Source organism: Sarcophilus harrisii, chromosome 3, assembly GCF_902635505.1.
Source record: "Sarcophilus harrisii chromosome 3, mSarHar1.11, whole genome shotgun sequence".
In the NCBI taxonomy this organism is placed as follows: domain Eukaryota; kingdom Metazoa; phylum Chordata; class Mammalia; order Dasyuromorphia; family Dasyuridae; genus Sarcophilus; species Sarcophilus harrisii.
The window spans coordinates 411,622,263-411,694,351 of record NC_045428.1 but is presented as its reverse complement, the minus strand read 5'-3'; the positions used below and the strand labels follow the sequence as shown (position 1 = coordinate 411,694,351).

The 72,089-nt window shown below is 33.7% G+C and overlaps 1 long non-coding RNA gene across 1 annotated transcript; it reads right to left on the bottom strand.

The window, feature by feature from the left end:
- Positions 1 to 18,716: 18,716 nt before the first annotated feature.
- Positions 18,717 to 32,634, bottom strand: LOC116422461. The gene is made up of 2 exons (XR_004233108.1): positions 31,894 to 32,634; positions 18,717 to 19,806 (listed from the first exon to the last, which is right to left on the bottom strand). It is a non-coding gene; the product is annotated as an uncharacterized LOC116422461 (long non-coding RNA).
- Between the last annotated feature and the right edge of the window lie 39,455 nt (positions 32,635 to 72,089).

The window sequence follows — 72,089 nt, the reverse complement described above, 5'->3', positions numbered from 1 at the left end:
TTCTATTAGACATCAAGAAACAATACTACAAAATGAAAAATGAGCAAAAAAGAAAATATCAAATTTCTCTTTGGAAAAAAAACATCTGGATTAGAACATAGAGGAGAGGTAATTTAAGAATTTTCCGACTGCTTGAAAGCTATGATCAAATAAAAAGCTTAGACATCATATTTCAAGAAATTGCCAAATTGCCTTGACACCCCAGAACCAGAAGGTAAGAGAGAAACTAGAAAAAAAAAACTACTGATTGCTTCCTGAAAGAAAACATCAAATGAAATTCTCAGAAATATTATATAAATTTTTTTTTGGTTCAGGCTTCATTGCACACACATACAAAGAAATAAGTCAAATTTGTAGGATATACAAATCGTTCCTCAATTGACAAATGGCCAAATGTATGAACAGTCAGCTTTCAGACAAAGAAATATAATCTATCTATAGTCATAGATGTTATCAAAAAGCACTAACTCACTATTAATAAAGAAGCATTAATTAAAACAATACTGAGGTACTACCAACACTTATCAAACTGGCTAATATGATAGAAAAGGAGAATGAGAACTGTTGAAAGGCATATGAAAAATTTAGGATACTAATGTTCTGTTGGTGGGATTTCAAATTGTTCCAACCATTCTGGAGAGAAATTTGGAAGTATATTCACAAGGTAATAAAACTATATATACCCTTTGGACCTGACAATCCTGCTAGTAGATCTAAAAAAGATTTTTTTTTTAAAAAGGAAAACTATCTATAGGTACAAAAATATTTATTACATCTCTTTTAGTAGTGACAAAGAATTGGAAATTGAGGAAATGCCCATCAATTGAGGAACAGCTGAACAAATTGTGATGAAATACAATTCTGATATAAGAAATGATGAATAGGTTATTTTCAGAAAAACCTCGAAAGGCTTACATGACCAAATACAAAGGGAAATAAGCAGATCCAGATTTACAGTGTACATAGTAATAGCAATATTATATTATGATCAACTGTTAATGTCAGCTATTTTCAGAAATACAAAAATCCAAGACAATTCCAAGGAACTTAAATGAAAAATGTTATCCACCTCTAGAGAAGTGATGTAATTTGAATGCAGATCAAAGCAGATCAAAAGATACTCTTTTAAACATTTTCCCTTATTTTTTGTTGTTTTCTTTCACATTTTTAAAATGGAAATGTGTGCAGTTTGTGTGAAACCATGTGTAATCGATATAAAATTGCTTTCCCTTTGAAGAAGTATGGAAGGAGAGAAGAGGGAAGAAAATTTGGAACTCAAAATTTTAAACAATAAATGTTAAAAATTTGTTGTTACTTGTAATTGGAAAAAATACCAAAAACATCTGATTCCTGATATTCTCATTCCAATAAAACAGATCTCTCCAAAGTTATCAGTGGCTACTTAGTTGTCAAATCCAATGACCTTTTTTCAATTCTCGTTCTCCATGATCTCTTTGTAGCCATTAATACTGTTAAATCTCCTCCTTGATATTTTCTTTCTTCTTGGTTTCAGAAACCACTACCTCTTTTTTTGTCTTGATTTTTTTCCTTCTACTATCTCACCATTCCTCCTATTATCTTACCTACTATCTTTGTTGAATCCTCCTCCAGATCACATCCTCTAAATGTAGATGTCTTTTAGGGTTTTGTCCTGGGCCATCTTCTCTTTTTCCTCTATACTACTTCACTTGGTGATATCATCTTCCATGGATTTAATTGCCATCCTTATACTGATGATTCTCTTTTTTCATTAAATCTTTTTATTTACAAAACATATGCATAAGCATTTTTTCAACATTGACCCTTGCAAAACCTTCTGTTCCAAGTTATCCCTTCCTTTACCCCCCCCTCCCCTAGACAGCAGGTAGTCCAATACATGTTAAATATGTTGAAATATATATTAAATCCAATATATGTATACATATTTATACAGTTATCTTGCTATACAAGAAAAATCAGAATAAGAAGGAAAAAAACTTGGAAAAAACAAAATGCAAACAAACAATAACAGAAAGAGTTATCTGTTATGTTGTTGTCCACATTCAGCTCCCATGGTCCTCTATCTGGGTGTAGATGGCTTTCTTCATCACTGAACAATTGGAATTGGTTTGAATCATCTCATTGTTGAAAGGAGCCACGTCTATCAGAATTGATCATCGTATAGTCTTGTTGCCCTGTATAATGATCTCCTGGTTCTGCTCATTTCACGTAGCTTCAGTTCATGTAAGCTTCTCCAGGCCTCTCTGAAATCATCCTGTTGGTCATTTCTTACAGAACAATAATGTTCCATAACTTTCATATATCATAATTTATTCAGCCATTCTCCAATTGATAGGCATCCATCCAGTTTCCAGTTTCTTGCCACTATTAAAGGGGCTGCCACAAACATTTTTGCACATGTGGGTCTCTTTCCCTCCTTTAGTATTTCTTTGGGAAATAAGCCCAATAGAAACACTGTTGGCTCAAGGGGTATGCACAATTTGATAACTTTTTGACCATAGTTCCAAATTGCTCTCCAGAATGGTTGGATCCATTCACAGTTCCCCCAACAATGTATTATACACTAATGATTCTCAAATTTACTTTCCCTCTTCAACCTTTCAGCTGGACTCTCCAATCTTCCCTCTCTAAATGTCTTTCAGATATCATGAGTTGAATGTCCAGGAGACATTTTAAACTCAATAATTCCAAAACAGAACTCATTATCTTTTCCCCCACCCAAACCATCTTCACCTCTCAATATATCTATTTGTAGAGGGCAATATTATACTCCCAATCCTACAGGTCTACTACCAAGGAATCAATGTGGATTCTCACACTGTCTCTTTCTCTTACCTTCTATATTCAAGTTGTTGCTAAAGCCTGCTAACTTCTCCTTTGCAATATCATTGGAGTTTGCCTTTATTTTTACTCTAACCTTGTCACCACTTTAGTGCAGACCCTCATCAATTCATACCTGGATTATTATATCAACTAAATAATGGTGAGTCTACTTGACTCAAGTCTGTCTTCATTCCAATCCATACAGCTTTCAGTGACAAATGATATTTTCCTAAAGTACAGGTTTGTCACCTGCTTTTTCTCCATAAACATACTCAATAAATTCCAGTGTTTTTTTTTTACCGTTTCTAGGATCAAATATAAAATGCTCTATTTGGCATTCAAAATTCTTCATATCCTAGTCTCTTTCTACCTTCCAAATCTTCTTACATCTTACTTCCCAATACTCTTCATTGTAGTAACACTAGATTCCTGGCTGTACCACAAATATGGCACTCCATCTCTTGGCTCCAAACATTTTCTTTAATTGTGCCCCATTCCTATAACACTTTTCATTCTCAGCTCCCCTTACTACTTTTCTTGAATTCTTTCAAGTCCAAATTAAAACCCCAATCTGCTTTTTCAATTCCTCTTAATTGTAATGTCTTGTCTCTTTTAATTATTTAGTAGTTATCCTGCAAATAGCTCACCCTATACACATGCATTTTCATCTTGTCTTCATTGGGTTATAAGCTCCTTAAGTGAAGATTGTATTTTGCCTTTTTCTGTATCCAAAACACTTAGTAGAATGTCTGGCATAAAGAAGGCAATTAATAAATCTTTATTTGGTTGATTGAACTTTCACTAGATCTTCATGCAAGACATGCCAGCTAATGGTAAGTATCCCCCAAAGCTCTGTTCTGGACTCTCTTTTCTCTCTGTGAAGGTTAGGGGCCTATAGCAATTAAAAAAAAATAAAACAACAATGAAATTTTCCTCAAAAAAAAAAGAATTTTTTTTTACCATTTTCTTGGGCTTTGGGCCTTAAATCAATGAAATAGAGGCAAGATGTTTATTTTTGTAAAAATCTCTAAAAAAAGATATGTCATTCTTCTGCCTAAAAACCTTCAGTGGCTTCTTGAATATATCTCATAAAGATATATTTGACAAAGGATTAACTCTTTCTACACTTCCAAATATATATATATATATATATATATATATAATATACATGTGTGTGTGAATGTGCGTGTGTGTGTGTGTGTGTGTGTGTGATCTTGGAAATCTCTTCTGCTTCTATGGTTTTGACTTTTACCTCTATTTTCATAATTCTTTGACTCACTTGTCTAGCCCTAACCTCCAGACTTTCATCATCAATTGCCTATTGAATTTTTAAAGTAGAAACCTCTTAGAAATTGTAAACTCAACATGTCCAAAATTTAATTCATTATCTTTGCTCCAAACTCCATCCTTTTCTTACCTTCCCTATTACTGTCAAATGTCCTGTCACCCTTCTAGCACTAAGGCTCCCAGCCTAGGTTCATCATCCTTAACTCATTCTCTTTCACCTACACCCCTCCACACACCATATTCAATCTATTGTTAATGCCTGTCAATTTTACCTTCATAACATCCCTGACATATGGTACCCTCTTTCTTTTAATACTGTCACCACCCTAGTACAGTTCCTTGTCACTTTAGGCCTGAACTGTTGTAATCATCACTTGCTATCCTCTGCCTTTAATTTTCCCCCACTTCTGTGCATCTTCTACTTAGCTGTAAAATAATTTTCCTAAATTACCTGTCTGACCTCTGATACAGTAAAATCCAGTGGTTCCTCATCACCTCCAAGATTAAGTATAAAATATTTTCTTTTGTTCTAGGTTATGCTTCATCATCTACTCCCCACCCTTTCTTACCTTCTTAAACCTGACATTTCCCTGTTCCCTATTTAATCTGAGATTTAGCAACGTATTCAGCACCTACCTTACAGGGTTGTTGTGAGAATCAAATTAAATATCTGCAAAGAGTTTAATACAGTATCTGGAACATAGTAAAGGACTGCTTATTCTCTTTTCCTCTTCCTCAATGTCCTTAATGTACAAGAAACTTTATCAATAAAATTTTGTCATTATCACTACTTAATTCTCAGTCCTGTACTACTCTCCTTTCTCATGCATATTCCCTGGTTTCTCTAGGGTCTTCAAAGGACCACCATATTTTATAAGAATTCTTTTCTCATCTTTTTTAATTCTACTGCCTTTCCTTTATTAATAATCTCCCAATTGAAAGGGACCTGTATGTGCACGAATGTTTGTGGCAGCCCTTTTTGTAGTGGCTAAAAACTGGAAACTGAATGGATGTCCATCAGTTGGAGAATGGCTGAATAAATTGTGGTATATGAATATTATGGAATATTACTGTTCTGTTAGAAATGACCAACAGGATAATTTCAGAAAGGCCTGGAGAGACTTACACGAACTGATGCTAAGTGAAATGAGCAGGAGGAGATCATTATATACTTCAACAACAATACTATATGATGACCAGTTCTGATGGACCAGGCCATCCTCAGCAACGAGATCAACCAAATCATTTCTAATGGAGCAGTAATGAACTGAACCAGCTATGCCCAGAAAAAGAACTCTGGGAGATGACTAAAAACCATTACATTGAATTCCCAATCCCTATATTTATGCACACCTGCATTTTTTATTTCCTTCACAAGCTAATTGTACAATATTTCAGAGTCTGATTCTTTTTGTACAGCAAAATAACGTTTTGGTCATGTATACTTATTGTGTATCTAATTTATATTTTAATATATTTAACATCTACTGGTCATCCTGCCATCTGGGGGAGGGGGTGGGGGGTAGGAGGTGAAAGATTGGAACAAGAGGTTTGGCAATTGTTAATGCTGTAAAGTTACCCATGCATATATCCTGTAAATAAAAGGCTATTAAATTAAAAAAAAATTAAAAAAAGAAAGTAAAAAAAAATTAAAAAAAATAATCTCCCAATTTATTCAACATATATCTCATTTGTACTTAGCTTTTTCATGTTGATTTCCACACTTGACGTGAACTCTTTGAAAGAAGAAACTGTCATTTATTTTTCCTCAGTGCTATTCATAGTACCCAGCATATAGTAGACACATTACTCTATAGTTATAAATAAATAGTTATATACTGACTGATAAGTTATATCAGTATAAACAGTCAAGACCAAAGTGAAATAGTATGAATGCTACTACATTCCCTAGTCAGTTTAAAGCCAATTTTCTTTGTTATTTTGAACTGAAATCAAATCTGAAAGGAGGAGCTCATTTCCTTTATTTTGAATATTGTTGTAGACTAACTCAATTCAATTAAATAAACATGTATTAACACCTATTTAGGCAAGGCACAATGCTGGATATTAGGGATACAAGATAAAAAATGTTATTGATTGCCTTCAAGTACTTTACATCTTTTTTTTTATTTTTTATCATAGCTTTTTATTGACAGAACATATGCATGAATAATTTTTCAACATTGTCCCTTGCACTCATTTCTGTTCCAATTTTTCCCTTCCCTCCCTTCACCCCCTCCCCTAGATGGCAGGTGGTCTCATACATGTTAAACATTTTAAAGTGTATCTTAGATAGAATATATATGTGCAGATCCATATAATACTTTTGTTGTACAAGAAAAATTGAATTCAGAAGGTAATAATAACCTGGAAAGAAAAACAAAAATGCAAGTAGTCCACATTCACTTCCTAGTGTTCTTTCTCTGGGTGTAGCTGATTCTGTCCATCATTGAATAATTTGAACTGAATTGTGTCTTCTCTTTGTCAAAGATATCCACTTCCATCAGAATATATCCTCATATAGTATTGTTGTTGAAGTGTATAGTGATCTCCTGGTTCTGCTCATTTCACTTAACATCAGTTCATGTAAGTCTCTCCAAGCCTCTGCTGGTCATACAGAATAATAATATTCCATAACATTCATATACTACATGGTTGTATATCCCATGAATAATATCCCAACCATTCTCCAATTGATGTGCATCCATTCAATTTCCAATTTTTAGCCACTACAAAAAGGGCTGCCACAAGCATTTTGACACATACAGGTCCCTTCCCTTCTTTAGTATCTTTTTGGGATATAAGCCCAGTAGTAATACTGCTGGATCAAAGGGTATACACAGTTTGATAACTTTTTGAGCATAATTCCAAATTGCTCTCCAGAATGGTTGGATCTGTTCACAACTCCATCAGTGAAGGACTTTAAATTCTAATAGGTGGAATACATCACATTGTTGTTGTTGAGTACTTTTCAGTCTCCTTTAATTCTTTACAAACCCATCCATGATATTCTTGGCAAATATATGAGAATGGTTTACCATTTCCTTCTCCAGCTCATTTCACAGATGAGGAGCTGAGGCAAACAGAGTTAAATGACTTGCTCAGGGTTACATAATTAGTAACTATCTGAGCCCAGATTTGATCTCAGAAAGATGACAAGCCAGGCACTCTATCTATTGTATTTTCTAAATGCCCATTGCTCAAACGCATTGTTGGAAGTCAACAAATAGTCATTTATGTTTGTTTGTTTTCCCAAAAGATTAACATTTCCAAGCCAAGTATTCATAGATTTTGCCTTCAGAATGGCAAAAATTATTAAAACATCAAAGTACGATAGAGCAGAGGAATATTATTGTATTATTTGAGAAGATTCACAAAATGCCATTTAATTTGGGTTGCAAAGTTTCTAAATGACAACAATTAAGTGGTTTATTTCTTTTTGTAGAGGATAATCCCATTTTAACAACAAACAATATAATACCAAGAGCATGTAAGTTTTCAATATGCTTTGATGAATATGCTAAAATATATGCAATATATGGCAAAGAGTATTTAATACAGGAAAGTAATCTGTAAGGAATGCAGAAAAGTTATAATTCATATTTGCTATTATTTCCCAGTTTGACCAACTTCTTTCATCAGTCCATTCCATATTTGTTCTCCCAAATTCAATACCTGTACTAAATTCCTTAATTCTTTGCCTTCAAAATAATTCTCATATCAGTTGTTTAAAAATGGAATCATAGTGATATGCCCAAATATAGATATCTCTATATGATTACTATATCATCTAATTATGTGACCATGGCAAATTCCCTAATTGCCCTGAACCCCATGCCACTCTAAGAGTATCTCTTAGACACATGTAAGTCACAGATATCTCTAAGTTACACTTAAATTTCTAGTCTGTATCAAATAATTTCTATACAAAGAATTCCTAACATCAATAAAATAAAACATTTTGACCAATTACCACTCCACTTATGCCCCACAAGGTTCCTAAATTCCTTTGGCTGCTAATTAATAAATATCCATATTATATAGATGAATGGATATAAAGTCATTTTGAAGAAAAGTTCTTTTTACTACTAAAGCTGTTCTTGTCACATGTTTCAAAAACATGCTGTGACCAGACAATCCAGATGTATTATTCATAAATCAAAAAATAAATCATGAATCTATGTCCATATTCTTCTCTGAAATAAGGAACTGACTAATAATCTACCCAGGTAGAATTACATGAAAATTGTTAACTTCCAGACAATTCTAAATATCTGAGAAACATTTATTTCAATTTTGTTCTTGCTTTTATTACAGATGCTCAACCTCACTTATAATTGTTCATGCAATCCAAAATTCAGGTTTTGCAGTTACCAGATTCCTAAACCATTCAATCATGTGGTCTGCCAGGTCTTTCAGTATGTTATTTATTCCCTGGCAATCGGTTGAACAATTTAGGAGGATCATTAACTCTTTCAAAGTATTACAATGTTTTTAGTGCTTTCATGATCTATATATAGTCTCTCTAGAAAATTAAAGATTTCAATTCAAAAGAATATTTTATTTTCTCGAGCTACCCAATTTGGCATATATAACTTTGAGATATCTTTGTTAATAATCTGGAGAGCACTGACAACAAGTAGGCTATTAGGCAATTCAGAATGATACACATTTATTTGTAACATGCCTACTAAGTGTAAGACTTAGTGTTGGGGCTAAAGGAACAAAATTAAAATAATTCTCAAGGAGGCAGACTAATATTACACTTTGAGCTGGGGATCAGGGAGAGATATAACATGTAAATAAGTAAAAGTTCATTTGGGGAAAGTGTTAAGAACTGAGAGAAAAAGCATGAAAGATTTCATGGAAGCTGAGCCTCAAAGGGATTCTATAATGTTCAAGTTGAATAGCGAGTTCATACAATTCATGGGTGGGCAGCCTGTACAAAAGGTAGTGAGTTTGGGGAATATCCAGTAGTCATTTTGTCTAGAGCTTGTGAAAAGGAAAAATATGGAATGTATGAAAATGACACACACACGTATATAAATATACACACAAATGGCATTTGCTATTCTAATAGTTTACAACAGTAATAACTCTAATGGTTAAATCTATCATAAAGTCTAAATCAAATGAGAATTTCTTGTTGAGAATGTTCTCAAGGACCTCTTCAGAAATGATGTACTCTGTATCAAATGTAGCAATTCTTATTTAAAACCTACTTACAAAAATAAAAAAAAAAAAATTTGAAAGAGATTGGTCTAGGTGACCACAAAGTGGATGAACATATGTTGACCACATTATAGCACTCAATAGGACAGGTTTATCTAATACATTAATCGGTATGCTTAAGGGTCCTTTTGCTGGATATTATACTGAACTTAGAATTATACAGGGAAAGATTCAATTGCATCTCATTTAGCAAATAAAACTTTTGATAATCTCATATTGTCTTCTAGTTTACAAGTCTATTTTTTTGAACACCAATATTCTTCCAATGATAGAATGTAGCTGAAAGTAATAGAACCCCAGGATCTAAGAAGAATTAAAATGCAAAATAATCAAAAGGGCAATGGAACTAGTTGTTGTAGTTGTACTCCTAAAGTACACTTAATGTCATCAATGATACTTTACACATAAGAAGTAGTAGAAAAGACAACATCAAGTATACTTATTTATAAGAAAAAAAGGAGGTAAGCTGTTCAAAGAGTATGGATAAGAGAAAACATAACATCACCTCAAGTAGTATCTTGGTATATCTGAGATTGCAAAAGAATCAAAGGTAGGCCGCTAACAGCTATCATGTTGTCTGGATGATCTGTGGAATGTTGATGAGAACATGAACAAGGATCATGCAGGATAAGAATGCGTGAAGGGATTGGCATATTTGTCAGCACAGGGAGTAATTATGCTAGAATTACGGCTATGTTAGAGAAAAGCAAATATAGACTTCCATGAAAAAGATTTAAATATTCATTGCAATTCTGTATAAACAAAAATTGCTTCATTAAGATTATTCAGTAGATTTCTCAATACTCAACTGAAGTTTAGTATAATAGGTTCTAGTTAAAATCCTGACTGAAAAACTATGAGGCCTTAGGCAAATCACTTAACTTCTCAGGACCAGAGTTTCCTCAATTAAAAAGCAAAGGGGTTTTATAAGATCTTAAGATCATAGATTTCAAGCTGGAAAATATCTTTGAGACCATCAAGTCTGTATGATTTTTCTTCATTTTAATAATATTTTATTTTTCCACAATTACATGTTAAAACAATTTTTAACATTTTGTAAAGTTTTGAGTTCCAAATTCTATCCTTCCCTTTCTGCCAACTTCTTTCCTTGAGATGACAAGCAAACCAATATTTGGTTATACATGTGCAATCATGAAAAACATTTTCATATTAGTCATTTTGTATGAAAAGACTTGAACAACAACAATAGAGTGGAAAAAAATGAACACGTTTCAGTCTGTATTCAGACAATATCACTTTTTTCTCTGGAGTCAAAAAGCATTTTTCATCATGAATCCTTTGGAATTGTCTTGGATCCTTGTATTGCTGAGAATAGCTAAGTCATTTATAGGTCTTCAATATATATTTTTGCTGCTACTGTGTATATCCTTGTCCTTTTTTCTGATCACTTCATTTTGCATCACTTTATGTAACTCTAGGTTTTTCTGAAATCATCCCACTTGTTATTTCTTATAGCACAATAATATTCTATTACAATCATCTATCACAACATGTTCAGCCTTTTATTTTCAATTAATAGGCATTCTCTCAATTCCCAATTCTAAATCACCACAAAAAGAGTTGCTACAAATATTTTTGTGCAAATAGGTCTATCTCCAACTTTATAAGTTTCTTTGCAATATAGACCTATCAGCAGAATTGCTGGGTCAAAGAACATGCACAGCTTTATATATTGCCCTTTGAGCATAATTCCAAATTGTTCTCTGAAAAATGGATGAGTTCACAACTCCACCAACAATGCACAAGCATCTAAGTTTTCCCACATCTTCTCTAACATTTATCATTTTCCTTTTTTGTCACATTAGCAAATCTGATTGGTATGAGGTAGTACTTCACAGTTGTTTTAATTTGCATTTCTCTAATCAATGGTGACAGAAACCATTTTTTATATTACTATAGATAGGTTTGATTTCTTCTAAAAACTATCTGTTCATATCTTTTGACGTCAATTGGGGAATGGTTTGTAATCTTATAACTTTGAATCAATTCCCTATATATTTGATAAATGTGGCCTTTATTAGGCATATTTGTTAGAATCTCCTCCTCCCCCAGTTTTCTGCTTTCTTTCTAATTTTGGTTGCATTGGTTTTGTTTTGCTTTATTCTACAGATAAAGTGATTTTGGCTGAAAGTCAAAGCCTACAGAGGTAGTAATTAGCTGAGACAGAATTAGTTCTTATTATGATTCCTAGCTACCTAAGGAGAAAAAGTATCAGGAAAAAAGAGAAATAGATAGAAAATAGAAAGTGAGAGTGAGAAAGATAAGAAAGGAGAAGAAGAAATAGGAAAGAAGGAGAAAGAGAGGGAGAGAGAAGAAGAAGGAGGGAGAAACACAGAAAGGGGAGAAAAAAATGGGAGGGAAAAGAAGAATAAGAGAGGAAAATAATATTCTATGATGAAATATAAAGAGGTAGTTCTGAAGTTAGTAAGATCTCAATTCAAATAACTCCTCTACCATATACTAGCTGTGTAACACTGAGCAATCTGCTTAATTTCTCTGTGCTCTAGACTACTATAAGACTATAAGGTGCAAAGAAAAAAGGTGCTAAACTGTATTAATGAAATTTCTTGCTCTGGGAATTCCTTATACCAATGAAACCATAAGTCTTTAGTATTTATCCTGTCCAAAAAGAGAGAACTTGTGGTTAACATAACAACCCAGCTGGTTATTTGCAAAGGTTTTAATTAAATTTAATCTTCAACTTTTTTGTTCTCATTATTGGACCTGTATGGTCATGGTTTTCCTCCTTTTCTTTAAGTGAACTTGTACTGAGCTGCATGACCCTGTACAAAAAGTGATCCTATTGTAAACAACTAGTGCAAGTGAAATCTACCATAGAAGCCTTGTAATTTCTGCCTTTCCTATGATGAAGAGCTCAAACTTAATTTTTCATTAATGTAGGAATTTTTTGCATCTAATTTTACAAATAATGTAAGCTTAGGGAGAAGAGAATAAGTGGAACTTGCTCATTGGGCCAGGCTAAAATTCTCTTTGCTCAATTCTTACCCATTTACATAAGCTACACTACATGTAGCAGTAGGACAAATCGAAAATCAGCATGTATGTCAAACAGGAGGATACCTGAGTAGTGTAATTTATACAAGGAAGCCAATTTAAGCACCTCATTTAAATTTCATGGAAATGGCCTTATGTGTCCAGCAGCTGACTATGGAATTTGCCCAACCTCTCATTTTCTCTCTCTGACAGTGTTTAAGGTTAGCCTCTAGCTTTCTTCCTGAAAACAAAACAAAGCAAAATAAATCACATTTAGACTCTGGTAAACTCCTTCAAGTTCATACATTTTCACTTGCAAGCTAATTGTTATTTACTCATTAGCTCAGATCTGCTTTAATCAACTGGATCTCCCTCATAGGCCTTTAGTCAGAGGCTTGGGTGCTACAACTCTGGGTTAGGAATTCACACTTCTTCCTCCTCCTTCTCCTCCCCCTCCCACCCTTGTCTTCCAACCTAACCAGCTTATAAAACAGTCCCAGCACAAAAGCCTTGAATTGAATTTTCTGTCCATGAGAAATGTGTCTGTTTATTTTAGATCTGAATCTGACTCTGAAGGAAAGAAGCCCAGCCAGACCAAACAAGAAAAGAAAACAGGAATAATTTAAGTGGTCCTCAAAGTCTGGAGGTACTTCTAAGTCTTTCCAGTGTCAAAGTACCGCAATTGATTTTATACACGTTTTTAAAAACTACTAGGGAGTCTCTTCCTCTATTTTCCTTAATACTTCCATTTTCATTGGCCAGGAAAATATATTAACTCACTTCCATTATTCATCCTGAGGTAGATAACTCCATGTAGTTGTTTTTATTTTTAAATATCCTTTTATTTATTTACTTATTTTGGAAGGAAGGAGAGAGAGAGAGAGAGAGAGAGAGAGAGAGAGAGAGAGAGAGACAGAGAGAGACAGAGAAAGATAGAGACACAGAGACACACACAGAGAGAGACGGGGGGAGGGGGAGGAAAGGAGAAAGAGAGAGAGAGAGAGAGAATATAAAGATGAAATACATCATTATTAATAATTAACTATTTTAAAGTAGTCTGGGGCTCCAAACAAATATCCTAGTATTTTAGCCCCTCAGGATGGAAATAACTGCCAAGTGGCCTCTGGGTAAAGGGAGTCTTTGGAAAATTCTTCCAATACCCAATCAAAATGCAACTCACAGCAGAATTTGAAAGCCTCAGGCAGGTCATCCTTGGGCTCTAATAAGGTTGACTTTGTATCCTGATGACCATGGTGTTGGGCCTTGTTTATACTAGGACCTAGTTGCATTTTTTTCTATAGCTCATCTTTTAAATGGTTTGGCCACCTTCAACTTTACACCCACTTTCTCCAGGCCGCTGTGTTTGATCATAGATTTATAGATCATTTAACACGACTGACAGCCATTGCACCGACAGCCTTGCTGTCATTAAGCGGCAGCTACTGTCAAGAGTTCAGGAGCAGGCACAGCAGGATGATGAAAAGAAGCAAAACACAGAGGCTACCTCACTGTCACAACAGCGAAAAGGAGCATCTGGTGCACAAGTGGTGGCCCACAGAAAGGGCACTGCCAATAGCGGACATGGTTCGGCTGGGATTTTGCGGTTCAGATATTCTCAGTTATTTAGGAGGTGTTAGAGATGCTGCACTATTCTTCTGATGGGATTTTTTTCTTCATTTAAAAAAGTTAAATTGAGAATGGGTAAAATGAGGCATAAGGAAAGAGAAGGTTGAAGCTGATTTATTTTGCAAATCTAACAAAGTTTCAAGATTAAATGTTCAATCCATGTGATTATTCCAATGGAAATGACCCATTCTGTCATAATTAATATGTTCATATTAATTAATGTGGGATAATAATGTGGGTTCTCATTTCATATTTAAAATAAATATACTTATTTTTAAAATATTATGTTTATTCCATAGAGATTTCATTTTTTTAGGATAACACTTCATTTGCATAGTATATCCCAGTATTTGTGTTTGGATAATTCAAACTCTTGGAATCATATTTCTCTGGCTCAGAGGAATATATGTTTGTGAGCACAATTATTATTTGCTGAATAAACAATACATTTGCCCTCACTTTATTTTATTTTGTAATATTAGAGGTATCTTTGCCCTGTCATTAAGGAAAATGCTACTGAATTTCCCAAGTGAAATGAGGTTGTCATAATGTTCATCAGTTCTTTCTTGGGAAAACTGAGACTTTTACAACTTAACATAAATTAATCTGTCTCCATTGAAAATGGGTTACATTTTAATGTGAATTAATGATCATCAAATCAAAATCTCTTCAGGCAGACCAGGTTAACTTTTCATTATGATTCTTGGCAGATCCACAAGAATAGTCAATGACTCTAGGTAGTTCGAGAAGCACCTTTCTGAAAAGGGGACATGTATAAATGAGCTGTTGAAAATTTTTATAATTTAGAGGAGAACCAAGAAAGAATTGTCATTCTTACATCAATGAGCAAGGGTATCCCTGGGAGCCACTTATTCACTGTCAGGAGACACTAATGCTAAGAAATTTAAGAAGGACATGGCTGATTTATTTTACTAAAGGATACTTTAGGGGTTGGCTAGTGCCAGACTCATATAAAGGGAAACTAATACACTTATAGGTGGCTAGGCTCCAAAATTTGCTTGTTAAGTTAGTCATCTGGAACCTGACAAATTTTTCCCATAGAATTCTCCCAGTACTCAAATGGATCTATGCTATCATAAATTTGAAAGTTCCTTCTAGTGGCGGAGATTATAATCCATTTAAGCCTACCCAATAATAATGTGTCTGTCCACAGTCTCCCAAAAATTCACTGTGGGGAGAAGGAGGAAAAACAATGTACTAAAGAACGTGGTTTTTTTTTTTGGCTTTTCCCTAATATTATAAGGATAAAAGTGGAACATTATACTTTGTACCTATTATCTTTTCCTCTTGCCACTCAATCAGCCCAGCTTCTCTTCCTGTCATACAATTCCTTGATAATATTATTTACATATAGTTTTTCTTTGAAATCATTTGTTACTTATATATTGTAGACTGCTCATACCTACCATGTATGAGGTACCATGTACCCTGTGTGTGAGGGTCATCCTTAATTTTTTGGAAGCAGTGATATTGCATATCTTACTGTCCTATGTCAACACTAACTAGACATACCATGGGGAAGTTTGAGACAGTATAAGAGTTTTGCATTTTCCTAAAATCAATTCAATTTATCTTTCTCCTTTTCAACTCTGAGCTCAGGTCATTGTTCATTTGTCTGCCATATATTTTAGATAAATTTTATAGTACATCTATTTAGCTGCATGTTGAAATCTGGGTAACTGATATTCTTCATCTACTTGCTATTTCCTGTGTGGAAGGGCAGGACAAATTCCTTGGAGTGATTATGGATCTTCTTTAAGAAGCTCTATAATATTTTGGGACTTAAGAAATCAACAAAAATGTCCTCTGCAAATAGGACTCTATCATCTATGGAGAATATTTTCTCAGCCTGGACTCTGTACTGAATATGACTTCCATCACAGTGGCAAATATTTTGCTATTGATATATCTCTCTGTTTTGTGCATCATCAAATGCAGTGTCAAATGCTTACTGAGCAGAGGGTTATATCTGTGGGGTACATCTTCACAGAAATTCTGCTTAAAAGATGAAGAGTTTATAAGAGTTTCATTTTACTAAATTAAAAAAAAATGTAATCAACAGCCAAATGAGATCCTATATTTTGCATAGTTCAATGTATTTTGAAAAAAGAAATATATGTTCTTGTTGTTGAATATACTTGTAAAAATATATCTTGTCTCTTTTAATTCATTCATCTATAATAACTTCAGTTTATATAGATAATCTTTGTAAAAATTTTCAGGAATGCTTTCTATGGAAACAATGATATAAATTATAGTTTCCAAGGCTATCCCATAAATATTCACCTATTGTATAGAAGACAAAGACATTTATCGTTTCAAAAGAAAGGAGAATTAATGCATTCTTTACAATGGGTACAAAATCTAAATAACAGATCTATCAAAAGCTATAATGGACAAACAGAAATTAATGGCTATAAGAGATAAGGAGAAATATTCAAACAAAATTTAAAAGTGGAAAAATAGAATAAAATATAAAGCATTTCATTTGAAAACAAATGACCTATAGAAATATATCACGGCAAGATAATTCAAGAACTATTGGTCAATTTTACCCCTTTTATTCTGATTCTTCTTTCACAATATGACTAACATGGAAATATGTTTAATATGATTGTACAAGTATAAACTATATCAGATTGATTGCCATCTTAAGGAGAAGGAGGGGAGGAAAAGAGTGAGACAAATAGAAATCAAAATAATATAAAAGTAAATGGGCAAAGCTATTTTTAAAAAAGACTCATTGGCCTATTAGGAAGACATGACCAAAAAAGGAGTTTGGATATGATATATTAAGAAATTACATTTTAAAAAACTTGCCCAAACATCAATATTATGTGATGATCAATTCTGATAAATGTGACTCTTTCCAACAATAAGATGATTAATGCCAGTTCCAATGATCTTGTAATGAAGAGAACCATCTACACCCAGAGAGGACTGTGGGAACTGAATGTGGATCATAACAATATTCTCACTCTTTTTGTTGTTGTTCACTTGCATTTTGTTTCCTTATTCATTTACTTTCTATTTTTATCTGATTTTTTCTTGTGCAGCAAGAGAATTTTATAAAATATGTTTATATATATTGGATTAACATATATTTTAACATGTTTAACATACACTGGATTGCTTGCCATCTAGGGAAGGGGGTGAGGGAAGGAGGGGAAAATTGAAACACAAGGCTATGCACATATATGTGCTTTGAAAATAAAAAAAAAACTTTATTAAAAAAAAATTGCCCAGATCTCTAACAATCAGAGGGCAAAGTAAAAGTAAAAATAATCTACCCATAACCTTCTGAAAATCACTCCAACATGAAAATTCACAGCAATTTCATAGCCAAAATACAAAACTTAGGGGGGAAAGAAAAAAATCAGCTGTCAGAAGTAGCTGAAATGTTCAAGAATCAAGGTTATGTTCACTCAAAATTTAACACATATCCATATGGATAACAAAGAGCATAGAACACAATATATTAAAATGCAAATATACATAAAGCTATTTTTCTAGAAACAGAGTATAATTCTATAGCAGGAAAATGGATCTCTAATGAACAAGAAGACTTCTGAATGTTCCTAATAAAAATATCATAGCAGAGTGGAAACAGAATATAATCATAGTAGTTGAGAAAAACCTTAAATGTAAAATATGAGAATGTGGGAGGGACTAAATAAGGATGGAATATTGAAATTTTAATGGGAGGACAGGATACCAATTTTTTCTAAGAATTATAAAGTTGTCAAAGGTAATGTTGAAAGCTATGACAGAGAGCATAAAGAATTATAATGTAAAGGATGTATGCATCAAAGAATAAACCATATAATCACTAATTAATGTCATGAAAAATTACAACAATGATAGAACATTCTAAATTTTTTGAGTGTTGCCAAAGCAGTCTTTAGGGGAAAAATGATATTTTGAAATTTTGAACAACATGTGATCCCTCACAGGGAGGAAAGTAAAAAGAAATGTAGGGGAATATATCACAGAGTTCAGGGTAATAACCAATAAGTTGAATTAACACAGGACAACTGTGTTGCTACCCCACACTGGGCTGTTACAAAATACAAACATTTCCAGCATCCCTACCACTATCATAGTTAACAGCTGATATCTTCTGATTATTTGCCTAGGAATTAAAGACAGGTAGGATAGTCTGTTTCCTACTGTCTAGTGACTGCCATTATGGAAGTGATCCCAGATGTCTCAGAAGAATGAAGGGGGAAGGGATTTCCTATCATATATATATATATATATATATATATATATGACAGGATATTCTTAATTCAATCCTCTGGTCCCTGATAGGAAGATAGAACTTTGTTTATTTAACCAAGAGGTTACATTCCTTTCCTTCCATAAGGACTTTTGCCTTAATGGGCTTTCTGTGTATATAGGCATTTAGTCAACCTTAGAAGCTAAGCTTAAAGAAAATGTAACTGAACTTGAGATCTAGTTTGCCTGGAAGAATTAGAATTTCTTGAAGATTGGCCCTTCCTTGATCTTGCCTCCTCTCTCCTCATGACTGCCACTGAGTAAGAAGAATTGACATGATTGTCAATTCTATATATATGTTTCCTTATTTCCCTATAGACTTCCAAAGAAGTAGGAGCTAGATGAATCTACCTCAATTTTTTTCTTTTCTCTTCATTGTTGAAGGCTTTCAAAGCAGGCAAAGCTTATAGACTGTGACTTGTTTCCTTTTCTTCTTTTTTCTCCCTCTCTCTTTTCCCCCACTACTATAATATACGTGATCCACAAATTGCCAGCTATATTGAGAATAGACAATGCAGTGACACCTTTATTGTAGGAACAATGTTGATATTTCTATTTCTTGGATTGCCTTTATGATTTTTAGTAATTATTGATACATTTTTTTTGTTCTTGAGCAAATGATTTCCTGGGTGGTTTGAATGTTTATTTCTTCATTTTATACCAAATTGACATGTTCATTACTAAGCTAAGAATTTCTCTTTGGTGTATATTCCAATAATACACATTAAATACTTCTAGCTCTCTTTCCAGAGCAAAATATATAGCTATATTTTGCTATAACACTAAGACAAGCCTAAAAGATTCCAGGAACTTTGTGCTCCAGTAAAGTTGAGAGTATATAAGAGTTATTAGGTGATGGAAGATATAGGGCATCTTTCTTCTACCCCAAGTCCTCAAGGTGGGAGTTTGGATAGAGCATTCGGTAAGAGATGGGAGGAGATAGTCCATTCATCAATTTATATAGAGAAACCATTCACAGGTTAGACCTATATAACTTTTGAAAAGCACAAAGTTTGCTTCTTACAAGAATTTGGCCATTATTTTAGTTGCGTTTTCCAAATGAATTGACCTGATTCACTTATTTAACATAGCACTGCATGGTGGCTTTAATTGGGGACTATTTTAAATAAACTGGATGACTTGCTTCAGATCAGTAGGACTTGGCAGAACACAGTAGGAGTCCTGATGACCCATTGGATTTTTCTAACATTGACTGCTTCTTCTCTCACATCCTGTCAGCATATCACACAGTGAGCCCATTTTACATGGTTATACATTGGGAGCATGAGGTGCTCTGTAGCTTATTTACTCACAACAGACACAACAGGAGTTATAATCAAAGGAATGATGAGGATGCACAGTTGTTAAGGGAAATGGAACAGATGGTTAGAACAAATGACTTGATGCTCCTGGGTGACTTCAAATGTTCAGGTATTTGTTGGAGAAAATATGCAGAGCAGCAAATGTCCTCAATAATCTTTTAAATGTCATAGTAGATAATTTTCGTTCAGAAATGGTAGGAAACTAAAAGAAAAAAAAGTGAATCTCTATTAGAAATCATTTGACAATAGAAGAGGGAAAAATGTTTGGTGACATAGTGAGAATTGAGGGACTGTCCATTAATCACAACCAAATATTCTTCATTCTTCATATATAATGTTAATATTAATGCATTAATATTGTAAAGGCATACATATCTTGAGGGAATAGATGTATACTAAGCCATCTAGGTGCTTATCCAGTTTTCCTTCTGATCAATAAGTATGCATTTGAAAAATGACTGGTTGAAGCAGCTGATTAGGCTTGGCATCAGGAAGGCCTAAATTCAGATATGACCTCAGGCAATTACTAACAGTATGGCCCTAAGCAAGTCACTTAACCTGTTTTCCTCAGTTTTCTCAAATACAAAATAGCAATAATAATTGCATCTACCCATGGATTGTAGTGAGGATCAAATGAATTTTTTTTTTTAAACATAGCCCCGTGTCTGAAAAGTAGTAGGTTCTATATAAATACTTATTCCCTTACCTCTCTCCCTTGTATTTCAGTGTTCTATAGGCAATAAAAATAACGAACAACTTGTCCAAGTAGAGATTTAACCTAAGACTGTGGCTCCATCAATATCATGTCCCAATCAAAAGAGCTAAAAAGCCACAGACTGAGATAGAGGGTAATATAATGAATACAGAACAGAAGGCGATATGCATTATAACCATAAAGAGTTAATAAACTTTTGGAAGACAAACTCTGGAACTAAAGGACATAATGACAAACTTGAAGTTTTTCATTAAAAACAAAACTAAAATTGCCAAGGAATTGAACCGCTTAGGGCAAATTGATTATTTTAGGTATTGATTGATTTTTAAATCAGTCATCCTTATTCAGTATTCATCATACTTCAAACTTTAATTAAGCAAATAAACCAAACTCATCGATGTTAGAAGCATCTTGCCCTTGAACTAGACTCAAAAGTAACCACAGATCGATTTGGCCAAGTATTGTACAGGAAAAGTTTCCTAAAAATGTCTTTAAATAGGGAAGATTTGTATATGTATTGTAGGAGAAGAGTTATCATAGATTGAGAGATAGAAAGTTTATCTCATTAAATCCATTCTCTTACTTTTAAAAATAGGCCCAAACAGTTGAGTTTCTTGCCTATGATTATACCAGTAGTAACTGGCCCAAAAGTGATTTAAAAATCAGGCCCTCTTACTCTAAATAAAGAGAAGTGGTTTTTGTTTGTTTGTTTATCCCACTGTACTCTTCACTTCATTGCTTCTTTTCTTAGCAACCAGGATCTGGGTTCAGAAGAAACCTTAGGAAGGAAAAAGATAATGATCCAAATTTACTGATCTGAAAGTAGTCAGTGCTACCAATCTGCAGGATGATCATCAGATGTACCAAAGGAAACTATTGCCAAAAGAAACAGAAAAAAACAATTACAAGAGCAACAAAAAGAATCACAGAGATTTCCATAAATTAATAATAACATATGTTTATAAAGTCCTGCAGAAACTCATTTTCTTGTAGCCAATTTAATCACAATCTTCTTTAAAAAATTACAAATGGAAGTCCTGTTCCATCAACACCAAGTAAAACTATATTACTTTTTAGACAATTGCCTTTTCTTTCCTGGGTTATTAATTCTGAATGGAAATTCCATATTCTGTTTCCACATTTGGAAACTTACTACTTAAGTATGACCCTGGGCAAGTCATTTAATCTTTTTCCCAGTTTCACCAACTGTAAACTGGGGAAGATAAAACGCATAACTCACAGGATTGTTTGTTGGATCAAATAAAAGAATATTTGTGAAGCAATTTCCACAGTTTTGTGTTGGTCAAATGAAGTATTTGTCAAGTACGTAGCATAGAACCTGGTGCAAAAAAAATGCTAAATACATACTTATTTACTTCCTCTTCCTTTTCTGGCATTGTACTAAGTCTTGGAGATACAAAAATAAAAACAAAACAAAACACTTATTGATTTCAAGGATTTCATAGTCTAATGGGGATACCACATGCTAACAACTATGTAAAAACAAGAGATATGGGGTACAAACTTCAGGTAATTATAGAGGGAAAATTCTAAGATTAAGGAGGAAAGGCTTTCTGCAGAAGTTGAAACATCAATTGAAACTTGAAGGAAGTCAAGAGGTAGAACTAAAGAAGGTAATATTTTACAGGACTAAGAAACAGTGAATCAAAATAAAGAGTCTAGTTATAGAGTATATTGTTAAAGGAACAGTTAAAAAGTTATAAGAAGGAATGTAAAATGAATGGAAGAGTATGAAAGGTCCAGGTTTTGAAAGGTTTTGAAAACAAAGTGAGGATTTTATATTTGATTCAAGAAGTAATAAGTAGGGGCGGAGCCAAGATGGCGGAGAAGACACACACGACTTTCTAAGCTCTTCTCTTACCCTCTTTATAAATATTATATCGAGCCTCAAAAATAGTCTTGACTGCTAAAATTCGTAAAGATAAGAAGTAGAACAACTCACCGGCCGAAGAAAATCTGCAGTCTCGCCAAAAAAAGGTTGGTTCCGGGGCCAGGGGGGAGATCAGCGCAGACGGGGAGAGAAATGTGGTTCCGAGTAGAGCCTCAAACTGAAAGTGAAAGCACAGATCTCAGCACAAGCCCGCAGCCCAAACCCGCAGTACAGGGCTTTTCCTTGGGGCAGCTGTGATCCTGCACGGCAGGAGGACGCAGCCCGGGTTAGCCTCCAATCTGCGCAGGGGGGGCTCGGCTTGGGGCCATAGAGCTTTTCCTAGGGCCGATTTGCATCAGACAGAGACTCTGGGCAGAGTTTGCGGTGGTCTGCGGTCTGCTGTCAGCTGCTAACACTCACAGTCCCACAAGAGGCTCCGGCCTGGGGCAATGACACTTTCACTCCTTAGTCTCTAGCCTAGGGCAATCGCTAACCCACACAGCCCAACTGGGCACTTGGATAGCTTGGCCAGTGCTGAATCCCCTTCCTGTTGGGGGAAGGGAAGACTCTCACTCAGAGCACTCCCAAACCTCGGAGCCGGAAATCGGTTTACATCTCTCCCTGCTCTGCAGAGGAAGCTGGTAACCCCCTTGCCTAGGAGACATACCCTAAAGGCTTTAAAACAGGAATAAAAAGATGAAAAGAACCATCGACAGCTTCTATGCAGAAAAAGAGCAGGTCAGCAAACCTGAAGAGACCTCAAACAGCAAAAATGCATCAGACTGTCCTCTTTTACATGATGCTCTCATAGAAGAGACCATTAAAAGTCTCAAAAGAGAGTTAGAAGATAAATGGGGAAAGAAAAGAGAAGCCTTACAAAAGAGCAACAACTTCCTGAAATACTAATTGGAAAAGTTAAAATATTCCCAGGAAGTGCAGGGAAACAAAATTGGTGAATTGGAAAAAATAAAAAAATCTCAGGAAAGTAAGAATTGTGAATTGGAAAAAATAAAGAACTCGCAAGAAAGTAGGATCTGTGAATTGGAAAAAGAAAATAATTCACTAAAAAAAAAAATTAGTGAAATGGAAAAAAATTCCACAGACCAAAACAATACATTCAAAAACTCAATTGGACATATACAGAAAGAAGTAAAAAAAGCTAATGAAGAAAATAATTCTTTAAAAATTAGAACTGAACAAATAGAAACTAATGATTCATTGAGACAGCAAGAATCAGTCAAGCAAAAACAAAAAAATGACAAACTGGAAAAAACCATGAATTATCTACTTGCAAAAACGACAGACTTGGAAAATAGATCTAGGAGAGATAATCTGAGGATTATTGGACTTTCTGAAAACTATGATGAAAAAAAGAGCCTAGATACTATTTTACAAGAAATCATCAAAGAGAACTGCCCAGATGTAATAGAATCAGAAGGTAAAATAGGCATTGAAAGAATTCATCGAACACCTTCTGAAAGAAACCCTAAAATAAAAACCCCAAGGAATATTGTGGCAAAATTTCAGAACTATCAGATTAAGGAAAAAATTTTACAAGCAGCCAAAAAAAAACCATTTAAATACCGAGGTGCCACAATAAGGATCACCCAAGATCTGGCTGCCTCTACATTAAAGGAAAGAAGGGCCTGGAATATGATATTCCGAAAGGCACAAGAACTTGAGATGCAGCCAAGAATAAACTACCCAGCTAAGCTGAGCATTTTCTTCCAGGGAAGAAGATGGACATTTAATGAAACAAATGAATTCCATTTGTTTCTGAAGAAAAAACCAGAACTAAACAAAAAATTTGATCTCCAAGAATAGAACTCAAGAGATGCAGAAAAGGTAAAAATAACTCTTGAGAATTGTATTTCTGTTGTGGATATACAAAAAGAATACATGTATAATTTGATTGTACTGATATAACATAAAAAAGGGAAGTAGATATGGAAAAGGGATGATGGCAGAATAAGGTGGGAAGGAGGGATAAAAAGAGGGAAACCACATCCCACAAAGAGGCTAAGGAAACTTATCATATCTGAGGGAATTTAGAGAGGGGGAGGAACATTGTGTGAATCTTACTCTCATCAGAGTTGGCTCAAAGAAAAAATAATTGACATTTGTTTTAGAGAAAATTCTCTCTCGCCTCATTAAAAACGGGGGAGAGGAAAAGGGAAAAGAAAAAGAGTAATAAGGGAAGGAAGGGGGAAAGACTCAAAGGGGGGGAGGGAGGGATTATAAAGAGGATAAGTATCGTGATACAAGAGGGGTACATAAGTTTAAAAGGGGGAAAGAGGGTTGGGGGAGGCAAGAATAAGTAAAGCACAATCTGGGGTTATTAGGATGGCAGGAAATACAGATTTAGTAATTCTAACCGTAAATGTGAATGGGATGAACTCCCCCATAAAGAGGAGGCAGATAGCAGACTGGATCAAAAGTCAGAACCCTACAATATGTTGTTTACAAGAAACACATTTAAAGCAGGGGGATACATATAGAGTAAAGGTAAAAGGCTGGAGCAAAATCTATTATGCTTCAGGTGAAGTCAGAAAGAGGGTAGCCATCCTTATCTCAGATCAAGCAAAAGTAAAATCTGATCTAATTAAAAGAGATAAGGAAGGAAACACATCCTGCTTATGGTAGCATAAACAACGAAGCAATATCAGTATTAAACATATATGCACCAAGTGGTATGGCATCCAACTTCCTAAAAGAGAAGTTAAGAGAGTTGCAAGAAGAAATAGACAACAAAACTGTAATAGTAGGAGATCTCAACCTTGCACTCTCAGAATTAGACAAATCAAACCACAAAACAAATAAGAAAGAAATTAAAGAAGTAAATAGAATATTAGAAAAATTAGGTATGTTGGATCTTTGGAGAAAATTGAATGGAGATAGAAGGGAATATACTTTCTTCTCAGCAGTTCATGGAACCTATTCAAAAATTGACCATATATTAGGACATAAAGACCTCAAAATTAAATGCAAGAAAGCAGAAATAGTAAATGCTTTCTTTTCAGATCATGATGCAATAAAAACTACATTCAACAAAAAGTTAGGGGGAAATAGACCAAAAAGTAATTGGAAACTAAACAATCTCATCTTAAAGAATGATTGGGTGAAGCAGCAAATTATAGATACAATTAATAATTTCACTCAAGATAATGACAATGATGAGACATCATACCAAAATTTGTGGGATGCAGCCAAAGCGGTAATAAGAGGGAATTTTATATCCTTAGAGGCTTACTTGAATAAAACAGAGAAAGAAAAGATTAATGAATTGGGCTTACAACTAAAAAAACTAAAAAAAGACCAAATTAAAAACCCCCAATCAAATACTAAATTGGAAATTCTAAAATTAAAAGGAAAAATTAAAAATATTGAAAGTAAAAAAACTATTGAACTAATTAATAAAACTAAGAGTTGGTTCTATGAAAAAGCCAATAAAATAGATAAGCCTTTGGTAAATCTGATTAGAAAAAGGAGGAGGAAATGAAATTAGTAGTCTTAAAATGAAAAGGGGAACTTTCCAACAAATGAAGAGGAAATTAGAGAAATAATAAGGAGTTATTTTGCTCAACTTTATGCCAATAAATTTGATAACCTAAGTGAAATGGATGACTACCTCCAAAAATACAGACTTCCCAGACTAACAGAGGAAGAAGTAAATTGATTGAATAGTCCCATTTCAGAAAAAGAAATAGAACAGGCAATTAAACAACTCCTAAGAAAAATCCCCAGGACCAGATGGATTTACATGTGAATTTTACCAAACATTTAAAGAACAATTGGCCCCAATGCTTTATAAATTATTTGATAAAATAGGGAATGAAGGATTCCTACCAAATTCCTTCTATGACACAGACATGGTAATTGATACCTAAAACCAGGTAGGCTGAAAACAGAGAAAGAAAATTATAGACCAATCTCCTAATGAATATTGATGCTAAAATCTTAAATAAGATATTAGCAAAAGACTACAGAAAATCATCTCCAAGATAATACACTATGATCAAGTAGGATGTATACCAGGAATGCAGGGCTGGTTCAATATTAGAAAACTATCAATATAATTGGCCATGTTAATAACCAAATTAATAAAACCATATGATCATCCTCAATAGATGCAGAAAAAGCATTTGATAAAATCCAACATCCATTCTATTAAAAACACTGAATATAGAATAAATGGACTTTTCCTTAAAATAATCAGCAGCATCTATTTAAAACCATCAGTAAGCATCATATGTAATGGAGACAAACTGCAACCATTCCTAATAAGATCTGAGGAAAAAGGTTGCCCACTATCACCGTTACTATTTAATATTGTATTAGAAACGCTAGCTATAGCAATAAAAGCTGAGAAAGAGATTGAAGGAATAAGAATAGGCAATGAGGAAGCCAAATTATCACTCTTGCCGATGACATGATGGTATACTTAGAGAATCCAGAGATTCTCAAAAAGTTATTAGAAATAATCCACAACTTTAGCAAAGTTGTTGTTATAAAATAAACCCACATAAGTCATCAGCATTCTTATATATCACTAATAAAATCCAACAGTCAGAGTTAAAAGAGAAATTCCATTTAAAGTAACTACTGATAATATAAAATATTTAGGAATCTATCTGCCAAGGAAAATCAGAAACTTTAGAGCAAAATTACAGACCACTTTTCACACAAATTAAGTCTGATCTAACCAATTGAAAAATATTAAATGCCTTAGATAGGGCGAGCAAATATAATAAAGATGACAATATTACCTAAACTAATCTATTTATTTAGCGCTATACCAATCAGATTCCCAAAAACTATTTTTGTGACCTAGAAAAATAACAACAAAGTTCATATGGAAAACAAAAGGTCAAGAATTTCAAGGGAATTAATGAAAAAAAAATCAAATGATGGTGGCTTAGCTGTACCAGATCTAAAATTATATTATAGAGCAGCAGTTACCAAAACTATTTGTATGCCTTCTAAGGAATAGATTAGTTGATCAGTGGAATAGATTGGGTCTCAAGGGATAAAACAGTCAACAAATATAGCAACCTAGTCTTTGATAAACCCAAAGATCCCAGCTTTTGGGATAAGAACTTACTGTTTGATAAAAATTGCTGGGAAAATTGAAACTAATATGGCAGAAATTAGGCATTGATCCATACTTAACGCTGACACCAAGATAAGGTCAAAATGGGTTCATGACCTAGGCATAAAGAATGAAATTATTAATAAATTAGAGGAACATAGGATAGTTTACCTCTCAGACCTGTGTAAGGGAAGGTTTATGACCAAAGCAGAACTAGAGATCATTACTGATCACAAAATAGAAAATTTCGATTATACTCAAACTGAAAAGTTTTGTACAAACAAAACTAATGCAGACAAGATTAGAAGGAAGCAATAAACTGGGAAAATATTTTTACAGTCAAAGGTTCTGATAAAGGCCCTATTTCCAAAATATATAGAGAATTAACTCTAATTTATAAAAATCGCTTCATTCTCCAATAGAAAATGGTCAAAGGATATGAACAGACAATCTCAGATGAAGAAATTGAAACTATTTCTAGTCATATGAAAAGATGCTCCAAGTCATTATTAATCAGAGAAATGCAAATTAAGACAACTCTAAGATACTACTCACACACCTGTCAGATTGGCTAAGATGACAGGGAAAAATAATGATGATTGTTGAGGGATTGGGAAAACTGGGACATTGATGCATTGTTGGTGGAGTTGTGAACGAATCCAACCATTTTGGAGAGTAGTTTGAAACTATGCTCAAAAAGTTATCAAACTGTCATACCCTTTGATACAGCAGTGTTACTACTGGGACTATATCCCAAAGACATTATAAAGAAGGAAAGGGACCTGTATGTGCACGAATGTTTGTGGCAGCCCTTTGTAGTGGCTAGAAACTGAAACTGAATGATGTCCATCAGTTGGAGAATGGCTGAATAAATTGTGGTATATGAAAATTGTAATATTACTGTTCTGTAAGAAATGACCACAGGATGATTTCAGAAAGGCCTGGAGAGACTTACACGAACTGATGCTGGAGTGAAATGAGCAGACCAGGAGATCATTATATACTTCAACAACAATACTAGATGATGACCAGTTCTGATGGATCAGGCCATCCTCAGCAACGAGATCAACCAAATCATTCCTAATGGAGCAGTAATGAACTGAACTAGCTATACCCAGAAAAAGAACTCTGGGAGATGACTAAAACCATTACATTGAATTCTAATCCTATATTTATGTACACCTGCATTTTGATTTCCTTCACAAGCTAATTGTACAATAATTCAGAGTCTGATTATTTTGTAAGCAAAATAACGTTTTAGTATGTATACTTATTGTGTATCTAAGTTATATTTTAATATATTTAACATCTACTGGTCATCCTGCCATTTAGGGAGGGTGGGGGGGGTAAGAGGTGAAAAATTGGAACAAGAGAGTTTGCAGTTGTTACATGCTGTAAAGTTACCCATGTATATATCCTGTAAATAAAAGGCTATTAAATTAAAAAAAGAAAATTATAGACCAATCTCCCTATGAATATTGATGCTAAAATCTTAAATAAGATATTAGCAAAAAGACTAAGAAAATCATCTCCAAGATAATACACTATGATCAAGTAGGATTTATACCAGGAACGCAGGGCTGGTCTAATATTAGAAAACTATCAATATAATTGGCCATGTTAATAACCAAATTAACAAAAACCATATGATCATCTCAATAGATGCAGAAAAAGCATTTGATAAAATCCAACATCCATTCCTATTAAAACACTTGAGAGTATAGGAATAAATGGACTTTTCCTTAAAATAATCAGCAGCATCTATTTAAAACCATCAGTAAGCATCATATGTAATGGAGACAAACTGCAACCATTCCCAATAAGATCTGGAGTGAAACAAGGTTGCCCACTATCACCGTTACTATTTAATATTGTATTAGAAACGCTAGCTATAGCAATAAGAGCTGAGAAAGAGATTAAAGGAATAAGAATAGGCAATGAGGAAGCCAAATTATCACTCTTTGCCGATGACATGATGGTATACTTAGAGAACCCCAGAGATTCTGCTAAAAAGTTATTAGAAATAATCCACAACTTTAGCAAAGTTGCTGGTTATAAAATAAACCCACATAAGTCATCAGCATTCTTATATATCACTAACAAAATCCAACAGTCAGAGTTACAAAGAGAAATTCCATTTAAAGTAACTACTGATAATATAAAATATTTAGGAATCTATCTGCCAAGGGAAAATCAGAAACTTTATGAGCAAAATTACAGACCACTTTTCACACAAATTAAGTCTGATCTAACCAATTGGAAAAATATTAAATGCTCTTGGATAGGGCGAGCAAATATAATAAAGATGACAATATTACCTAAACTAATCTATTTATTTAGCGCTATACCAATCAGACTCCCAAAAAACTATTTTAATGACCTAGAAAAAATAACAACAAAGTTCATATGGAAAAACAAAAGGTCAAGAATTTCAAGGGAATTAATGAAAAAAAAATCAAATGATGGTGGCTTAGCTGTACCAGATCTAAAATTATATTATAGAGCAGCAGTTACCAAAACTATTTGGTATTGGCTAAGGAATAGATTAGTTGATCAGTGGAATAGATTAGGTTCAAGGGATAAAACAGTCAACAAATATAGCAACCTAGTCTTTGACAAACCCAAAGATCCCAGCTTTTGGGATAAGAACTTACTGTTTGATAAAAATTGCTGGGAAAATTGGAAACTAATATGGCAGAAACTAGGCATTGATCCATACTTAACGCCGTACACCAAGATAAGGTCAAAATGGGTTCATGACCTAGGCATAAAGAATGAAATTATTAATAAATTAGAGGAACATAGGATAGTTTACCTCTCAGACCTGTGGAAGGGGAAGGTCTTTATGACCAAAGCAGAACTAGAGATCATTACTGATCACAAAATAGAAAATTTCGATTATACCAAACTGAAAAGTTTTTGTACAAACAAAACTAATGCAGACAAGATTAGAAGGGAAGCAATAAACTGGGAAAATATTTTTACAGTCAAAGGTTCTGATAAAGGCCTCATTTCCAAAATATATAGAGAATTAACTCTAATTTATAAAAAATCAAGCCATTCTCCAATTGAAAAATGGTCAAAGGATATGAACAGACAATTCTCAGATGAAGAAATTGAAACTATTTCTAGTCATATGAAAAGATGCTCCAAGTCATTATTAATCAGAGAAATGCAAATTAAGACAACTCTAAGATACCACTACACACCTGTCAGATTGGCTAAGATGACAGGAAAAAATAATGATGATTGTTGGAGGGGATGTGGGAAAACTGGGACATTGATTCATTGTTGGTGGAGTTGTGAACGAATCCAACCATTTTGGAGAGTAGTTTGGAACTATGCTCAAAAAGTTATCAAACTGTGCATACCCTTTGATCCAGCAGTGTTACTACTGGGATTATATCCCAAAGAGATTATAAAGAAGGGAAAGGGACCTGTATGTGCACGAATGTTTGTGGCAGCCCTTTTTGTAGTGGCTAGAAACTGGAAACTGAATGGATGTCCATCAGTTGGAGAATGGCTGAATAAATTGTGGTATATGAAAATTATGGAATATTACTGTTCTGTAAGAAATGACCAACAGGATGATTTCAGAAAGGCCTGGAGAGACTTACACGAACTGATGCTGAGTGAAATGAGCAGGACCAGGAGATCATTATATACTTCAACAACAATACTATATGATGACCAGTTCTGATGGACCAGGCCATCCTCAGCCACGAGATCAACCAAATCATTTCTAATGGAGCAGTAATGAACTGAACCAGCTATGCCCAGAAAAAGAACTCTGGGAGATGACTAAAAACCATTACATTGAATTCCCAATCCCTATATTTATGCACACCTGCATTTTTGATTTCCTTCACAAGCTAATTGTACAATATTTCAGAGTCTGATTCTTTTTGTACAGCAAAATAACGTTTTGGTCATGTATACTTATTGTGTATCTAAGTTATATTTTAATATATTTAACATCTACTGGTCATCCTGCCATCTAGGGGAGGGGGTAGGGGGGTAAGAGGTGAAAAATTGGAACAAGAGGTTTGGCAATTGTTAATGCTGTAAAGTTACCCATGTATATATCCTGTAAATAAAAGGCTATTAAATACAAAAAAAGAAGTAATAAGTAGTTAACAGAATATTTTGGCTAGAGGATGACATTCAAATAGATATTTTGGGGAAAAATCTATTTGAAAGCTAAATGGAAGTTAATGTTTGTTTTTAAAGAGAACTAATGTTATTAAGGGGTGATATTTTTCCTTATGGATTCAGTGTATTTAAGTGGAATGGAGCTGCACAAAGTCTTCAGTCTCTTCTTTTTTCCAGAGCTATCAATATCCAGTGGCAAGACAAAAGTCAAAATAACTACTGACAGCCTGGGATGCATTTGATGACTTTGGGAACTTGGATGTCTGAACAATCTCTAAGTGTTCCACAGCACCTGCTTCAGCCATGTTTATGACCACTGAAATTAATTGTTCTTATATGCCCATTTCTGTCCAGGGAAGTTTTTACATACTTGGGGTAGACACCCTCCTAATTCATCACTTTCTTTGAGGCTGTTGGTCACCATCAATTTAGTTTAGCTTACCTGCCAAGAATGGGCAGTATAACATAGCTACTCCACATGTTACAGCTTCTTGGACCACATGAAAAGCTTGGAGAATGGAAGAAATGATCATGAATATCAAAGATGGACAAGCAGGTCAGCATACCTTATCATTAGTGGGCCTAGTCTTGTCTGAGTACCCCATATACTGGAGTGGAAGAAAGATAACAAAGTGAAGAGACTTCAGTCAGAGAGATCAGTGGTTATTAGAATAGTCCAGAAGTAAGATAATGAGGATCTAGACCATGATGGTGGCAATATCATAAAAGAAAAGAGGAAATTAACAAAAGACATCTGGAAAGTGCAAATAATAGGATTTGATCACTGTTTGGATATAGGAGTGTTGAGTAGAAAGTATGTTGTCAAGAATGACAACCTATATTTTTGAACTTGGTGATTAAGAGGCTGGAGGTATTCTTGACAGAATAGGGAAGTTAGGAAAAGTTTAGTCTTTGGTGGAAAGATAATGAAGTAAGTTTTGTACATGTTGACTATAAGATGTCTGCAGCATTCTAGTTTGAGTTGTCTAAAAGGCAGTTGTCAGTTGAAGATTGGAGGTTGAGAGAGAGGTTAGAATTGTACAAGTAGATCTAAGAATCATAAATGTAGATATAATTATTGAAACCATAGGACCCTATTTTATCAATCATTAAGTGAAATAGTACATATAGAGAAAAGAAGGTGTTCAGAAAACTTGTAGGGAATTCCCAGGTAGAAGGTATGACATAAGTAGAAATTTAACAAAAGCGACAGAGAAGGAGAATTTATTTAGGTAGGAAAATAAAAAGGAGAGGGTGATGTCACAAAAACCCATAAAGAAAAGTACATTAAAAGGAAAAAAAATGTTGATCAATAGTGACAAATGCTTCAGAGAGTTCAAAAATGATGAAGATTAAGATAAGGTTCTTAGATATGGCAATTAAGATATTATTGGTAACTAAATAGAAAGTTATTACAATTAATTGACAAAGTCAGAAATCATAGTTAATTATAGGAAACCATGATATAAAAAGATATGAAGACAATGAAAGGGGGAGAAATGGAAGCAACTATTGCAGATAGGTTTTACAATGAGTTTAACTACAAAAGATAGGTGAGGTATAACTTGTAACTAAGAGGAACAGAGAGATGGAGCTTTTTTTAATATGGTGGGGGATGGAAGAAATGACTGGGTTTCTAATCATAATGGAAGTAGAGAATGGAAATAATAAGAAGAACCAATTTGTTGAAGATACAGGATGAAATAGAATAAGAGACATGCAGAGTAGTTGACTTTGTAAGAAAAAAGGCTCTCTCTATGTGAAATGAGTGACAAAAGAGATAGGGACAGAAGAAATCTGATGTGAAATAAAGAAGAGGGAGAAAGAAGATGCACTTAGGGAATTGTCTCATTTTTTCAGTGAAGTTTTTTTTCCCTTTGTCTCAACTTAAAAGAGTAGGCAACCAGATGGCAAATTGGATAAAATGCTGAGCCTGGAGTCAGGAGACTCACTTTTGTGGGTTCAATCTCACCTCAAGATACTCAGTGGATGTGTGACTTGGATAAGTCATTAAATCCTGTTTGCCTCAGTTTCTTCATTGGTAAAATGAATTGGAGAAGGAAAAAGCAAATCATTCTAGTATCTTTGCTAAGAAAACCCCAAATGGGCTCACAAAGACTTGGACATTGCTAAAAGTAACTGAATAGGACAGAAAGAGGGAAAATGTTAGCAAGTTTAAGAATGGATGAAAAGACAATAATAAGAAAAAATAGTTGCTGTCCTTACTGTCTTCATTTCCCTTTCTAAATTATAAACTTTTTGAGGGCAAGGAATGTACCTTCCTGCTCTTCATAGCCCAAAGTATGAAATATTTTGCACAGAATGGTTAAATGTTAGATAACAGAATAAGTGAGCATCCTACTTACTTTTTTCATATATGAGCTTTTTTCACTATATCAAATGCCCTCTACCCTCTTTGGGGTCAAAATTACATCTTACTGATGACACTTCTCAAGAACTCCTTAAATGTACTATTTAAAAATACATTTTGTAAATGATTCAGACAATGACATGCATATAAATTTTAAGAAGTTTGAAGGAACAGTTAATATAATAGCAAGTGAAATAAGATTTTAAAGAGTTGCAGATAGGATGAACCAATTGTCTAGTAAATAAATATTTACTAAATATCTACACTTTGCTAAGTGCTAAGGATATAAATATAAAAAAAAAAAATAAAGGAAGCCACTGCCCTCAAGGAACTTACAATCTAATGAGTAGAAGATAATATATGAAAGAAAGTTGCAAATAGTGACAGACTCCCATAAGCACCTGGTATGTAGGGACTATGAGGTTCATGGAGGTAAAGCCATATAGAAAAGCTACTGAGAAACAAAGAATTGATGGGATATTCTGTTATTTCTATTCAGTCATTTAAAGTTATATTGACTCTTTGGGATCCCATTTGGGATTTACTTGCCAAAGATACTAGAATGGTTTGTCATTTCTTTTTTCCACCTCATTCTACATATGAGGAAACTGAGTCAAACAGGGTTAAGTGACATCCAGCATCACATAGCTGATAAGTGTTTGAGACCAGATTTGAACTTAAAAAGAGGAGTCTTCTTGCCTCCAGGCATGCCACTTTCTCTACTACACCACCTAATTTCCCTCTATAAAAATTCTGAGCCCTCTAAAAACGGAGGCTTTGGGAAGAGTTTTTTGTTCTGCCATCTAGTCTTTCAATAAGAGAAGTATATGAGTGTATTGAGAAAGTATCAGGTCCTAAAGCTGAAGCAATTTCTATGATGAGTTCTCTAGTTATGAGCTTTTCCTAGGAGAATCATGTTCATTTGAGTCGAAATTAAGGAGGGAAGCTGTTTCAAAATAGATAAAATAAATTCAATTAAATTCAACAATTCTACAAATACCTCCCAAATATAAAATACCAGATGGTGGAGTAAAGCCAGAAATCTACTCAAGCTCTCCCAGATTCCCTTGAAAACCACATGAAACCAAGCCTCTGAACAGAATATGAGAGAATGAAACCGTTGTCCAGGTCAAGATAGATTTGGAAAACTTCAAGAGAGGTCAGTCTCACTGGGGGAGAAAGGGTGTTCAGCCCAGTTTAGATAGACTCTGGGAAAGCCAGTGAGAGGGTTTTTAATCACAGCAAATTAACAACTGACATCCTTAGTCTGGCTCAGTAGAGGAACAGATCAGTGGGGCAGCCTCCCAGGCCCAGCTCAGAAAAACTCTGTGAAACCAGGCTGCTTCCTGAAAATAATAGGCAAAGCTACACAATGAAAAGGCAAAGGGCCCCTGTGCGCAAAGCCAAGACTTAGAGTGGCATAGGAAGCTTGGGACAGCATTGCCTTTACTGCAGAAGCAGAGCTTGGCTATGAAAGTGAAAAAAAAGAGGAAATACCAAAAGAAAAAGAAAGTAAGTAAGCAAGAAAAGAAAAGAACCTTGCTCATAGAAAATTACCGTAGTGACAAGGAAGACGAAAATACTAAGTCAGACAAAACCAAAAGTTCACAAAAGAAATTTCAGAGTGATATGAATTGGTCTCAAGCCCAAAGCAGTTTCTTGGAAATGTTCACAAAAGACTTTAAAAGGCAAATAAGAAAGGTAGAAGAAAAATGGGGAAAGAAATGAGATATGAAAGAGTCAACAGCTTGGAAAAGGAAGACAATTATTTAAAAAATACAATTGGCCAAATGCGAAGAAAGAAAGAGAAAGAAGGAGGAAAGGAAGGAAAGAAGGAAGGAAGGAAGGAAGGAAGGAAGGAAGGAAGGAAGGAAGGAAGGAAGGAAGAAAGGAAAGAAGGAAGGAAGGAAGGAAGGAAGGAAGGAAGGAAAGAAGGAAGGAAAGAAAAAAAACACCACCTTCAAAAGTAGGATTAACCAAATGGAAAAAAGGTAACTGAAGAAAATCACACATTGGAAGCTAATGACCCTATGAAACATGAAAAATCAGTCAAATAAACTAAAAGAATGAAAAATATGAAGAAAATGTGAAATACCTCATTAGAAACCCATTGACCTGGAAAATAGATCCAGAAAAGACAATATAAAAATCAATGGCATACCTGAAAGCCATACTCCCCCCCCCCCAAAAAAAAAGAGCCTGGAGAGCATTCTTTAAGAGATCATCAAAGAAAACTGCCTTGATATCCTAGAAATGGAGAGAGAAATAGTCATTGAAAAAATCCATCGATCCTCTTAAGAAAGAGATCTCATGAGAAAAAACTCAAGGAACATTGTTGCAAAACTCCAGAAATACAAACTTAAGGGAAAAAAAATAAAACTGCAAGTTGCTAAACAAAAACAATTCAAATATCAAGGAGCAACAGTCAGAATTACATAGGATCTGGCAGCTTCTGTAATAAAGGATTGGGGGAGAGGGGGTCTGGAATACCATATTCTAGAAAGCAAAGGACCTAGGCTTATTATCAAGAATTAACTACCCAGCTAGACTCTGCATCATCTTTCAGGGGAGGTTAAGGATCATCAATGAAGTAAGACTTTAAATCTTTCCTATTGAAAAAAAAACAAAACTAAACAGAAAATTTAATCTATAAACACAGGACTCAAGAGAAGCACAGAAAGGTAAACAGAGGAAAAATATATTTTTTAAAGGTTAAACTGTTTACATTTCTGGATGGGGAAATGGTATCTGTAACTCTTGAGAACTGTATCTGTCACTGGGGCATACAGAGCAGGGCATCACATGTACTGAGGGTGTGGTTGTGAATGAATTTTGATGTGATAACATCAAAGAAAAATATATTGAGGTAGAAAAAGCTAACATAATAAAAACAATAATTCTGCTTAAGTTGATCTATTTGTTCAGCACCATACCAATTTAACTGCTAAAACATTTTTATAGAACTAGAAAAAATAATTTAATAATTCATCTGGAAGAACAAAAGTCAAGAATATCAAAGGAATTAAGGAGAAAAAATTACAAAGGATTTTGGTTTAGCAGTACCAAACCTAAAACTATATTGTAAAAGCAGCAGTCATCAAAACCATTTGATACTGGTTAAGAACTAGAGTGATAGAATAGTGGAATAGATTAGATACACATGCCACATTAATCAAAGTATATAGTAATCTAGTACTTGATAAATCCCCCAAATCTGGCTTCTGTAATAAGAACTCATTGGACAAAAAATGCTGGGAAAATTGGAAAATAAAAATGTCAGAAATTCATCATAGACCTACATCTCAAACCCCATACCAAAATAAGGTCAAAATGGGTATGTGATTTGGGGATAAAGTATGATACCATAAACAAATTAGGAAAGTAATGGATAATTTACCTGTCAGATCTTTGAATAAAGGAGGAATTTGTAACCAAAGAACAACTAGAGAACATTGTGAAAGGCTAAATAAACAACTTTAATTACACTAAATTAAAAAGTTTTTGCACAAACAAAACCAACAGAAATAAGATTAAAAGGGAATTACAAAGCTGGGAAAAATCCTTACAGCCACTGTTTGATAAAGGTCTCATTACTAAAATACAAAAGAACTGTCTCAAATATAAGAATACAAGTCATTCCCCAATTGATAAATGGTCAAAGGATATGAACAGACAATTTTCAGATGATGAAATTAAAGCCACCTATAGTAATATGGGAAAAAATGCTCTAAATCATTTATTTAGAATTTATTTTTATAATTCAATAATGTTATGAATTAATATTTAACTTAATAAATAATACACTTCACTATAATCAAAAATAAATCTTAGCTTATAGTTAATAATCATTCAAATGTAGTGGTAGTATAAATTTGTTGCAATTTTATGAACCAGCTTCATTTGCTTTGTTTTATTCAATAAATTCCTTCTTCAACAAAAAGAAAGAGGATGAGAATTCCTTTGCACTTTGATATGAGATGCCCCCAAAATACCTGATGCAGAATTCTGGGATCAGAAAAAGCAGAACAACAACAAAAGGTTAATAAAGAATTGAAACCCATAAGGAAGGAAATAGAGAGCAATTAACTGTCCTTGACAGAAGAAACTTACAGATGAAATTGCTGAATCAATGATAGTAAGCTTTGAAGTATTGGAAAATGAAAGAGATTCTTCAGGATTGGAGAAGACCAATTATGATTCTCATTTTCAAAAAAACCTGTATAATTTATAAAGTATAACTCAGTGAGCTTGAATCCTGTCAAAATTTTAGAATATATTTTAAAGGAATGGTTATTGAGCATCTAAAACTGGCAAAATGATCATTAAAGGCAACATCAATGACTTTATCAACAAAAAATCATGTCAGGTTAATCACATATCCTTTTTTTCAATGCAATGAAAAGAATAACAGATAAAGAAAATTGTAGAATGTTTAACATATATTGGTTTGATTACTTGCCATCTACTGAAGGGAATGGGGGGAAGGGAAAAATTTGGAACAAGGTTTTAAAAGGGTCAGTGTTAAAAAAAAATTATCCATGCATATGCTTTGAAAATAAAAAGCTTTAATAAAAACTTTAAAAAGAGGGTGATATAGATAATATTTACCTAGATTTCAGTATACTTCACAAAATCCTCCTTCCCTGCCTTAGTATGGCTTACAAGTGACCCTGTGTTTTAAAATATAGATGAGCTGGGATATGAAAGCTCTGATAGGTTAGATTTTTCATATGAGAACTTCTTTAAAAATAGTCCAAAAAGTAAGACTACATCTGCTTGTCAAGGCCCAGGATATTTTAATATAATGATTCTCATTTGCCAATAGTCTTTTCAGATGATATGAATTATCTAGTGCTAGCAACATAAGAAACAAAATACAAAACATTCCTCAGGCCTGTGTAGCTCCTTCCGTTTTTTTTCTTTCTTTCTTTTTTTTTTCTTTTTTTTGCTGAAGCCATTGGTATTAAGTGACTTGTTCAGGGTCTTACAGCTAGGAAGTATAAGTGTCTGAGGCTGGGTTTGAACTCGGCTCCTCCTGACTTCAAGGAAAGTGCTCTATCCACTGTGCCATCTAGCTGCCCCTCCTTTCAACTTCTGTAGTAAAAGAAGCAGAGTGCCACAAAATAGGTCAAACAAGGTTTAGAATTATGTAATCTTCATATAATTTTAACAGTTTGTATTTAAACATAAAAATCTCCTCATCCAGAGCTGTTAGCTTGAGATCTATGTGTCCTTAAAACCATGTGGTAGTGCTTTAGAGACTGGAAGACTGGAATCTTAGAATAGCTGTGAAGAAATTCAATTAAGAACCATCTCACCATTGATCCAGATGATAGAGTTACATCACAGTGCCAAATGAGTTAAATACATTTGTTACATTTAATTTTTTTTAATGTCTAATAAATGCTACTGGTAATGAAGGCTTGTGTACTCACTATTATTCAGTTAACTTTGTTTACTGTGACTCTTTGTTGCCTCTGTTTCGCTTTTAAATCCCTAATGAAACTGATCCCAATTTAGCTTTCCTTCTTCACTGGATATCCTGTCTATACCAACATCCTATACTTTATATTCCAACCAACTGGCTTTCTGTTTGTTCTTCCTAAATGACACTTCATCGCCTGTCTCCATGCCTTCAAAATAGCTTCCCCACATGTATGTAATGTACTCCCTCTACTCAATTAACTACTCTTAAAAATATATACCTTAAACATCACTTTCTATCAGGATTTTTAACCTTTATTTATACCATTGTCTCTATTAGAAGTCTGGTCCAAATCAATGAAACCCTTCTCAGAATGTTTTTAAATTCATAAAATAAAATATGTAGAATAATCAAGGAAACAAATTATATCAAAATATTAAAATAAAGTCACACATTCTAGATTAAAAACTTTTTTCCATATAATTTTCCTTATTTCCCAAATATCAATGTCCTTACTTCCTAAGTACATTGTATTTCCTAAATACATTGTATTTATTTGCATTTGTTCTTGTAATTGTCTTGTATATTATTAAAAATTGAGCTTAACTCCTCATAAATAACACACTTCTACAATGAAAGATATCTTCATCCCAAACTACAACACTAGGGACAGAGATTTGATGGTACTCTCAGAAAATCATACTAAAAGTGGATGATGTCAAGACCAGGTTGAGGAATGGAAAATGAATTGGTTGCACCTAAATTCTACTTGCTAAAAGAGGTAAAAACAGGAAATACACACACATACATACACATGCACACACATTACATATTCACCATTTGTTTTGTAATCTCCCAAGTTTTGAAGCTTCTGATTAAAAAAAAGAAAAAAAACTTCTTTCTAAGAATATCTGTCTACTTAACACATTTTTCATTCCAGTCAAATTAACTTGCTTGCTCTTCTTTACACATATTATTCCATCTCCCCTGGCCATGCCTTTTCCTAAAATGCAATTCCTTCTCTTCAACAAATAGAAATACTAGTTTCCTTCAGGGTTTAATTCTAGTATCACTTTTTGCATTAAGTCTTCTCAGATGACCACAAACGCTAATCCTTCTATCATTCCTTCTAGGAAAAGAAATTATTTTGTTTTTAAAAAAGAAGAAAAAACCCAGAAGTGTCTGTATATTTTATGAGGTAGAATTATGTGGTGTATAAAGACTGACCTCAGAATCAAAAAGATGTTAGTTTAAGTCCTATGTCTGACATGCTGATTATTTTTTGAACACTGTTATTTTTCTCCAACATTTAGCTACCTGTTGGTATTATTTTCACAATTAGTTCATATACAACATTTTTAACATTTTGCATTTAGCACTCTTTGCATAGATCATGAATCCTTAAATGTTTTATGTCATGGACTCTTTCTGCAGTGGTAAAGCCTATGAACCCTATTCTCAGAATAATATTTTTCCATGCATAAAATACATAGGCTTATAAAAAACCAGACATTTAAATGGTTCTCAAAATATATTTTTTGAAAAAGTTCATGGAACCCAAGTTGAAAACTCTTGATATAGACAGTAATCTTCTAATCTTCTATTCAGTGATAACATTACGTGGCACTTAAAATAGAAAAGTATTTATTTATTTTTTATTGTATATATATATATATATGTATGTATGTATGTATTATTATACCTTTTTATTTACAAGTTATATGCATGGGTAATTTTACAGCATTGACAATTGTCAAACCTTTTGTTCCAATTTTTCCACTCCCCCCTCCAGATGGCAGGTTGACCAATACCATGTTAAATATGTTAAAGTATAAATTAAATAAAATATATGTCCAAACAGTTATTTTGCTGTACAAAAAGAATCAGACTTTGAAATAGTGTACAATTAGCCTGTGAAGGAAATCAAATATTCAGGCAGACACAAATAGAGGGATTGGGAATCCCCAAGAAACCTGCTTTCTCCCAGAGAGAACTCATATTTTAAAGAAGAAAAAACACTAACAGTGGTTCATAGTCATTAGAAAAGTATTTATTAAAGGCTTTTCATATTTCTAAACATGATGAAGAAAAACAAAATATGCTCTATTTTGAGTACAAATATAATTTTAAAACATCAGATTTTTCTCTTCCCTCCCCCCAAATTGTCAAATTTACTTTCAACATATAATCAATCTGTTTCCATGGTTAAGCTTGAGTAACTATGGGAAGGACAGTAGAGGAGGAATAATTCTAGAACGTCTTCTGTCACTTGCCCAAGGTGTGATCCTAGATAAATCATTTAGCATCTCTGCATCTTATTTCCTCATCTGTAAAATTAAAGGATTGAAATAGATTCTCTTCTTAAGTACTAATATAGTTGTAGAATATTACTATCTTATGATATTCCTCTTTGAAAAGAAGCTAAGTGCCACTGAAAGCTGCATTGAGTACTTTAGGGGAGTCTAAATGATCAGTGCGGAAAAATGAAAAAGTCTGAAATATGATGCTGGGAGAAAGAAGTGGGGAACAATAACTTATATCACTGCTAGAAAATAAGATACAAAAATCCTTGCAAAGACCTCTCACCATAAGGAAGGTAAACCACTCAAGGATTACATTAAGTAACAGGGTTAAAAAGAATATGGTCTGAAAAATTGAGTGTCTTCTAATAACTATAAGTACATGAGTTTCTAAAATGCCATACATAATATCCATGAAATTGTGTGGCATAATGTAATAACACGTTATGCTACCATTAACACATTATAACTATGTCATTTGGAAGGCTAATTTTTTTGTGGGTAAAACCACTTAACTACATAAAATTGAAAATAATGATTATTGTAACTACTTCCACTTTTCATCTTTAGACGTTCAGGTTTAAATACTTCATATGCAGTTTATGTGGATATGTATTTTTCCAAAGTGGCCATATGGTATTCTAAGTAATAATTGCCTTAAAATTTCTATATACATAAATCATAAGATTCCTTCACATCATATCATTATGAGAAGTCATGGTAAGTCATCTAAAAACTACTTACCATAGCATAAAATTGAATACAGAATTTGGTAAAAAAAATTAAAAGAAAATGACAAGTTAATCATAGAATCTCAGAATTAAAAGGAATTCATTGAACATCGACACACCCTTGCCCAATATGTCAATTTATTCTAGAATGTTTCCAGTATGTGGTTAGCTACTCTCTGTTTGAACACTGTAAATAATGGTGAGTTTTTTGTTTTCTAACAATATTCATTCTATTTTCAGACACTTATAATTATTAGGAAATTCTTGTTACTGAACTAGGATTTGACTTCCTGAAACTTCTACTCAGTGGTCCCAATTATATACCCTCTGTAGCTTTATAGAACAAGGCTATTTCTTCCATTCCTCCATTTCTTGTCATATCTCTCCATTTCTTCCATTCTCCAGTTCTAAATCTCTCCAGTTCATGTAGCTAATTTTCCATGGTCATTATTTTAAATTAACTCACCATCGTGGTTGATTTCCTTTGGTTCCATTCAAATTTATCAATGTCCTTCCTGAAAAGTTATAGCCCAACCTTAAAAAAAAACCCGCATCTAACCAATTCAAAGGATTCCTCCCTTATTTTGGAAACACTTCCTTTAATGAAGTCAAACTGGAAGTAACTTACCTGAATTAAATTGTTGTCATACTGAACTTGTACTAGACAAAAATTATTTTTTTCTTTTGTGTCAACGCTGTCATATCATTTGCAAGTGCTAGAAAACCATATCCTGAGTATATAACAGAGGGAATTCTGTTATAAGTGTGGATTTAACTCAAGCAACTAAGTTCCTTTCTAACTTAAACATTTAAGGATTCTGTGTCTAGCTAGTTTTATTCCCACCATCTTCTACTTGTGTAGATTTTTAGTATATTTGAAGGACTTTACCTTTACCCCCATTAAACCTCTATCTTATGAATAAGTCTATCTTTCCACATTGTCAAGAACAGTTTTTTGGATGTCAAATTCTGTTATTTTGTCAAACCATGTTTTTTGCATCTTGGTTGAGGGAATCTCTAAATATAATTGGCATGTATACTTTCAATTAAAGTCACATACATATATGACCTTGGCCTTTTATACCCCATCAATCTTAATATCTCCCCCACTCCTTTATTCACCATATTTTTATACATTTTGAATCTCCTCATTCCCTCTTTTGCTCATGTACTGCTCATCCTTTTAAGTAAGACTCAAATGCTACCTACTTTTAGAAGTCCTTCCTGAAGATCCAAGCTCCTTTGCTATATTAAGGCCATTTCTCTAAGACTTCTCTTAGAACTTTGTTTTAGTCTGTGATGATGCAAGACCATTTAATAATATGCATTAGGTTCTAGGTATTTGTAATTACCTTCTCAGTAGACTGTAAACTACAAGGACTAAAATTACATCTAACTTAAGATCTGTATATTCCCATTGCCTAACCTAATGCTCTTGATATCATAACTCATAAAATATGTTGTATTTTATAATACTTAACATTAAAAATGAAGTTTATAAGATCCTCAAATCTATGAACAGAGTGATATAATAGTTATTTGTATGATATCAAAATGGTAGACTTTGGTACTTAAGGGGGAAAGAATAATATTCTATTGTTCATGAAGAGGCAACAGATTTGACACAAAGAAAAGTAAGACATAAAAGACAGATAAGCTTTTTGACCATAGAAAGTTGAAATTAATAATAAGCTTGACTCAGTCTATTAAACTTGCCCTCTTAATTATTATATATCTTTGTCTTAAACATTTCCAATGACTTTATTGAACCTGAACCTTTACATTAGGGCCAATATCCATGCATGACATTTTGAAAATATAATTTAGGACTATAGATACAGGAGCATCAGAGATGGCATATTCTCATCTCATCATATTCAAGTTCCCAATGTTACTAGAAGACATCATTACTAGATTTGTAGTATTCATATTTTATGAAATATCCAATAATAATAATATTGAAAAATGATTGTATTTGTTCCCTGTTCATGCATTTTAATCAAAAGATTTATTTTATATAATTTTGTGGGGTTTTTTGTTTCCTTACATTCTTGTCTAATTTTTCTATTGTTCTTCTTTCCTCACTGGACTTTGCAACACATCACAATTAATATCATCTGCAAATTTAATTAACATACTGTTTATTCCTCCTTCTAGATAATTAATAAAGTTGTTAGAGAAAACTTGGATGAACACCAAGCACCCCACTAGACACCTCACCCAAATCGGATGCACTGCCATTTATAATTAACTTTTGCTTATGGTCCTTATGCACATTTCCAGTATTCATTCTAGAGGCAATTTAAGTCAATTTTGGATAAGAAGGAGTATTTTGAGAAAGACACCAACTGTTTCTTATTCTCTTTATTTGATCATTCATAAAACATGTTCCATGGTACAGCATCTATATTTTTTGTCAAAATGATATTGAGGTAATTGAGAGTTTAAACAATAAAAAGGAAAAAAAGGAAAACAAGCCTTTTTTTTTCTATTAATATAGTTAAAAATTCATTTCTAGATGTCTTCTTTCTCCTACATCACTACTTAATAATCTTGTCCATTGTAACAAATAAGCACAGCCACGAAACACAAAACAATACATTAACTATGTTTGAGAATGTTTTCCTTAAGCTAGGCCTATTGTCTACCATCTCTCTGGTTGTAGGCAGGAGGCAAGTATTCTGTAGTAATAATTGGACACTACATGAATCAGTGTTCTGTAGTCTTGTTTTCCTTTACATTATCACTCTATAAATTGTTTTGATTCTGCTTACTTTGTCTTTCATCTATTTATGTTCCAACTGTTCCAAGATTTCTCTCAAATATCCATATTTGTCATTTCTTATGGCAGTATATGAGATGCAGCCTCCTGCTAAGGAAATGACCATGAAACCAGTGAGATCTGGGCTAAAGTCTCACCTCAGGTATACACTGCCTGAATGAACTTAGGAAAGTCACTTAATATCTTTGTATTCATGGCAACTCTCTAAGACTAAAAATTATACAGAGTGCCATTCTATATGGTTAGCAGAAATTTCCTTGCTTAAGAAAACACTATAGCAATGAAATAATATTTTTATTTCTGATCCCCCTTCAGTGTAATGTATATATCACACATATTCATATATTAGAATTTGCGACTGCAAAAAAAAATGTTATCACCATTTTGGTAGCTATAGCCCTTTTCTCTATATATCTAACATAGGCAGGTTGTGTGCCTAGTAGTTACGTTCCTGAGTCAAAGAATATGTCAAGTTAGAGAAAAGCAAATTTTGAAAAAGTAAGTAAGCATTAAGAAAAGCCCCAGTTACACTATTCATATGTTAAATGAGTACATATGAAGGAAGGTCATTTACGTTTTACATTTTGCACTTTCATTTACCCTAATCAAGATATTCCCTTATATAAATTTCCAAATTTAATTTTCTAGTCATATTGAATTGATACTAATACTTTTGAAAGATAATTGTGTCCTAGCATTAAAGCTTTAACTTAAGGAACTTTTACATTAGTACTATTAAAAGATGTTTCCAAAAGAAAATATGAAAATGAGTTCTAGTTCTACTTTATCCCAGTAAAGATTTTATTAGGAAGCAAATCCATTTTTATCTTCTTTCTCATTGTATAAAATGTACTACAGGTACATGAGCAATTATTGCCTTTAACTGCATGGAACATCTAATTCAATCCCACCATTAGAGAGTATTCTAAACCCTCTTTTTTGTCTTTTTACACATATGCATATAAATGTATAAATATATGAATATATATCTAAGTCTATCTATCTAATATCTATCTATACATTTTCACATGGGAAATTGCAACAATTCTCATGAGTTCATTTGTTATTTCTATGTAGATAATGTCCTAATTTCTATATCTTTCCCTAACATCTCTTTGGAGTTCCAGCCCTGCATCATCATTGCTTAGTTTTATTTTGAACTCTTCACTCTTACATGTCCCACATATTCAGACAAGTTACCAAATATTGTCATTTCCTGCTTCACATCATTGGTATATAGTTCCTTCTATATACCACATAGTCCAAACGTTACTGGTTCTCCTCTAGTCTATTTCAATATTTCAATAACATAATTGGTTTTCCTGCCTCATCTTTCCCTAGTCTATTCCATTCCCCATGAGTACCAAAATGCTTCTGTTAAACATTGGTCTGATCAAGTAAACTCTGCTCAATGAACTCCTATGGCTCCCTTATCTGCAGGAACATATATAATGTCATTTAATTGGCATTTCGTTACAACCTGACTCCTTCTTTCTTTTCCAGTTTTCCTTCACTTTATCTCTATATGTTCTATGATAAAATCACATTGACCTATCTCTGTTAATTCACATGTGACACTCTATTTCTGTAACATCTCCCTGGTTTTCTTCCATGACTAAATGCTGTCCTTCCTTACCTAACTCTTTTAGAGCCTTAGGATTGCATGAAATATTATCTCAAATGCAACCATCTGCAGGATCCTGGTGCAACCCTATCCCTACTGTTATAGGTCTCCCTTTCAGTTTATTTTCTATTTAATGTCTTTGTATCTTGTATGTGCGTATATATATATATATATATATATATATATATATATGTTGTGTCTTGTTGAAATATAAAAGCCTTGAGAACAAGGCATATTTTTTCCTTTCATTTATTCCCACAGTTTAGTTCTATGTCTAGGACATAGGAAACACTGACTAAATTTTGTAATTGACTGATTGGATTGAGAAAGAACATTGCCTAAGATTACACTTATATAGATGTCAACAGAGCCATGCAGATCAATCTTATACTCAATGATCATCAATACAGGAACCCTTTTTTAACTAAGCTTTTGAGCCAACTTTGGATCTTAGAGGTAAAGACTGAGATAATACCAGAATCCTCAAATAGTGGTGCCAGCCTACAAAAGAAAGCCTTTGTATTTGTATAGTTCTGAATAAGTATACTGATTACATGCCTTTTTTTAGTACCCAAAAGCAATCTATCAATAGAGATATTTGAGTCTTAATGATATTAATATGATTAAATAATTGTGATAGAATACATCTATAATATAGATTTTTAAATAGATGGTCTATTTAATTACTGTACATGGATAGTTAAGAGAATGATCATTTGTCCTAGTTAAATCCAAGAAAGGATATTTGTTCATAGAGGGAAAGCATCAAGGAACATTAGAAACATAGCCAATAAACAATCTTAACAACCAATAATCCCCTTTTGTATCTAATTATAGTTGGCGAGCTTTGAATGGAGTGGAATATAATAGCCAAAATAACACAGTTTAGAGGTTGCAGGTAAGTTTCTTCTCCCCATACTTCACTATCCAATTATGCTTTTGTCTTATCCCAGGGCAGCCATTTCCAGAACGTTTCCAAAGACATTAACCTCTCTATATAAAAACTATATATATTATAATTAAAATACTTTTTTCTCAGTATTTTTGTCATTATCACATTTCTATGACTATGAATTTAAAATATTTTGATATTTAGAGAAAAGCACTGGATCTAGGAGGAAAACTTTGCTTCAAATGTTAGTTGTGCTATCTGCAGTCTATGTAAGTTTTGTGTAAGAGTGGGTTCAAAGCTGTTCAGACTTAATAAATTTAAACACTGATTAAATTAGGCTTTGTTTGATCCTATCTACATGTGAAAAGACAGGAATATAGCTAGGCATATTAGAGAGGCAGTGACCTTACTACCTGATCTAAACCTTATCTCTGTGCCTTTCCTATACCCAATTATCTGTAGGGCAAAACAGGTGTTTAGAAGTGAAAAAATGAGAATCCCCAAAGCTATTCGGTATTTAATGACTGAATAACACTGAACAGATCTAGATAATATTTGATATAGCTCTCTGTATTCTGAATCAGAAGAGATATTTGGAAATATCCAACAGTGATATGTAATATGGCAGAGACTACAAATAACTAATGTCAAATGGAGTAGCATCTATCAGAGGCTACATGTCTTATTTGGATTAGGAGGAGAAGGCCCAATGGGAACAATATGAAAGCATCACTCAAAGACATCAACAACCCTACAACATACTATAAGTTTCCTCTCAACCTATCCATACTTGAGTACATCAATTTTGTGTATATGTACCCTTTCAAATATACCCTCTGAACTATATCTACAAGTTCCTTGTGTGTATGTGTGTGCATATCTATCTATCTATCTATATGTGCATATAATATATATACTTCCACATTACACATACACATACACACATGTATGTATGTGATATATATATATATATATATATATATATATATACACACACACACAACCATATACACTCACACACACACACACACACACACACATATATACAGCCATTTTATTAAACTTATTTTGAAAAAACATATATATATATATATATATATTCTAGCTAACTATTTTAGGTAAACACATTGGTAGAGGCCTATAAATTATTGTTTTCATGCATATGTTCCATAGAAAATATTGCTTGAGTTAACCTTTTTTGGGAAACCTGTGTTATATTTGCATAAATTACTGTTTTAGATCACAAATAGTTTTAAGCTTTCAAAATATTATGCAAAAATTATCCCATTTGATATTCAAAAATCCTGTAATATAAGTTACATAAGCCATTTTATAGCTAAAGATCTGAAACTATTAAGGATTTGCTTAGAATCTTAAAAATAAATATATGAAACTGACTGTTAAATCATGATTTCTTAAATCTAAATCTAGCACTCTCTTATTATTTTCTCTCTTATTTTCTGTTTTTTTTATCTCTCTCTTATTTTCTGTGTTTTTTTAATCAGTCAACAAGTATTTCTAAATTACTTTCCACATATTAATTTTGGGGATAAAAAGAAAGACAAAATTTCAATCCTAGCTCTTGGAGAGATCATATTTTCATGAGGAAGACAATATGTAAATAATTAAGTACCCGCAAGTTATAAACACTGTAATAGAAAGACATTTTGAAAAAGAGTTTTTTAACTTTTTTGTATCATAGACTCTTTTGGAAGTCTGATAAAGCCTCTGGACTGACTTCCTTGGATATTTTTAAAGACATAAAATACAATATTTATGATTACAAAGCAAGTCAACTATATCAAAATATAGTTATTTATATTTATATAAATTCACAGAGTTCATAAATTCCATTCATGAACTCCTTGGGGGTCTCTAGACTGGAAATATGTGAGTGGTATAGGGAGAATAGGGAAAGGCCTCCTGTAGAAGTGGGATTTGATCTGAGTCTTGAAGGAATGCAGGAAAGCTAGGAATCTGACTTGAGGAAAGAACATTCCACATATGGGATACAGCCTTTTCAAACGCATGGGTTTAAAAGCTGAAGTAAGGACAGCTAGGTGGTACAGTAGATAGAGCACCAACCTTGGAATCAGGATGATCTGAATTCAAATCTAGCCTCAGACACTTGACATTTAACTAGCTGGGTGATCCTGGACATATAACTTAACCCAATTGCCTAGCCAAAAAACAGAAGAGTTGGAATGTTTATATGAAGAACAGCAAATAGAGCAGATTTGTTAAATGATAAAGTGCACAAAAGAAAACAAAGTATAAGAAGTCTGGAAAGGTCAAAAAAAAATGCCATCCATTAAAAAAATAGTTCCATATTCTTTCCCCACTCATTTAGAAATAAGCAATGCTATATAGCTTATATATGTGTTTGGTCAAGCAAAAGATATTTATATATTACTAATCTTGTGAAAGAAAAAACAAGAAAAATAATATTTTTAAAAGTATGCTTTGATCTAAATTCAGACTTCAAAAGTTCTTTCTCTAGAGAAAGATAGCACCTTTCATCCTAAGTCCTTCATTTTTGTTTTGAATGATGTTATTGATGAGAATGGTTAAGTTATTAACAGTTGATCATTGCATAATATTGCACTACTCTATATAATTCTTCTGGTTTTGTTCACTTCACTTTGCCTCAGTTCATGTGATTCTTTCCAAGCATTTCTGATAGCATCCTGTTTACCATTTCTTATAGAACAATAATAATTACAAACTAATTATTATTATAAACTTATTATAAATTAAATCATAAACTAAACTACAACTTGTTCAATCATTTCCTACTTGATGGATATCCCATTAATTTACAAATTTTTCTACCATAAAAAGGGTTCACATGGGCCAATTTACTTTTTAAAAAAATCTCTTTTAGATACAGACATAGTAGTATTATTTCTGGGTCAAAGTATATGCACAGTTTTATCACTTTTTGGACATAGTTCCAAATTGCTCTCCTGAATGACTGAATCAGTATACAATTCTACCAAGAGTGTTTAAGTGTCCCAATTTCCCCATATCCTCTCCAAAATTTATCATTTTCAGTTTTCTAGATATATGAGAAATTAAGTCTTTATCAGAGAAACAGTGTAAACTAGCTATGTATTTCCCTCCATCCGATTCACCCTCCATTTATCCTTCTCGATCTCCTTTCACCCAGGCCCTCTTCAAAAGTGTTTTGATTCTAACTGCTGCCTAACTTTCTTCCTTCTCTTCTATCAGTGCCCTTCCCACACCCCTGTCTTTTTCCTTTTTCCTCTTGCTTTCCTGTATGGGAAGACAGATTTCTATACCCAACTTTATATGTTATTCCCTCTTCAAACTAATTCTGATGAGACATATAAATGGATTCAAGAGTAAAATGGGGAAAAAACACTAAAGCAATTTCAAAAATAAGAACATTGTAAGGACAAACAGGAGGAAGCTACGTGGCTTGGTGGACAGAGCTAGACCTGGAGCCAAGGAGATGTGATTCAAATCCAGCCTTAGATATTTACTAGCTGTGTGACTCTGGATAAGTTATTTAACCTCTGATTGCCTTATTTCATTAGAGAATGAAATGGGAAATCATTCAAGTATCTTTGCTGAGAAAACCCCATGGATACTATGTGTGATGACTGTGCTAGCACCCAGGATACCTTAGAATCAGCCGGAGTCACGATAAGCAAAAGTCCTCAGTCTTTATTCTTAGTTTTTAGGGGTAGAAGTGAACAGTATGGAAGTAGAATCTTTGTGACCACCTTCTTCCTTGTCTACCTTAAAAGTGACTCTGGCTTATCTTACTTCACCCCCTAGTCCCTCCTACAATCCTCTGTATACACCAATCATTGAGCCAGCACAGGATAGTGGGAAGGATCATTTTCCAAGCATATGCCCATAGAGTATTGTCCAATGGATAGTTAGCCTCAAGTGCTTGGCTGTCCTGACCTCAGTGCATAGACTCAAGAGTTTCAGCCCTTTACAACTATGGTTACTAAGTGACTATAGGGCACTAAAATTCAAATACAGCTATATGACTTCAGGACAACAATAAAGACAAGCAGCTTTGAAATAGATAAGAGCTATGATCCATACAACCATGAATCCTACCTACTCAGAAAGAGATGATGGGCAGTGGAGGAATAAGGCGTATTTTTTTTGTATGTATGTATGTATGCATTTATGTATATATATATCTTTTGGACATGAAGAATGTGGAAATTTACTATGCTTGTTAATGTTTATTTATTACAAGAACTATGTTTTTCTTTTTTGTCCCTGATAGTGAAATGAGTGGGAAAGAACATAAATTTTGTTCATTTAAAAATTAATTTAGTTTAAAAAGAAATATTTCCTGGTTAAAAAAAGTTTATGGTAACTTTGACAAGATAATAGCAGAAATGTTCTGCTTATTTCTGAATTTTTTCTCCTATTTACCCAGATGTTACCATGATTATGGTTGGTCTTACAACCATTGGATCACAGAATTAGAGCTAGAAGTGTCCTTAGCAATCATATATTCCAACCTTCTCATTTCATAGATGAGGAACGTGTAGTTGTAGTCAATATGTATTTTTCTGTTCTCATCCTGCTCAATTAACTCTACCTTATTTCTCAAGTCTTTATTTACTCTGCTGTATTCTTCATATTTGCTGTTTAACTAATTTAAAACATAATACTTGATTAAAGCCTTGAAATTTCATTTCAAAGTAAAGAGATGAAATGATTGCATTTTATCTATATTTTGCATTATTTGTTTCACACTTGATTATGCATAATAGTCAACTTGAAGAAAAGGTTTTACTACAAACATTTGGGCTGATAACAGATAAGTAAGGGTTGGAACAAAGGCAGAGTATGTTAACCTTACTGGTACAGTTATTGAATGTTATGAAACAAATATATGTTCTATTAAATCAACAGCTTTTCAAGTCTATTTAAACATCAGATGCTACCTCTGCTTTGAAAATGTAGCTAAGATATGTTAATACACAGTTTTGGAGTCATGAAGGCTGTGTCCATGCAAGCTGAGATAGCACATTATTAAAAAAACAACACTGAAACCATCTGTACACATTCTTACCTTTATGCATAGTCATTGTTTCCTTCAACAAACACTTTTTAATGAGCACGAATTAGACTTCATATATGAAGTTAGGATTCTGGAGACTTTTTTTTAAGATTCAAATTTCAAGATCTCAAATTAATACAATTAAGCTATGGAGAAAGGTTAGAATTATTCACGGAACCCTAGAATACTGGAATTTGAAGAAAACTCAAAAGGCCCCTTGTCCAACTTGAATAAATATTATCCTACTCAAGTAATCATCCAGACTTGGACTGAAGACTACCAGAAAGAGGGAAAGCAAACCAGTACACCTTTGCAGAAATCTAGCTATTATGGACTTTATCCTCACACCTAATATACCTTATTGAAACTTTTCAGAATTTCTCTTAGCTCTGCTTAAAAAATTAATCAAGAAGTGTCTCCTATGTGATCCACACTGTACTAATTATTGGGGATAAAGATAGAAACAAAACGGCACTCTTTAACCTTGAGCACCTTGTGTTCTAATGGGGGAGACAATATGAAAAGGACTCTGAAGATAGGGAGTGCCAAGAGGTATCCAGGCAAGAGCATGGTATCTCAACCTGGAGAATGAGGGATAGTTTATTTGGATCCTTTACAGAAATGGATTCTGGGTAGAACTCATCAACTGAAAAGAGGATGATGCCTAACTTTTGTTTTGTTTTGTTTTTGCTTACTGTCTTTTAAAGAGAATTACAATATGAGGATGTGCTTGGAATTTAGAGATGTCTAACAACATTTAATTTTTCAGCCACATAGAAATGATAGCTCATTTGAGTTTATTCTTTAATGAACAAAACTAGTTCACTTAAACATCATTGTAACTTTAGAAGTTATAATTCCTGCATAGGATTATCAGATACCTGTCTTTCTATCTGGGCCTATCTTCTCAGTTTAATTTGCCTTAGAAAGTTAATTTAAAAGATTAATTATGATCTATTGCTCTAGGTATATTTTGTTAATCTTGCACAAAGGGCTATGTTTGCTTCATGATGTTGTACTTTTAAATATCTAAAGGCAACTTAAATGTTCTCTTCCTCTAAACTTAATCAATTAGATTAACCAATTAAAATTAACCTAAACTGGTTTATTAACTATTCCTCAAATTACATATCTCAAGACTTTTTGTCATCTTGATCATTCTCCTTTGCACATTCTTCCATTTATTAATGTCTTTCCTAAAATTCCTATTACCCAGAAATGATGACAATATTCCATAATTTGTCAGACATACTAAGTACAGCAAAAATATCAACTCCCTAGTTTCTTCTCTGATAAACAGTAAGGAGGATATGGTCACTGATTCACAGAGTACCTAGTAGTGAGGTAGAGAGGTAGAAAGGACTAAGATTATAAAATGGTTTGAACACCAAACAGAAGATTTTTTTATTTGGTCCTGGTGATGATAGAGAATCATAGGAATTTGTAGCATAGGAGGAAGGAGGGAATGACAAACGTATACATTTACTTTATGAAAGTTAAATTGACTCCTGTGTAGAGGATAGACTGAATTGGGAATAGTCTTAATTAAGTCCAATAGACTAATCAGTAAGCTATTGCAATAGTTCAGGAATTAGGTGATTGTAAGCCTAGATGACTGACATACTCTTAACATTTAAACATGGAATTTAAAAGTGAGGATTTAGGTAGGATTTGGGGGATGGGATAGGGAAGATAATGAGTTAAGCTTTGGACAAAATGACTTTGCAATTTTTAGGGTACATCCCGGTTGAGATTTCCAATAGGAAGTCAGATATAAGGTTGGGGCTAGTTCTCTGGATGGCCTCAGGATCAGTCAGAGTCAGGATCAGTCAAAGTCCTTGGTCTTTAGGAGGAGAAGTGGAGGCAGGCAAGCTGCCTTGTGGCTTGTCAAAGATGGAGTCTGGAGCCTGAAGTCTTTTCTGCTGAGCGACCTGCAGCAGAGAGACTCTAACTCTCTCCCTCAGCCCTCCAATCCTTCCCTCCAATTACCTCACCACACCGCATTCAGCAGACTCCAATCCTGAGGAGAACCATCACTTCACCATATCATCTAAATATATCTTTAGAGAATCATTATATCACATTGAGTAGGTACTCTGTTGTTCTGGATTCAAGTACACCTTTTCAAGAGTTCTAACTCTCTGCATTGTTCTAGCCCTCTACAGTCAGAGATATGGGTCTGAAGATCCACAGAAATATTGCGTTGGATAAGTATATTTGGGAATCTTTACTATAAAGACGATAATTAGATCCATGGGAATTAGTGAAATTATCAATTGAAATAGTATGGGTAAAAGAGAAGAAAGTAGAGGATATAACTTTGAAAACATCATTAGAGAGTGTGAGCTAGATAAAGATGATATAAAGGAGGGTGAGACAGTGGTCAAATTATAGGAGGAGAACCAAGAGAGTAATGTCTCAAAAACACAGAGAGAAGAACATGTTAAGGACACATGTTAAGGTGATAAACTGTCAAAATCTGTAGAGAGGCCAAGATGGATAAGGATTGAGAAAAATTAATTAGATTTTATAATTATAAGATCATTGTTAGTTTAAGAGAACAATTTTAGTTGATTTATAAGGTTGGAAGAAAAATTATAGAGAAGTAAGAGAGTTTGAGGAAAATATAGTTAGCAGGATGGATAGATCAAATGATTGTTAACTCATATTAAACTTGTGGTTTACTAAAACTAGATTTCTTTTTTCAAATGAACTAGTACCTGACTACATTTCAATTGTCTGTGCTTCTGAATAAATTTTCTTGTACCGAATGGTATCTTTTCTATCTTTCTTCACATATTAGACTAAAACGGAAAACATGCATATTCCTCACTCTATCAAAATACTTGTTACTTTATGCCTAAAGAGCTATCAAACTGTGCATACCTTTGATCTAGCAGTGCCTCTACTTGGCCTGTATCCCAAAGAGATCATAAAAAAGAGAAAAGGGCCCATGTGTGCCAAAAATATTTGTAGCAGCCCTTTTAGAGTGACAAGGGACTAGAAACAGAGTGGTTGCCCATCAATTGAAGAATGGCTGAATAAGTTATGGTATATAAAAGTTGTGGAATATAAGAAATAATCATCAGGATGATTTCAGAAAGGCTTAGAGAGACTTATATGAACTGATACTGAATAGAACCAAGAGAATATTGTACAAAACAACAAGAAGATTATGGTATGATCAATTCTGATGGACATGGCTCTTTCAACAATAGGGTGATTCAGGCAAATTCCAATAGACTCATGATGGAGAAGGCCATATGCATCCAAAAAGAGGACTGCGGAGATTAAATGTAGATCACAACATAGTATTTTCACCTTTTTGTTCTTGTTTGCTTGCTTTTTTTCTTTCTCATTTTTTCCCTTTTTGATCTGGTTTTCCTTGTGCAGCATAATAAATGTGGAAATATGCATAAAAGAATTATACATGTATAACATATATTGGATTACTTATTGTCTAGGGGGTTAGGGAAGGAGAAAAATTTGGAACAAAAGGTTTTGCAAGGGTGAATGTTGAAAATTGGCTTTGCATATATTTTCAAAATATAATGCTATTATTTACAGAAATACTTGTTCCCCTTTTCTATTTATTCTTGGTATATTCCCTTACTTCTTAATGAATTCAAAATCAGTCTGATTTTTGCTCTTCAACTTAACATCTACTCTCATATTTGAGGGTTAATTTTTAAATTTTATTTGTTCCAAATTCTCTTCCTCCCTTAAGCAATCCCTCCCATTCACTAAGAAGGCAAGCTATATTATGCACATCATACATGTAAAATTAGGCAAAACATATTTTTGAAAAGAAAAAAAGTGAAAAGTAATATGATTCATCCTGCATTCAGAATTCAATGGTTTTCTATCTGAAGATGAATAGCATTTTTTTCATCAGGAGGCTTTTGGAATTGTCTTGGATTTTTGTACTGATTAGAGTAGCTAAATTCCATAGTTCACCATTATTAGAGTTTTGTTTTTTCTATTTACAATATTCTCCTAATTTTGCTTACTTCACTGTGCATCTGTCCATATAAGTTCTGTTATGTTAGCTATAAATCTTCTGAAGTTTTTCTGAAACCACACTCTTTATTATTTCTTATAGCATATAAGTATTTCATTATAATCATATAACATAACCTTTTAAATTGATGGAAATTCTCTCAATTTCTAATTCTTTGCAATCATAAAAAACTGTTAGAAATATTTTTTATATATAGGTGCTTTTCCATTTAAAGAATCTCTTTTAAATGAGTGTGAACCACAACATAACATTTCTACTCTTTCTGTTATTGTCTGCTTGCATTTTTGTTTTCTTTAGGTTATTTTCACCTTTCTAAATCTGATTTTTCTTGTGCAGCAAAATAACTATATAAATATGTATACATATATTATACTTAACATATACTTTAACATATTTAACATGTATTGCACTTCCTGCCCTCTAGGGAAGGGGGTGGGGGAAAAGAGGGGAAAAATTGGAACAGAAGGTTTTGTAAGAGTCAGTGTTGAAAAATTACCTATGTATATGTTTTGTAAACAAGAAGCTATAATAAAAAATCTCTTTGAGATATAGATATAGTAATGGTATTGCTGAGACAAACAGTATACACAGTTTTATAGCTCTTTAGTTCTAAATTTTTCTCAAAAATGGTTGGACCACTTCTAAACTCCATCAACAATTCATTAGTATACCTATTTTTTCACATCCCTTCCAGCATTTGTCATTTTTCTTTTCTGTCAAATTTGTCAATCTTAAAGGTATAAAATGATACCTGAGTTGTATTAAATTTGAATTTTTAACTATGAATAATTTAGAGCATTAGTTTATAACTTGATAATTTTGATTTCTTCTGAATACTGCCTGTTCATATCATATGAACTTTTGTTTTTTTAAACTTTTTTTTTATTTTGAAAAAAATTTCTTTACCTCATTATCCTTTGCACTCACTTCTGTTCCGACTTTTTCCCTCCTTTCCTTCACCCCCTCCCCCAGATGGCAAGCAGTCTTATACATGTTAAATATGTCACAGTATATCCTAGATACAATATATGTGTGCAGAACTGAACAGTTCTCTTGTACAGGAACAATTGGATTCAGAAGGTAAAAATAACACGGGAAGAAAAACAAAAATGCAAACAATTTACATTCATTTCCCAATGTTCTTTCTTTGGGTGTAGCTGCTTCTGACCATCATTGATCAATTGAAACTGATCATATGAATATTTATTAATTAGGGAATGGATTTTATTTTTGTGAATTTGGCTAAGTTTTCTCCATTTGTGAGAAATGAGGCCTTTATCAGACATTTGCTGTAATTCTCTCCTCCTAGTTTCCCACTTTCCTTGTTATGTTGGTTGCATTGTATTTGTAGAAGAAAAAAACTTAAATTTTATGTAATCTAAATTATCCATTTTACCTCCCATGATTCTTTTTATCTCTTGTTTGATAATAAATTCTTCAGTTATTCAAAAGTAATTTTTCCATACTCCTCTAATTTACTTATGACAACATTTATGTTTGAATTATGTGCCCATTGAAAACATCTTCACAGTTAAAGGTTCTGATAAAGCCCTCATTTCCAAAATATATAGAGAACTGACACTAATTTATAAGAAACCAAGGCATTCTCCAATTGACAAATGGTCAAAGGATATGAAAAGACAATTTTCGGACAATGAATTTGAAACTATTACCACTCATATGAAAGAGTATTACGGGGGGCGGAGCCAAGATGGCGGAGAAGACACACGCGTCTTTCTAAGCTCTTCTCTTACCCTCTTTATCAATATTATATCGAGCCTCAAAAATAGTCTTGACTGCTACAATTCGTAAAGATAAGAAGTAGAACAACTCACCAGCCGAAAAAAATCTGCAGTCTCACCAAAAAAGGTTGGTTCCGGGGCCAGGGGGGAGATCGGCGCAGACTGGGAGAGAAATTAGGTTCCGAGGAGAGTCTCAAACCGAGGGTGAAGGCACAGATCTCAGCACAAGCGCAGCCCCAACCCGCAGTAAGGGGCTTTTCCTTGGGGCAGTTGTGATCCTGCACGGCAGGAGGACGAGCCCGGTTAGCCTCCAATCTGCGATGGGGGGAGCTCGGCTTAGGGGCCATAGAGCTTTTCCAGGGCCGATTTGCATCAGGCAGAGACGCTGGGCAGAGTTTGTGGCTGTCTGCGTTCTGCGGTCTGCACTCAGCTGCTAATACTCACAGTCCCACAAGAGGCTCCGGCCTGGGCAGTGACACTTTCACCACTTAGTCTCTAGCCAAGGGCAATCGCTAACCCACTCAGCCCTACTAAGCAGTTTGATAGCTCGGCCAGTGCTGAATCCACTTCCTGTTGGGGGAAGGGAAAACTCTCACTCAGAGCACTCCCATACCTCGGAGCCAGAAATCGGTTTACATCTTTCCTGCTCTGCAGAGGAAGCTGGTAACCCCCTTGCCTAGGAGACCTACCCTAAAGGCTTTAAAACATGAATAAAAAGATGAAAAGAACGATCGACAGCTTCTATGCAGAAAAAGAGCAGGTCAGCAAACCTGAAGAGACCTCAAACAGCAAAAATGCATCAGACTGTCCTCCTTTACATGATGCTCTCATAGAAGAGACCATTAAAAGTCTCAAAAGAGAGTTAGAAGATAAATGGGGAAAGGAAAGAGAAGCCTTACAAGAGAGCAACAACTTCCTGAAATACGAATTGGAAAAGTAAAAAAATCTCAGGAAAGTAAGAATTGTGAATTGGAAAAAATAAAGAATTCACTAGAAAGTAGGATTTGTGAATTGGAAAAGACAAAGAACTCGCAAGAAAGTAGGATCCGTGAATTGGAAAAGACAAAGAACACGCAAGAAAGTAGGATCTGTGAATTGGAAAAAGAAAATAATTCACTAAAAAAAAAAATTAGTGAAATGGAAAAAAATTCCACAGACCAAAACAATACATTCAAAAACTCAATTGGACATATACAGAAAGAAGTAAAAAAAGCTAATGAAGAAAATAATTCTTTAAAAATTAGAACTGAACAAATAGAAACTAATGATTCATTGAGACAGCAAGAATCAGTCAAGCAAAAACAAAAAAATGACAAACTGGAAAAAACCATGAATTATCTACTTGCAAAAACGACAGACTTGGAAAATAGATCTAGGAGAGATAATCTGAGGATTATTGGACTTTCTGAAAACTATGATGAAAAAAAGAGCCTAGATACTATTTTACAAGAAATCATCAAAGAGAACTGCCCAGATGTAATAGAATCAGAAGGTAAAATAGGCATTGAAAGAATTCATCGAACACCTTCTGAAAGAAACCCTAAAATAAAAACCCCAAGGAATATTGTGGCAAAATTTCAGAACTATCAGATTAAGGAAAAAATTTTACAAGCAGCCAAAAAAAAACCATTTAAATACCGAGGTGCCACAATAAGGATCACCCAAGATCTGGCTGCCTCTACATTAAAGGAAAGAAGGGCCTGGAATATGATATTCCGAAAGGCACAAGAACTTGGGATGCAGCCAAGAATAAACTACCCAGCTAAGCTGAGCATTTTCTTCCAGGGAAGAAGATGGACATTTAATGAAACAAATGAATTCCATTTGTTTCTGAAGAAAAAACCAGAACTAAACAAAAAATTTGATCTCCAAGAATAGAACTCAAGAGATGCAGAAAAGGTAAAAATAACTCTTGAGAATTGTATTTCTGTTGTGGATATACAAAAAGAATACATGTATAATTTGATTGTACTGATATAACATAAAAAAGGGAAGTAGATATGGAAAAGGGATGATGGCAGAATAAGGTGGGAAGGAGGGATAAAAAGAGGGAAACCACATCCCACAAAGAGGCTAAGGAAACTTATCATATCTGAGGGAATTTAGAGAGGGGGAGGAACATTGTGTGAATCTTACTCTCATCAGAGTTGGCTCAAAGAAAAAATAATTGACATTTGTTTTAGAGAAAATTCTCTCTCGCCTCATTAAAAACGGGGGAGAGGAAAAGGGAAAAGAAAAAGAGTAATAAGGGAAGGAAGGGGGAAAGACTCAAAGGGGGGGAGGGAGGGATTATAAAGAGGATAAGTATCGTGATACAAGAGGGGTACATAAGTTTAAAAGGGGGAAAGAGGGTTGGGGGAGGCAAGAATAAGTAAAGCACAATCTGGGGTTATTAGGATGGCAGGAAATACAGATTTAGTAATTCTAACCGTAAATGTGAATGGGATGAACTCCCCCATAAAGAGGAGGCAGATAGCAGACTGGATCAAAAGTCAGAACCCTACAATATGTTGTTTACAAGAAACACATTTAAAGCAGGGGGATACATATAGAGTAAAGGTAAAAGGCTGGAGCAAAATCTATTATGCTTCAGGTGAAGTCAAAAAAGCAGGGGTAGCCATCCTTATCTCAGATCAAGCAAAAGTAAAAATTGATCTAATTAAAAGAGATAAGGAAGGAAACTACATCCTGCTAAAGGGTAGCATAAACAACGAAGCAATATCAATATTAAACATATATGCACCAAGTGGTATGGCACTCAACTTCCTAAAGGAGAAGTTAAGAGAGTTGCAAGAAGAAATAGACAACAAAACTGTAATAGTAGGAGATCTCAACCTTGCACTCTCAGAATTAGACAAATCAAACCACAAAACAAAAAAAAAAAAAAAAAAAGAAAGAGTATTACAAATCATTATTAATCTGAGAAATGCAAATTAAGACAACTGAGATACCACTACATACCTGTCAGATTGGCTGAGATGACAGGAAAAAATAATGATGATTGTTGGAGAGGATGCAGGAAAACTGGGACACTGATACATTGTTGGTGGAGTTGTGAACGAATCCAACCATTCTGGAGAGCAATCTGGAATTATGCCCAAAAAGTTATCAAACTGTGCACACCCTTTGACCCAGCAGTGGTACTACTGGGCTTATACCCCAAGGAGATATTAAAGAAGGGAAAGGGACCTGTATGTGCCAAAATGTTTGTGGCAGCCCTGTTTGTGGTGGCTAAAAACAGGAAAATAAATGGATGCCCATCAATTGAAGAATGGTTGGGTAAATTGTGGTATATGAATGTTATGGAATATTATTGTTCTGTAAGAAATGACCAGCAGGATGAATACAGAGAGGCTTGGAGAGACTTACATGAACTGATGCTAAGTGAAATGAGCAGAACCAAGAGCTCATTATATACATCAACAATGATACTGTATGAAGATGTGCTCTGATGGAAGTGGATTTCTTTGACAAAGAGACCTAATCCAGTTTCAATTGATCAATGATGGACAGAAGCAGCTACACACAAAGAAAAAAACACTGGGAAATGAATGTAAACTGTTTGCATTTTTGTTTTTCTTCCTGGGTTATTTTTACCTTCTGAATCCAATTCTCCCTGTGCAACAAGAAAACTGTTTGGTTCTGCACACATACATTGTATCTAGGATATACTACAACATATTCAACATATATAGGACTGCTTGCCATCTTGGGGGGGGGGGTGGAGGGAGGGAAAAATCGGAACAGAAGTGAGTGAAAGGGATAATGTTGTAAAAAAATTACCCTGGCATGGGTTGTGTCAACAAAAAGTTATTATAATAATAAAAAAATTAAAAAAAATAATTATGTGCCCATTTTGAGTTTATTTTAGTATATGGTATGAGATGTTGGTCTATCCCTAATTCTTTTTTAAAACTGCTTTCCAGTTTTTTGAGCAGTTTTTGTTAGTGAATTTTTACCCCTGAAGCTTGTATCTATGGATTTATCAAACACTAGATTACTATGGTCATTTAAAACTATGTGTCAGACAATTTTCAGATGAAGAAATTGAAATTATTTCTAGTCATATGAAAAGGTGTTCCAAATCATTGTTGATCAGAGAAATGCAAATCAAGACAACTCTGAGATACCACTACACACTTTTCAGATTGGTTAAAATGACAGGAAAAAATATTGATGAATGTTGGAGGGGATGTGGGAAAACTGGGACACTGATGCATTATTAATGGAGTTATGAGTGAATCCAACCATTCTGGAGAGAAATTTGGAACTATATTCAAAAAGTTTTCAAACTGTGCATACCCTTTGATCCACCAGTGTTACTATTGGGCTCATATTCCAAAAAGATATTAAAGAAGATAAAGGGACCTGCATGTGCAAAAATACTTGTGGCAGCCCTTTTTGTAGTGGCTAGAAACTGGAAATTGGAGGGATGCCCACCAATTGGAGAATGGCTAAATAAGTTGTGGTATATGAATGTTACAGAATATTATTGTTCTATAAGAAATGACCAGCAGATAAATACAGAGAGGTTTGGAGTGACATACATGAACTGATGCTAAGTGAAATGAGCAGAACCAGGAGATCATTATACACTTCAACAACAATATTATGTGATGATCAAATCTGATGGACATAGCTCTCTTCAACAATGAAATGATCTAACTCATTCCAATTGATCTGTAATGAATAGAACCAGCTACACCCAGAGAAAGAACACTGGGAAATGAGTATGGACCACAATATAATATTTTCACTCTTTCTGTTACTGTTTGCTTGCATTTTTTTTCTTTTTAGGTTATTTTTACCTTTTTTCTAAATGTAATCTTTCCTGTGCAACAAGATAACTGTATAAATATGTGTACATATATTGCATTTAACACATACTTTAACATATTTAACATGTATGGGACTACTCACCATCTAGGAGAGGGGGTGAGGGTAAGTAGAAGAAAAGTTGGAACAGAAGGTTTTCCAAGGGTCAGTGTTGAAAAATTACACATGCATATGTTTTATATATGAAAACCTATAATAAAAAATAAAATTAAAAAAAAAACTATATGTTGGCTACTTAACTGATCAACCACTAGATTTTCTTAGCTAGAACCAGATTGCTTTGATGATGGTCACTTTTTAGTATAGTTTAAAATCTGGTCCTATCATGCCATCTTCCTTGACTTTTTTCATTGATTCCCTTAATTTTCTTAACCTTTTTTCCTTCCAAATTAATTTTGTTATAATCTTTTCTAGCTACATAAAATATGTCCTTGGTAGTTTAACTTGATATGGCAGTGAATAAGTAAATAAATTTATGTAGAATTATCATTTTTATTATATAATTTGGCTTATTCATGAATTGACATTTCTCCAACTGTTTAGAGTTGAATTTATTTGTCTGATAATTGTTTTCTAATTGTGTTCATACAGTTCCTGGCTATTCTTAGCAATTGTTGGCAGTTTATTTTAAGTGGAATTTGACTTTCTATTTCATCCTTCTGGCTATTTTTAGTAACATATATAAATTTTGAAGATTTATGTGCATTTATTTTACACACTGCAAAATGCTAAAGTTGTTAACTATTTCAACTAATTTTTTAAGTTGATTCTTTATGATTCTCTAAATATATCATCATATCTTTTGCAGAGAGTAACAGTTTTGTTTCCTAGTTTCCTATTTTAATTCCTTCATTTTTTAAATCTTAGCTTTCACCTTCAGTATAATATAAATAATAATGGTGATAATGGACAATCTTGCTTCTCCCTGAACTCAAAGGGAAATTTTTTAAATTTATTTCCATTACAGATAATGCTTGCTGGTGATTTTACATAGCTACTAATCATTCTAAGAGAAGTTTAATTTATTCCTATACTCTAGTGCTTTTCATAATTTTTATTATGTTTTGACAAAAGCCTTCTGCAATTATTGAGATACTCACATGGTTTCTGTTGGTTTTGGTTTTGATATGGTCAACTGTGCTTATGTTTTTCTTAATATTGCACCAACCCCATATTTCTGGAATGAATACCACCTGATCATAGTGTATGATACTCATAGTATATTGTTATAGTCTCCTTGCCATTGCTTAACTTAAAATATTTGCATCAGTTTTCATCAGGGAAATTAGTCAATAGTTTTCTTTCTCTGTTTCTACTTTTTCTTATTTTGGTATCAAAATGATCAGTGGATAAAGCTATATATATATATATATATATATATATATATATATATTCCCTTTTAAATTAATTTGACCCTGCAGATTTTTTCCTAAGAAAGCTCTTTTATGGATCACTCTGTTTTTCTGATATGGATCACTCTATTTTTAATCTGGGACATATAGACACACACATGTGTATATACATATATACAGCTATATGTTATAAATATGCATTTGTTATACTTATTTCTCTTTTATTGCCATATAGTTGAGTAAAATATTTTCTAGTGATTGCTTTAATTTCGTCTTTATTGGTGATACATTTACCCTTTTCATTTTTCATAATGCAAGTTTGATTTTATTTTAACTAAATTAACTGATAGTTTATTGTGTAATTTTAAAAATAAAACTATCTGCTAGTTTTATTTATTAGTTCATTTTATTAACCTTTAAATTTTATTAATCTCTCCTCTGATTTTCAGAATTTGTTAGATTGTTTAAATTAGAATTTTAATTCATTTTTTCTAGTATTTTGCATACGCAAATCATGTATTTCTTTTTTTTTCTTTTGTTGAAGTAAATGTTTTATAGAGATCTTTTCCTCTAAAATACGTCTTTGACTGCATTTCAGAAATTTTAGTATGTTGTCATGCCATTATTATCTTTAATAAATCATTTAATTTCATTTAACAGTTAAATTATTGTTTCTGTGATTTGTTTTTTGATCCACTACTTATTTAGGATTAAATTACTTAGTTTTTCAATAAACATGAGTTTAGTCAGATTTCAGAAGATAATAGAGGATAGAAGGGTCTGCTGTATAATCCAAAGTTTAATAGGCTCACAAGTAAACAATTGAACAATAATGATCTCTTCTTGATCCTTATCCTTCGCAGGTTCTGGTGCAGCCTTTGACCCTGTCAATCATCCTCTTGATACTCTCTTCTGCACATTTTATTTACATTGCTGTCTTTCTGTTCTCCTCCTACCTGTGTGAATGTTCTACTCAATGTTTTTTTTTTTTTCTGAATCTTTATTCAAGTCATGAGCATTAATCTGGACCCTCTTGCCTTTTCTCTCTAGACTATTTCAGTTGGTGAATTCAGTAGTTTTTATGTCAATGATCATTTCTATAATTATTCTTAGAACAATTTATTCAGCCCTCCCTCACCTCTTTTCTAGTCTCCAGACTTGCATCTCCAACTGCCTTAAGGACATCTCAAGTTAAATGACTCAATTCAACATGTCCAAAATGGAACTCATTATCTTCCCCTATCCCCCAAATTATTCCCTTCTTCAAATTTCCATTTTAATGTTGAGTATAACACCAGTCTCTCATTCATCCAGGCTCATAAGCAAAATTTCACGCTCAGGTCCTCAATAATTCTCATTGAACCACTTCTTTTATATATGTTCTCTTCTATCCTCTGATACAGTCCCCGCATTGATTCAGGTTCTCATCACTTCATGCCTATACTATTCTAGTAGTATTTCTCCCCATTCTGATCTGTCATCCAATCATATGTCAAATTAATTTTGCAAAATAGAGATCTTACTATATCATCCCTCTATCTAGTAAACCCTAGAAGCTCCCTATAACCTCCAGGACCAAATAAAAAATCTTATGTTTGGTATTCAAAGCCCCTCATAATCACGCCCCTTCCAAACTTTGCAGTTTTCTTACACATTATTTTCTCTTCATCCTTACTCTACCATGTTCTCTCTGTTCCGATGAAATTGATCTCTTTGCTGTTCTTCCCACAAGACCTTCCATCTCCCATCTCTGGACATATTCATTTTGTCCCTCACACCTAGAATGAATCTTCTCCTTTATCTCCTGGCTTCAAGTCCCAGCCAAAATCCCATACTCTATGAATAGCTATTTCTGATCTTTCTTAATTCTAGTGCCTTCCCTTTGTCAATTATCTCCATTTTATCCTGTATCTGTACATAGTTGTTTTCATGTCATTTCCCCTATTATATTGTGATCTCCTTGAGGTCAGAGTCTGTCTTTTTCCCTCCTAGCACAGGACCAGGCACATTGTTGGTGCATAACAAATGCTTATGGACTGATTTCTGCTTCCTGACATCTTTGACTTTCTTTAAGACAGGATTTCTGCAAGAGATCTTTTCCAGTTTTCTTCTCTACCTCCATTCACAGACCCAGATAATGCCTTCCCTCTGTGATTATCTTTCATTTATACTGTATAGATCTTGGATGTACATAGTCCTTTTCATAATACCTCCCCCATTAGTTTTCTTTGTATCTCTTTAGCATTGTTTCTAGCCTGTATCACACATTTAATAAATGCCTATTTGGGTTACTGTGTAACCCAAAGTTTATGCCTGAATTTACATATAAACTAAGTCCTCAAGAACAAATTATTTCTTCTTATCCCATGATCTCCAAATGTTGCCAAATTTTGTCAAGGCTGATTGCCCATTTTAGCCCTTTGGTTTTTGTTCTTCTCAATGATAAGCATATAAGTGGAATCATCGAGGGCCTTAGCAATGCAGGAATGGATATCCCCCCCCAAATATACAAATAGGATCATCAAGGACCTTAGCAATGCTAAAATGGATATTTTTTTCTTTCTTTTTAGATATTTTATAGATGTTCTTTTTTTACGTGGCATCATTAATTTCCAATGATCACTATCAAGAGAACCTTCCCTTATAATAAGTAAAGTGAAGCAAAGTAAATAAAAACATTGGTCATGTGTGAAAAAAAAAACATTTTGTTTCCAATCTTTGGTTCAGGGGACAATCATGATTAAATGACTTGCTCAGGGTGACACAACTAGTAAGCATTTGAGGCTGATGTTGAACTTAGGTCCTCCTGAGTCCATGATCAGTTGCACTGAGTCACTTAGCTGTCCCCGTACCCCTTTTCTGAGACAAATGGGCCAATTAATTTTGATCTATTGTTGATTGTATTTTATTGCATTATGGTCTAGAAAATGTACATTTAGTATTTCTGATTTTATGAAGTTTTTAAGCCCTAACACAGGGACAATTTTTCGTGAAAGTGCTCTTTCAGCTGAGAAAAAGCTACACTTCTTTCATTCCCTTTCAATTTTTTTCTAGAGGTTTATCATATCTTTTTCTATGAGTATTCTTTTTTTAATTTCTTATGTATCTTGTGATTAGAATTACCTAGTTTTGAGAAAAGCAAAGTTTTACTGTCTATATCCTCTAACTCATTTAACTTTTTGTTTAAGATTATGGATCCTGTAGCATTCAGTATATGGGTAAAATTGTTATTACTTGATTGTTTATGATACCATTTAGGAAAATGTGGCTTTTCTGGTTATCTCTTTTAATTGGATCTATTTTTCTTTTTGTTTTTCTAAAACTGAAGTGGGTTGTGGTCCCTTTAAGAAACTACATTTGTGATTCCTTTCAGATTGATTTGTGATTCCTTTCAGATTACTTCTAGCCCCTCCTGGCTGATGGATTATCAATTCAGGACCCTGCATCTTTGATTCACAAATCCTGGTCAAAAGCATCCCTTTGAATTCCAATAGGAGATCAGGGCTTATCCCAGCCCCCACCGGATCTGAGCCAACTTGGGACTCCACCCACAGGCCCCCTTTAGTTAAATCTCTCTTTATAAAAAGAGCCAAAGTAAAATCCTCTCTTTGCAGAGGTTCCAAAACCAAGGGCCTTTGTCCACTGGAATACTATTTCCATTGCTATCTTCTCTTTACCCTCACCTATTTCCTTAACCAGATTTTAACCGTACTTCCAATCCCCATCATAATCCTCTTTTATCAATCTAGGTTTTCAGGTCTGTAAATTTCTTTACAGGGAACTTCTTGTGCTGCCAGAATGGAGTTCCCCAAAACTCCTACCCTTGTGCTGAATACTGAGGGGTTGCAAGGGAACCACATCCCTCCATTTGATTCCCTGAACCCTAAACCTGCCACCAGATCTTATTTAACTCCCTGACCACCAGAAACACTAATTTCATTTGTTTTCCCCAAATCTAAACCTCATTAAAACCATGATTGCTATTCCTGCTTTTTTAATTTCAGATGAAATATAATGTTTTGTCCTCCAGCCCCCTATGTTAATTCTTTGTACATCTTTTCATTTTAAGTATGTTTCTTTTATACAATATATTGTTGAAATCTGGCTTCTAAATGAATTTGCTATTTATTTCTGTTTTATTGATAGGCTCATTCTATTTATACTCAGTTACCATTTGTAACTATTTATTTCTCTCCATCCTATTTTATTTTGTTTATCCATCTCTATTTTTACCCTATACTCCTCAAAAATCTGTTTTGCTTCTCACCACTGTCTTTCTTATTCCACTCTCTTATCATCATTCCCTTTCTCTTAGCCCCATTCTCTCCCATTTCCCTGTTGGCTGAGGTAATATTCTATAGATGAGTGCATATGTATTCTTTCCTTTTTGAATATGTCCATATGAGAATGAGGTTATAGATTGTCCACCCACAACATTTTCCTTTTTCATTGTAAAAAACTATTCTTTGCACATCTCTTTTGTATGAGATAATTTTCTCCATTCTTCCTCTTCATTTTCCCTTCTCTTAAGTGTCTTCTTCTTTTTCCCCAGCAATAATTTTTACCCCAGCATAATTAATTTATACCCTTATCTATGTAGACTCATTCTAACTGAATGAATGATAGTTATTTTTTATTATAGCTTTTATTGACAAAACATATGCATGGATAATTTTTCTTTTTTTTATAATAACTTTTTATTGACCAAACCCATGCCAGGGTAATTTTTTACAGCATTATCCCTTGCACTCACTTCTGTTCCGATTTTCCCCTCCCATCCTCCACCCCCTCCCCTAGATGGCAAGCAGTCCTATATATGTTGAATATGTCGTAGTATATCCTAGATACAATGTATGCATGCAGAACCGAACAGTTTTCTTGTTGTACAGGGAGAATTGGATTCAGAAGGTAAAAATAACCCGGAAGAAAAACAAAAGTGCAAACAGTTTACATTCATTTCCCAGTGTTTTTTCTTTGGATGTAGCTGATTCTGTCCATCATTGATCAATTGAAACTGAATTAGGTCTCTTTGTCAAAGAAATCCACTTCCATCAGAATACATCTTCATACAGTATCGTTGTTGAAGTATATAATGATCTTCTGCCTGCTCATTTCACTTAGCATCAGTTCATGTAAGTCTCTCCAAGCCTCTCTGTATTCATCCTGCTGGTCATTTCTTACAGAATAATAATATGCATGGATAATTTTTCAACATTGACCCTTGAAAAACTTCTGTTTCAACTTTTCCCCTCTTTCCCTCCATCCCCTCCCCTAGATGGAAGGTAGTCCCATACATGTTAAACATGTTAAAGTATATGTTAAATACAATATACATATACAGATTTATACAGTTGTCTTGCTACACAAGAAAAATTAGATTTAGAAAGAAGGTAAAAATAACCTGGGAAGAAAAACAAAAATGTAAGAAACAATAACAGAAAGAGTATAAATGCTAAGTTGTGGTTCATACTCATTTTCTACTGTTCTTTCACTGGGTGTACCTGGTTCTGTTCAGTACTGATGAATTGGAACTGATTTGAGTTCTCTCATTGTTGAAGATAGCCACTTCCATCAGAATTTATCCTCATATAGTATTGTTTTTGAAGTGTATAATAATCTCCTGGCTCTGCTCATTTCACTTAGCATCAGTCCATGTAAGTCTCTTCAAGCCTCTCTATTTCATCCTGATGGTCATTTCTTATAGAACAATAATATTCCATAACATTCACATACCACAATTTACACAGCCATTCTCCAATTGATGGGTATCCATTCGATTTCTAGTTTCTAGCCACTACAAAAAGGGTTACCGCAAACATTTTTGCACCTATATGTTCCTTTCCCTTATTTAATATCTCCTTAGGACATAAACCCAGTAGTAACTCTGCTGGATCAAAGGGTATGCACAGTTTGATAACTGTTTGGACATAATTCCAGATTGCTCTCCAGAACGGTTGGATTTGTTCACAACTCCACCAACAATGCATCAGTGTCCCAGTTTTCCTGCATCCCCTCCAACATTCATCATTATCTTTTCCTGTCATCTTAGCCAATCTGACAGGTGAGTAGTGGTATCTCAGAGTTGTCTTAATTCGCATTTCTCTGATCAATAGTGATTGGGAATACTCTTTCATATGAGTGGAAATATGTTTGTGTTTTTGTTCTTTAAAATAATAATGGTTCTCTCTGGGGGAGAGGGTTTCTTGGGAAGGCTTTCTGGAGGCAGCCTTAGTTTCAGTTGAAATAAATAATTACTCCAAAATGAAGCCAGCTGATAAAAACGCAAAAATTGCTCTCTTAGAATGATTGGATCTGTTTACAATTTTACCAACAATGAATCAGTGTCACAGTTTCCCCATATCTCCTCCAACATTCATCCTTAACTTTTCCTGTCATCTTAACCAATCTGAGAGGTATGTGGTAGTATCTCAGAGTTGCCTTAATTTGCATTTCTCTAATCAATAGTGATTTGGAACACCTTTTCATATGACTAGAAATAGTTTCAATTTCATCATAATGAAAATTGTCTGTTCATATCCTTTGACCATTTATCAATTGAAGAATGGCTTCATTTCTTATAAATTAGAGTCAATTCTCTATATATTTTGGAAATGAGGCCTTTATTAGAACCTTTAACTGTAAAGATGGTTTCCCAGTTTATTGCTTCCATTCTAATCTTTTCTGCATTAGTTTTGTTTGTACAAAAGAGTTTTTAAATTTGATATAATCAAAATTTTCTATTTCATGATCAATAATGATCTCTAATTCTTCTTTGGTTACAAATTCCTTCCTCCTCTACAGGTCTGAGAGGTAAACTATTTTATGTTTTCCTAATTTATTTATAATTCTTTATACCTAAATCATGAACCTAAAATCATGATCTTATCTTGGTGTATGGAGTTAAGTGTGGCTCAATGCCTAGTTCCTGCCATACTAATTTCTAATTTTCCCAGCAGTTTTTGTCAAATAGTACATTCTTATTCCAAAGCTGGGGTCTTTGGGTTTGTCAAACACTAGATTGCTATAGTTATTGACTATTTTGTCTTGTGAACCTAAAGTATTCCACAGATCAGCTAGTCTATTTCATAGCTAATATCAAATGGTTTTGGTAATCACTGCTTTATAATATAGTTTTAGATCAGGTATAGCTAGGCCATCTTCATTTGATTTTTTTTTTCATTAGTTCCCTTGAAATTCTTGACCTTTTGTTCTTCTAGATGAATTTTGTTGTTATTTTGCCTAGGTCATTAAAATAGTTTCTTGGGAGTCTGATTGGTACAGGACTAAATAAATAGATTAGTTTAGGTAGTATTGTCATCTTTATTATATTTCTCAACCTATCCAAGAACACTTAATATTTTTCCAATTGTTTAATCTGACTTTATTTGTGTGGAAAGTGCTTTGTATTTTTTCTCATATAGTTCCTGTATTCCCTTGGCAGACAGATTCCCAAATATTTTATGCTGTAGACAGTTATTTTAAATAGAATTTCTTTTTGTATCT